We start from the raw sequence: 72,089 nt of genomic DNA, 5'->3' as shown, positions 1-72,089 counted from the left end.
TCACTAACCACATAAATCGTCTGGGATTCCCTAGCAACTCACAAATAATTCGCGAATGTATGTAATTTAGAGCAACTAAGGGAACGACGGGAAACAGATAGAAATGCCGATCACAAGTAACTGATCACAACGCCTCCACCAGGGTCGCATGATCGATTTACGACCGCACGTTCGATATGTATCGTTTGGACACCACAACTTCGATAGGCAATCATTCTTGGAAATTACCCCGCTGTGTATGCCCAGTGAAACAGTTCACTTTAAGATTATCCGATTATCAAAATTATTTTACATTCTGATGCTAACTTTCTGGATGTGGATCCATTGTCCAAACTTCCTAGAAGCCTGTAACAGGAATAAGGGAGATACCTTCATACTTTCCTTACCGTCACGTGACCTGATGTCCACCAGGCGGATTCCTTTCTCGCTATGGACAGTGGTAGTAATTTTCTTCGCAAATCAGCGTATCTATGCTTCTTTATATAACTGTTTAATCAATGACTAATTTCTTATTTAGTGCACATCCCTTGACAATGAGCCAATGGCAAGTTTCATGATAAATGTTCTGTGTCTAACGAAATAATTCCATGATGAAATAAAATAGAAATTCTGATATCGGCCGCAGTGGAGTTTGAAATTAATTAAATTGTGACAAGTGAAAATTTGTGCAGCCCGTAGCGTCCCCTGTGCAACATACTGATTTCTCGCAGCCTGACGCTCATTCTCGAAAGAGATCTGGAGAGAGATAATGGATCCGTACTGAAATGATGTTAATGACCGTCAGTGTAAACACACACACACACACACACACACACACACACACACACACACACACACACACACACACACACATCTTTAGGACATATCCAAAAAAAGAAACACCACACATGTACAAACACAGTTTCACTTTGCAGTTCAAGGCTCCTGGACTGCTACATTAACTGCACGCTGGTCAAGGACGGAAGTGTCATTTGAAAAGCCGTACGCCGCCTGAACAAGAAGAGGATGCAATTACGGCGACCCGCGACTGGGGCGTACACTGAATACCCTGGCGTGCTGTGCGCGGCGTACGGCTTCTGCTGGCCTGGCGTGTAATTCGCTGCCCTAACGCACGGATGGAGCGGATCGCGGCTAACCCACTGACCGTGGGGCTTCGCGCAACACAGGTCGCACTGCTTACGTCACGCGACGTGACAGCCGCGACGGAAGGGTGGGAGTGGGGGCGAGGTATCGCTGGGAACGTGTCCCTGGCTACAGGCCTGAACTTCCCGAGTAAAGCGATCGTCGACACTACCTGCTCTCGTTCGCTGATCGCGCACGCGCCGTTGACGCAAGAGCTTTACGGAGCAGCGGGATTTGGCAACGACAAGTGTGTCATCGAATGCGTCGAGACGCGGTAGAACCCCAGTTTGTAAATTAAAGGCAATAGCCGAAATTTATGTTTCTGAAATAAACCGCTTTCAGTTGTATATGAACTTTTACACGAACACGGCCAATTTCTTAATTTCAGATCACACCTTTAGGTGTACAAGATAGGAAACACAAATCGACGTTAAGATAAAAAGCAGATAGCTGTCCTAATAATCTATGTTCATGACAAGTAATAGGAAATACATGCTAGTAAAACATTTAAGCCCTGATACGGGAAGGAGGGGGACACAACTTTCTCAAAATAAAATACTGTTAACTGCAACAAAAATGGGGCTCTAAGCACTATGGGACTTAACATCTGAGGTCATCAATCCCCTAGACTTACAACTACTTAAACCTAACTAACCTAAGGATATCACACACATCCATGCCCTAGGCAGGATTCGAACCTGCGACCGTAGCAGCAGCGCGGTTCCGGATTGAAGCGCCTAGAACCGCTCGTCCATAACCGCAACAAGCAGGTCGTTATAGTTCAACTTGACCAAAAATAACATGCTAAAAGTGTATTAGCTACCCTGAAAAGTGCAAAATAAGAACACAAGAAAAGGTGGATGCTCCAGCTAGCAACACCAAAAGCCCATGGTTAAGAAAACTCGCTTCATACCAGGAAACGGTAGACAGTAAGATTGGTTGGTTTGTGGGATTAAAGGGACCAGACTGCTACGGTCATCGGTCCCTTTTTCCAAAACTTAAAAACGCCCACACAGAATAAAAACGTACAATGGAAAGAACGACAGACGACACAGGACAAGAAAGACTTGGACAGAGACCAGACAAAACGAATTAAAATCACACAGAGTGTGACAGTGGTTGGACAACCATAGAGACAAAAAAGGAAAAGCCAACCAGCGAGAAACACATTAAGAACTCAGTCTAAAATCGTAGGCCAAAGGCCAGACGCAACACAAAAAAGGCGAACACTTAGATTAAGTGATAAAAGCCCCCTGCCCGAATAAAACTCAAAACTAAGCCTTTCATGGCAGTGTCATCTGTTAAAAGGGCAGGGAGCGTATCAGGCAGCGCAAATGTCTGCCTGAGCACAGCTAAAAGGGGACAGAGAGACTCCATCCGCCTCGCCAGGTACGGCCATACTGATAGTGTGCTCACTTGTGACCCGGACAGCACTAGCGCCATCATACACTGAAACATGTATGTAACGCAGCAGCGATGGCGAGACATTGTAGCATCTGTGACCAGAGAGTATGCGCTTGACCGCGTGAGTGTTGCGAGCGGTTCTCAGTCTGTCGTTGCGAGTCTGTCAGTGAGTCGTTGCGAGTCTGTAGCTCAGTTTAGTTGCAGAGCAGTACTCTGTCAGTAGTCGTCGCGTGCTGTACGCTAATAGTCGTCATGCAGAGCGGTCGGTCAGTAGTAGCAGCCCAGTGCGGTTGTGTGATGTAGGCGGTCGGCAACACTGGTCAAGATGGTGAATAAGGTATACCATTAATTAATATAATCATTAGATAATGTAAAAATTTATTTATTGTAATTATTCTCCAACAAGTCCCCCAATAATAATTTTTATTTCAAAAGCATTTTTTCAAAAATTTAATTTTTTATTGAAGTAAAGATTTCGTTGCACTTCCCATTTCATTCCACTTCTTTTGAAGAAAAATTTCACTAAAATCACAAAAAAAGAGAATATTATTATTTGCAATGCAGTTCCTCCAAGCGGTGCGCAACAACAAGAGCAGAAATGTGACATCCATTTATTCTGAGGTAAGACTTTAATTCTGATTGTTTTACACAGGGCCAAAGACCGATATTTCGGTTTAATTAAATTTTCTTGTCACTGAATGGACTTTAATTTTTCATGAGGAATTTATATTTGAGTCAGATTGCGAATTTCACATTTTTTGTTGCCATTGTCAGTACATTTCATTGTGGGCAGGTTACGCTTAGCGCAATGTCCATTAGTATTCATAAATAATATTTCTGTCTTGTAAAATTTTTGTGGGGAGGTTACACTCGGCTTCCATTTCTATTAAGTATTGTCTTTTTTTCTTTTAAAATTCGGTGGGGAGGTTACACTTGGCGACACCCAGTCCAGGATCGAATTTCGTTGAGAGTCTTTTGAGCAACAGTCAGATATCTGCTCTTATTTGCTTAGATATAATTAGGATTTGGCGCTACGCTTTTAATAATATTGTGACTTTCTCTCTACAGGTCAACGGCAATTTGTTGCTTTGTTGTATTTGTGTGTTGTTTTTGCATTTGTGCTTATTTGTTTTTGAATAATTGTGACTACTGTAAAAATGCCGCGAAAGACTGTGAATAGTGTATCGCGAGGTATTACGAACGAAACTACCGATTTAAACATCTTTACCGATAGGACATGTGACACGCAGTGTAATGATGACAATCCTGCGTTCACTAACAATCAGTGCATTACAACCACTAATGATGACTTTTACCTTGATAATGAACAAACGAACTCAATTGTCTCGTCTGTTAATTTGACGACAATTGGTGACGCAGAACGCTCTATAGTAATGAGCGCTGCCGAACTTAACACACCCGATTTAGAAAATCCAAGTAATGTACAGACAAATTTTTCCAATGAAAATGGTCAGTGTAGTGAAAGTACGACGGATTTATTTAATTCCGAAATAATGTCTGACAGTGTATGTCTGACTGGCAAACCTTTTTCTAAAATACAGAATAACCAAATGGTTACAGTAAGCGAGAGAGTTCCAGATCCACCACTAAACAGCACAGAGAGTATAAACGCTAACTTTGGCTTTGAACAAATTATGGCAAGATTGCTCAAACAACAATTTTGTGAACAGGATAAAAAATTTAATAAAATTAATGAAAAACTTGACAATAATGATGAAAATTTTAGACAACTTAGGGAAGATAACAAACAACAGAATGAAAACCTCAAGCAACTTAGTGAACAGGTCAGACAACAAAATGAAAAATTTGACGACAATTCGAGACAGCTTAGTGAACAAATTAGAGCCGTTGCCGCGCAGTGTCATGACACTAAGGAACAGTTGCGCACGGAAATTGAGGCGTGTTCACAAAAAAATAGCGTAGAAATTAAATCTGTTGCGCAAGAATTAAGAGAAATGCAAACAGTCGCAACAGAAACACTCAGAGACGAAATTAGCGGAGTCGCTAAACAATGCTCTGAAAAAGCTGCACAATTACGGGACGAGTTTAGAGCAATGACGGTAGAACTTTCGCGCACTATGGACGCAAAGATAGACGCGAAATTCGAACAGCAGAACACTCAGATTAACGAGCGCTTTAATCAGCACATACAGAACAGTGATACGCGTTTCCGCAGATTTATTCAGGATCAAAACAAAGTAAAACGACAAGTCATGGAAACAATCACTGCACAAAGACAAGAGGACAAACGTAAAATATTCGCGAAAGCGAAGACGTATGTAGACAATAATATTACTACAGTGTCCGACAAAATTAACACCATAGAACAGTTGAACGCGGAATTACGGGATGAAATTTCTGATCTTAAATTAAAAACAGATACACACACAGTAAATATTCAAACAGTGACAGATAGATTCGAACAATTAGATCTAACACAGGATTGTGATGTTATCAAAGCTGATGTTAAAAAACTGAGCGAAACTACGCGCAAGTTGCAAAAACAGATTAATGCGTCTGATTCTAAAACCGATGATCAGGTTAAAATACTGACTGAAAAATATGATGAATTGGCCAGTCGTATTGATGTTATCGAAAATACTAATGACAATAAATCAGACGATACTGCACCGGTTTCATTTATCCAAACACCTGAATTTCAAAATTTACAGCAGACAATTAATAAGATCGATTCATCTAACAACACGTTACGTAGGAAGTTATCAAATTTACAACAAGAAGTAACAGAGATGAAAAACATTTCAGTTAATAACATGCCACAACAGACGCCACTTTTTGAACATGAGTCTGACACACGCAGCGTGTATAATGTGAATAATTTACAGAGACTACGCGAAGTAAAATCCGAAAAGCCACGCGACTTAAAATATGAAAAGCTACGCAACTTGAAATCCGAAATGACACAGACGAACAGATTCACACACAAACCTGAACGTGTTATCAAACCGAGTGACGAGAACGTAGATTTCGAGCAATTTGCATTTGTAAGAAAATGTAAAGAACTTAATAATGACAGCGTACAGGTACACGCTTTGCACTGTATACGACAATTTATCTTTGTACATTCACCGCTATTACCTGTAATGCAAAAGCTAGCTTTGAACCAGATGCGACAATTTATTTTTGTATTTTCATCAGCATTGCCCGTAATAAGGAAACTTGAATTAACATGGATACAACTATTTACTTTTGGAATTTTTCCGCTATTGCTTGCAACGCAAAAGCTAAAATTTATTTGCAGTGCGTAAAAGACCTCAGGGGATTCATTACGCTTTAATGAATATGTGCCGTAGCGAGCATAGGGCCCCGAGCTGTAGTAGTGCTGTTTCATCTTTAGTTTTCTGCACTGCTGCCTTTTCTTCTACTATCCTTTATATCTATCAAAACTGCTCTTTAACTATTGCTCTTTGTAGTATTAAGAAACGAGTAATGAAAACCGGATATGACAAATATTTTACCGACTGTGACAATTTTCAGTAGGCACTCCCGTAATGACAACTACCGCCGTAATTTTAATTACAGATAAAATCGTAATCATCAGTATGTGTAAAATTATCAGCAATAGGAACCATATTTTTTGTAACAATAGATGTTTTTCACCACAACAGCATGAAAGTAAGCCGCTTAGCATACCTAACTAACAATGCAGTCTACAAGGTCAACCAGGCTTTAATGTCTCGCCGCGTGGACGTATAGCCCCTGGTCCAACAAATAGTAACGCACGGGAGCAGAGAAACAACTATGTACAAAGAAGACAGTATTTCAATTCCCATCGCAATACACCGTATAGGAATGACTATTACGACAGACGTAAAAACGATGAGCACAATTACCAGCGTACATATAATAACAGTCGGTCTCACCAACAGCAAAATCATACGCAAGAACATATTGTCATGAATGAACTCGACAGTAGGTACCATCCAGAGCGTAACACGTCTGGAAGAAGTAATAGAACAGTTCAAATAGTCGAAATGCCACAGAATCCTCCTAATAATAATAATACGTCAGATAGAATCTGACTAAATACTGCACAGGACGCATCTTCCAATAATACAAGCACTACCTTAGACACGCAAAATGTTGTTCACGAAAATGTAATTACTTTTGACGACATCAGAGATACTCTTTTACAGGAAAGACCAGTTATTCAGAAAACCATTTCACATCCTGTTATCGAAATTAAAATTGGTTCATCGAAATTCTCAGCAGTAATTGATTCCGGCTCACCTATATCAGTAATAAATGAGGAGACTTTTAATGAGTGCAACAAAGAGAATACCTATCCGACACTACCTTTAGGCAAAACAAAAGTGAAAGGAGCAGTATCGAGTAAAGGTGTAGACGTTAAATTACAGACGCATTTATCATTTTGTATTGGAGGTCATACTTTCCACTCTAATTTTTGGATTGTTCCTTTATTGACAACAGACATTATTTTAGGCACGAATTTTCTGGTACAACACGACGCAGTTATCGATTTTCAGAATTCTTATTTAATGTTAAAGGATGAAAACGTACAACTTGCTTTAGAATTTCAGCACTCACTATCTGCGGAAGAGCAAACAATTAACCGCACAGAGGTCATTTCCGCAACACGTGACATAGACTGTAATCCCACATTGTTCACGGATACGTACGTACACAACTATAATACTCCAGACGAAGCTGACTTCGACGTAATGCAATTGATTTCTGATAAGGTTAAAGAGAGCAGTGCAACTACAGACGACGAACGAACGCAATTACATAAAATTCTTTTACAGCAAGCTCCAGTTTTTGACAACATTCCTGGTACTATGTCCGGCTTTATGTATGAATTTCAAGTCAAACCGCACGACACATTTAAAGCAAAGCATTATCCCATTCCATATATTCACAGAGAACAAGTTAAAAAAGAATTGCAGGATATGCTCGACCAAGGAATTATTGAACCGGCAGTTAGTCCGTACATAAACCCGCTACATATTGTTAAGAAAAAAGATGGCTCACTTCGCCTTGTACTTGATTCACGTCACATTAATGACATTATTATTAATGAAACAGACCGACCACAGACATTAGAGGAACTTTTACAGAAATTTCACGGCACTGCTATTTATTCCACATTAGATTTGAAATCGGGATTTTGGCAAATTCAACTTCATCCGAATTGTAGAAAATATACAGCTTTTCTCTGTTTCGGCGACTGTTATCAATTTTGCAAACTACCGTTCGGCTTAACTATTTCTTCTGCAGCTTTTATTCGCGGTTTGAACACAATACTTCCGACAGAAATTAAAGACAGAATTACGACGTATGTAGACGACATTCTTATCGCAGAAGCTAACTGGTCTGAACACAATGTGATTTTAGAACGTCTGTTACAAACTTTCCATGCACAAGGACTTACAGTTAATCTTAATAAATCGCACTTTGGCAAAACTTCTATAAAATTTCTTGGACACGTAATTTCAGCAGAAGGCATTGCACTTGATCCGGAAAAACTTCAAGCTCTACGTGACATTACTGTTCCTACAACAAAAAAGCAATTACGCAGTTTTTTGGGCTTAATTAACTTTTTTCGCAAATTTATTCATCACTCCGCTTTAGACACGCCTAGATTATGTCAATTAACAGGTAAAAACAGTATTTGGTCTTGGGATAAGCAAGCACACTCTGAATTCATGAACCTGAAACATGCTTTGTTGAATGCACCACTATTATCGCACCCAGATCTTACTAGAAATTTTTCCATTGCCACCGACAGTTCCAACACCGCCTTAGGCGTACACATTTTCCAGGAAATTGAAGAAGATGGTTCAATTGTAATCAAAAACATCGCATTTGCAAGCCGCATTCTGTCACCTGCTGAACGAAATTACTCCGTTACAGAACTTGAAACATTATGTGTTGTATGGGCTTTTACGAGATTTAGGCACTTTCTTTATGGTAGACATACCACCGTCTACACAGACCACAGAGCAATACAATTTTTGCTTTCAGCTAAATTTACTCACGACAGATTAAGCAGATGGAAACTTTATTTGCAAGAATTTAATTTTACGATTGTTCACATTCCCGGCACACAAAATGTTATAGCAGACGCACTATCGCGTTCTCTCGGCAACAATCAGCAAGACGTAGCAACCAACTTCTGCAAAGCAAATTTCAGTGTCATGTACATTCAACAAGTAGCATTTGAAAATTTTATTTCGTCGTCATTACAGGACATAGCAAAGGAGCAAAATAAAGACAATGTGTGGAAAGAAATTAAACACCTTTGGCAAGATAGAAAAAATGTTACGATTAGGAACCACTACACTGTACGCAATGACATTCTGTTTCGCCGCTCTCATCCTGACAGCAACAATTGGTTATTATGCATTCCTGACGAACTGGTTAACAAATTAATTTGGTACACTCATTTAAGCTACGCACATTACGGAGCACGAAAATGTTTTCTTATACTGAGACAGAACTGTTATTTTACCAACATGGAGAAACGTATACGACGAGTTTTAGCGTCTTGTAAAATTTGCCAGAAAGCTAAATCAGACACCACTTCACATATTCCTCCATTATATCCCATTATACCTGTTAAATTAAGACATATGGCCGCTGTAGATATTTTTGGTCCGATTCCCAGAACTAACAGAGGTTTTTGCTACATATTTGTCGCTGTTGAGCTTACTTCAAAATTTGTTACTTTCACTCCATTACGCAAAGCTACTGCTAAAACTGTTTCGAAAGCATTTGTAAAACATTTTCTATCTCATGTAGGGCATGTAATGAAAGTAATTTCTGACAATGGATCTCAATTTCGTAGTAGCGTATGGACACGCATGTTACGAGCCAGAAACATTTCTCCGATCTATATATCCAAGTACCACGCTTCTTCGAACCCTTGTGAAAGATTAATGAAAGAAATTGGTAAACTGTGCCGAATATACTGCCACAAAAGACATATTGATTGGGACACACACATATTCTCATTCCAAGATGTAATTAATTCCATACCAAATGAATCCACTATGCTATCTCCGTCTGTTATACTGAAAAATGCTGAACCACCTAACAAAATTAAAGAATTAATAACATTTCCTACATTTCGTCGATTACGACACCACGAAATAATTGACATTGCGCTGAACAACATCAAACGTGCCGCAGAGCGCCGGAGAAGACAGCAAAAACAGGTTTGTACACGCCGCGACTTTCACGTTGGACAGAAGATATTAGTACGTACACACCATTTATCCAGCAAATTAAAAGGTAAGTGCAGTAAATTTGAACTTCTATACGCAGGTCCATATCGGATTCGCAGCATCCCTCACCCCAATGTTGTACACGTCGAAACTTTGAGAACCAGAAAATCGAAAGGCAATCACCATATCTCAAACATTAAACCGTTTATTGAGTGAAACCACTGTATGATTCAACACACTATGATGCCATTTACTAATGCAATTATTTCACGTGACTAATTACTGATGATTATCGTATTTTTTCTTGGCAAGTGCCCGGCAAGGTAAGGTTAGCAGGTCGCTTTTCTTGTCGTTACACATCAGACCGTGCACATTTTCCACTTTTTTTGTGTGTATGATTGTACTCCAGTTTTGTTTGTATGCACTATGAAATAGTTAAGATATAACACACACCAGTCGACTTTGACATTTTTTTTTTTTGCCTTATGACATCTCAACATCGTGACTGTTTCACATTTTTTTTTTTTTTTTGCTGCTGCATTGTATTATTCTGTGTACATTTTTGCATCTGAACACTGTCAACGTCTTTAACATATTACGTTTTCTGTCATGTTATGCTGTATGGTTAATTGTGTCACCATAAACCAGTCATTATTTAGTGGGTATATGATTTAAATGCAGGACATTAATCTTTGTTCATCAATTTCAGAAAGGAATGATGATTCTAAGAAATAAATTTAACATAAATGGGAATTTCACCTACGGAATAAACGAAAGGAGATGCAATTACTTTATGAGGAAGAGTAAATGGATCAGGATTAACAAGCATTAACAAGACTATACTATACTCATCACAGAATAGCAGTCTTAACTAATTTTTTCTTTCAGAATACAAGGTGATTGATGCAGGCTGTCAGAGAGAACTACACATCTTAGTTTTAGTGATGAAATATGCTAGAGATAAGGAATAGTTATGTAATGAGTAATGAAGTGATTTTTTGGAGATGATAATGAATACTGATGAATAATGATGAAGGATATGGTATTATGAATAATGAAGTTTTTCTTTACAGGTGATGATAATGGTGAAGTTATGATGATATGGATAATGAAGTTTTTTTCTTTACAGATGAGGATAATGTTGAAGTTATGTATTTATGCTACGTAGTTATTTAAGTATTTGTTGCAGTTTGCTTTGACAGCAGGTGTTACATTGCATAGTAGGATGACTGAAAGTTTTGGAAAGGACAGCTATGGAACACATTTTTATACACACTTCACTGCCTGTTAATTCGAAGTTCACTACTTTTCAGCATAGTGTGCGTTTCTTCTTTCAGGTCAATAATCCATTTTGTATTTTTTTCCAGGAGAAGTTTTTCATGATACTTACTAAACCTGTTACTTATTATACCTGTTCTAGTACTTGCATTTTTATATTTTTACCCATTTGTGTCTATCGTTTATAAATGTGATCACATGTACTGCCTTGTTACATAATCTTGCTACAGCTGACTCATGACGAATGACGTTACCTATCCTCATTTGCTGCAATAGGTCAAAAGCAAATAGTGTTATGTTTCAGCAATTAATTATCGATCCCAACGCAATGCATTGCTACCAAAAAAAAATGTATTACCAGTCCCACATAAGGTCACTAGTTTATGATAATTCTGAATAATACTGATCAACTCTGAATAGCATGTCACTTGAGTAATGACCTCTTAATGAGACTATATTCAAAATAATGCTTTGTCACTAGCTAATAACTGCCACTGTTTATTGTAATGATACTACTTATAATGCCTGTGATTATTAATGATTTGACTGTAATTAACTGATTTTAATAATGACTTTGTAATGATCTGAATACTACTGAAGGAGGAACACTGTTTATTGTAATGATACTACTTATAATGCCTGTGATTATTAATGATTTGACTGTAATTAACTGATTTTTAATAATGACTTCGTAATAATCTGAATAATACTGAATGATGATTCTATTCAATACTTGCTGGCCACTGAGTGCCAATAATTAATGTCACTTGAAGAATTGTTATTAATTATGCCATTAATTAGCCCTTTTTTTCCCATGTTGAGTTTTCATGTTTTGGTTAATGGCCAATGAGTGCCAATAATTTGTATCACTCAATGTATTATGTTTATGCTAGGCCAATAATTGACTCTCCTTTTCAACTAAGACTTCTGATGAACATTATTCTGTCGTACTAAATATACTTTGTAACTGGCCAAGGACCGCCACTGTTTATTGTAATACGATCACCCATGATGCCAGCTAGTGATTCTTAATAGATTGGAATGACACATAATTAATTAACTATGGTACTGTTTAATAATGCTTTGTAATTAATTAAGGCTAATAATTCTTACTATATTGAAATGACAAATGATTAATTAATTAACTGTAATTAGACAAATGATTAATTAACGACAAATGATTAATTAACTGTAATTAGACAAATGATTAATTAACGACAAATGATTAATTAACTGTAATTAGACAAATGATTAATTAACTGTAATTAGACAAATGATTAATTAACGACAAATGATTAATTAACTGTAATTAAGAAAAGGCTAATGATTATTGGAATGACAAATGATTAATTAACTGTAATTAGGAGAAGGTTAATGATTCTTAATTATACTCTGTAACTGAAAAGAATGCGATTATTTCATAATGCTTTGTAACCAGGAAAAGAAGGCTACTGATTCTATGTACAACAATTAATGAACATTTTTCTGTAATACTACATACTTGGTACAGAAATGTTCAATAACTGGGCTATGAATGCCACAAACTACTAATTAAGTCTGTAATTGTCAATATTATGTGACTTGATGTCCTTCACCTCATAAGCTGACTACCCTGAATTACTGCAATGTCCATTTGTCCTGTTTATCCCAGTGATCATGGAGCACTATATTTGGTTTTGCACTAATTCTACGTTGGTGTGCCTTGTAAGAGTGTGGTGTTGACACGACATGCTGTCCACCACCATGAGCGATGAAGACATTATTATGGTCCCACTGTTTGGTGTACGTAATGTACTGCCAAAATGAAAACATGGAACATTACTACGACAGTTCAGTGTCTTGGCTGCACTGATAAATTCTGATGGGAAAAGAACTTCAAGTTGTGTCACTTGGTGTTGTACTTCTGTGGAAAGATATGGACTTTCAGAGCAGCTGTGTGCAATCTAAAGTGCTACAACCATGATGCAATCCTTCCCTTTCCTATCCTGATTCTTGTCACATAAAGAAAAAAATTTTTGGTAACATCATTTATGTTCATAGGTTATACATTTTTCGATTCGCTGAACTCCAGTGCGAGTACACTTATGTCACTGGTCGACATGATGTTTGCCATTATGTTTATTTGTTGTGAAAATGCTAAAGACATTTTTCAGTGCATGTGCACTTTGGACATGATTTTTTTTTGCCATTATGTTTATTTGTTGTGAAAATGCTAAAGACATTTTTCAGTGCATATGCACTTTGGACATGATTTTTTTTGCCATTATGTTTATTTATTGCGAAAATGCTAAAGACATTTTTTGATTTGTTCTGAAGTACAGTATATGTACACTCTTGTCTTTTATATTGTATATACATTTTTTTTATTTTCTGAACTACAGTGCATGTGCACTTATGTTAGGTGTTAATATGTTTTTTACTGAACTTCAGTGCCTGTGCACTTTTCTCATTTTTCAATATGATTTGTATAACTTTTATGATTTCCTGATATGTTCATTAAGTACACTCATGTCACTTGTCAACATAATATTTTTTGCCAGTCTGTTTATTTGTTCTGAATATGCTAAAGAATTTTTTTCAGTGCCTGTGCTCTTTGTTTTCTGTCAAATAATTTGTATATACATTTTTCTGATTTGCTACTATGTTTTGTACTCACATTTTGTCTTTGTCTGATATATTTTGTACTTAGTGCGTGTGCACAACATTTAAATATTCTATAAGTTGTAGAATTTTGTTAATTAAAGAAAAATTTTGCCGCGATTGGCAAGTCCAAATGACTCACCATCGCTGCCAAATTTTTGCCCCCCCAGTGGAGGGTTATGAAACATGTATGTAACGCAGCAGCGATGGCGAGACATTGTAGCATCTGTGACCAGAGAGTATGCGCTTGACCGCGTGAGTGTTGCGAGCGGTTCTCAGTCTGTCGTTGCGAGTCTGTCAGTGAGTCGTTGCGAGTCTGTAGCTCAGTTTAGTTGCAGAGCAGTACTCTGTCAGTAGTCGTCGCGTGCTGTACGCTAATAGTCGTCATGCAGAGCGGTCGGTCAGTAGTAGCAGCCCAGTGCGGTTGTGTGATGTAGGCGGTCGGCAACACTGGTCAAGATGGTGAATAAGGTATACCATTAATTAATATAATCATTAGATAATGTAAAAATTTATTTATTGTAATTATTCTCCAACAAGTCCCCCAATAATAATTTTTATTTCAAAAGCATTTTTTCAAAAATTTAATTTTTTATTGAAGTAAAGATTTCGTTGCACTTCCCATTTCATTCCACTTCTTTTGAAGAAAAATTTCACTAAAATCACAAAAAAAGAGAATATTATTATTTGCAATGCAGTTCCTCCAAGCGGTGCGCAACAACAAGAGCAGAAATGTGACATCCATTTATTCTGAGGTAAGACTTTAATTCTGATTGTTTTACACAGGGCCAAAGACCGATATTTCGGTTTAATTAAATTTTCTTATCACTGAATGGACTTTAATTTTTCATGAGGAATTTATATTTGAGTCAGATTGCGAATTTCACATTTTTTGTTGCCATTGTCAGTACATTTCATTGTGGGCAGGTTACGCTTAGCGCAATGTCCATTAGTATTCTTAAATAATATTGTCATTCATTTAAATTTTTGTAGGGAGGTTACAACACATAGCGGGGAAAGTTACAAACATTTTCTCGCGTATCCAAATATCATGGGAACGACTGACGTCCCCGTTACACAGCATAACCAATAAACTATAAAACACTTCACCGTAAAAATCGTTAAGGCCAAACAGACCATACGGCAGAGGATATACCAATACGCCCATGATCAATAACCAAGCAGTCTAACAACTATGACATTACGTACTTCAAAGAGAATCAAAGTTCGATAGCATATCGCAATGTCTTAACTCCACCTAATTTTCGAGGGTGCATAATTTAAGTCTCTTCCAGAATGTTTAAGGTGTGGCCGTTTACGACTCTGTGCAGGGCTTTTAAATTATTAGCTACACCTTTTACTGGGTGGCCAGAATCACGTAAGTTGCCACTTAAAGTAGACTTGCAATTTGTCAGACTCTGGTGTTCTCGGAATCTAATACCAAACCCTCTGCCAATCTGCGCCCCCCCCCCCACAATACCTGTTCACAGACCTTCGAACTGATTGACGTACGTCACTAGATGATATGATTGTTATTGCGAAAGTCGGTGGAATTATTTGTTTAATAAACGGGATCAAACAAGTTTTCCGCGGCAATCAAAGACCGACATAGGCTTTTCTGATCAGAGGACTGTCGTTTCATGGGGGCGGAGAATTTTTCTGAACCGCGGATTAATTATTCCTGATATTTTGCAAACTGGCGAAGATCTACAAAGCTGGCAGAACCCTTGCTTTGAAATTCAAACCATGGCAACTTTGCGTCTGAGGGACACTAGGCCGTCCAGTCCTTCGCAGCCGCTCCAGTACCCCGAATCTCTGAGCGACGCCTTCGCTGGCTGCCGCAAATTGTAACGGCCGCCCTGGTTAGGTTCGCCAGGGGCTCCTCCCTCTGCTGGCGGCCACACACAGACGTGCGGTGCCCTCGTTAACGTAACTGACGAGAGAGGTGCTCGCCAATTCAGTCCGTCGCAGTCCTTGGTTCGAGCATGTCATTATCCTCACTAGCGCGGTTGTTGCCGCCAGCCGTCCTCTGTGGCCGAGCAGTTATAGGCGCTTTAGTCCTGAACTGCGCTGCTGCTACGGTCGCAGGTTCGAATCCTGCCTCGGGAATGGATGTGTATGATGTCCTTAGGTTAGTTAGGTTTAAGTAGTTCTAAGTTCTAGGGGACTGATGACCTTAGCAGTTAAGTCCCATTGTGCTCAGAGCCTTTTTTCTTTCCGCCAATTTCACGTCCGTCGCACTTGGTAGCAGCAATCGATCGGGCAACTCGAAGTAGCGAGCTTTAATCGGGAATACTGCCGCGAGTATTTCGGTTTTTGATTCATAGTGAGGCAAGCCTCAGCTTCGCGATCGGTAGATGTGATAAAGCTAGGTATGTTTTCGATGTAGGTAATCTGTAGTACCTCTGGTCTTCTGTCGTCTCCTCTTGGCTTCCAATCATTTTAATACTCTCTCTCTCTCTCTCTCTCTCTCTCTCTCTCTCTCTCTCTCTCTCTCTCTCTCTAAACAGGAGTTGGACGAGTTGTACAGATGTTCGTTCGTGTTTCAGTTAGTTGCTTTATTTGTCTTGACCTGCAGCAAGGTATTTTCGTAGCAGTATTGATTTAATTATACGTGGAGTAACCGTATTTATATTGTTAACAAGCTACTTCACATTTCAATGTGTTTTTTTGAACAATATATTCAAATTTCTACCAGCTATGTCCGTCTTCTGGTCTGTACAGTTTTCCTCTCAACTCAATACAAACGTTCTTTTTAATTATCAGAGACTCCTGGAAGTTGAAACGGAGTCCTTTGTCGGCTACGGTTAACACAACAGGAAATTTTGCACGTGGCATCAAGTGTTCCAGGTAATTGGGAATCAGGGGGCAGATAGCTTCAATAATTCATCGATCTTATTGCCAAGTTCAATTAGCAAAAACAACAGTATCTACAAGGGTCTATGCCGCAAGTGGGTTAGGCCAGAATATCTCAACTATAGGACCGATTCACAAACAGAGAAAATAAAAATATTGCATTCACGCACTTGAAGATTTAATCCTTTTAGCACCGACCAAGCGAGATGCTGCAGCTGTAAGACATGGCGCCCACGTACCCCGTCCTGTTATGCAGGTGTAAGTTTGTCGTCGTTTCCAAAATCGATTCCTTTTCCGGCTCTAGTCCAACACGAGTTTGTATTCTGTCTCTATCAGGCGTCGATCAAAGGTTCCGAATGTAAGGGGGACTGGGGGGATCGGACTCCCATAGTTTAATTTGGCATAAGCCCCACTTTTAATGCGCCTCAGATGTCTATTGCAGTATTACTAACAATAACATTAAGACCATGTTTTAATGTAACAACTTTTTTACATTGGACTATGGTTCTGGAATGACTTCAAAGAAAAAAGTTAGAGAAATATTCAATTTGAAAAGCATTAGGCCGAAAATTTTAAAAGTACATGTCACATCCAACTGATTTAAAAACTGTAAAAGTAACAAAAAAACTGTGAAAGCGTTCTAATTCACTTGATACATACGGTCCAATCACATTCCTGTGACCACCGCCTATGTTCGACGTCAATAACCACTCGCAGAGGGCGGGTGGCAGCACTAGCGGCGGAGGTTTACAAGGCGTGTCGGGGGGGGGGGGGGGGGGGAGCGTGGAAAACAATGACGTCATCGCCGTAATGCGAAAACTGGGCGATTTATGGTTTGTCTGACGTCCAAACGGGCATGATCATTGGATTTCGGGCCGGAACGGCTAAGTATGTAAACTGTTCGTGTCCACCGTGGTTAAAGTATGCCGTGCAAGGCTTCCAAAACCTGCGCCGAGGCAACTATGGTACAACACGTTGTCTGAAGAGCACCAAACTGAGTTTACCATACTCCCCTGGCCTCCAAATTCCCCGGAGTTAAACCCAGATCAAAAGACGGCTCTGGAGTCAACAAGCTTGGCATCCCAATCGGTATCATTCAGATCATCGTTAACTCTGTACCAGCACGTCCGCGCTTCAAAAGATAGCTAATGTAGCTTTTAACAGGTGGTCACATTAATGTGACTGGGCAGTGTAAAATCGAATTATGCACTGATCATTATCAGGACATCACTTGGCAGCACGATTGTGAGCAAAGGCCTGCAGACTGTGAATATGAAGTGAGGGGAATTCTGTTTCTTCAAGTCAGTTTGTCTTATATTTGGCAAGTCATTCATCCTGTTACTTTTTTTTTTCTCGAAGGGGAGGGTCTTGCTCTTCTTGTTTTGGCTCGTTCGGGTTCGCTGCGAACTCTCAACGCGCGTCTGATCCGTTGTCGGCAGCGGGTACGCTCAGCCTTTCAATCGGCGGCTTCACCTGTCTGAAATGTTCTCCACAGACCATTAAGGCACTAGCCCAGCTGGGCAAGAAGCCGAAAAAATATTTTCTGGTAAATATGGCTTATAATTCTCTACATTGCCTTAACATTTTCGGCACTTCTAGTTTTCATGTTACTTTTTCCCTCAGAAGCTTCCTGAGAAATCTGGAAACGGACAACTATAAACGACTTTACTGAAATGATTTTCAACCCTCATCACGCCGTCTCGGATCTTCGCCCGATCTCTAATGACCAATACGTCTCCGGGAAGTTTTACCGTAAACTTACTTCTACTATAAATCGCTAAATATACAGCGCATCGAAATCACAGTTGTTTCCTAGAGTCTGGTAGGAGAGCTACCTTGGTTTCCAGGACGACTCTGTACACGAGGCTGTACTGTGCCACTGGGTGATGGAAGTGCCGTGCTGTAACTATCTGGCAAGTCACACGGTTTCTCCGGCGCCTGCAGCGACGTGCGAAAAAACAAGTCCGCAATCCTTGGGCTCCCTGCAGCCTCCGGACGTTCCACTTTCACTTCAACAGCTCTACAACTAGCAGCCGCCTTGTCTGAGAAAACACGGCGACAATGCAAGGGACACAGTGATTGCTACAGCGTGAGCCTACGGGTGAGCCTGTTTACGTGCTGCTCTACATCATGACATAGAGGGACTAGACTAAAATATGGAAATACCGGGAAGAATATATGGTGGAATATAAATGCGGATGCTAGCCAAGCTTGCAGGTTCTGCTGGTGTGTGTGTGTCCCTGAACGGCACCTGTACAATGTTCTCAACACGTTTTAAGTATCAGTCGTGGGCAGAACAATATTCTGTGTATTTCTGTTGCGTTATGCCGGAGCTCAGTGCATTCGAAGTTGGGCAGAATGGTGGTGCTCTTATGGTGAGTGCTTCCGTAACCAAGGGTATCGACGTTTTTGATGTTTCAAGAGCCACCGTATCGAAGATTCATGCCGTATAGAAAAGCGGAGAAACATCATCTGCTAAGTCACAACGCGGACGAAATTGTGTGCAGAGTGCTGGCAACAGACGGTCAGAAGAGGATTCTGATGTAAAATAAGAGGACAACAGCTGAAAGGTCACTGCAGATACTGCTGCTACGGTCGCAGGTTCGAATCCTGCCTCGGGCATGGATATGTGTGATGTCCTTAGGTAAGTTAGGTTTAAGCAGTTGTAAGTCTAGAGGACTGATGACCTCGGATGTTAAGTCCCATAGTGCTTAGAGCAATTTGAACCACTGCATCACCATCTGACCTTGCCACTATTTTGCGTGAAGAATCGTTTAAGGTTCCCTTTAAAACCATACAGTGCCCGCATTTATCAATTCGTAGACGACTGGAAGCTGTTTTGAGTCCCAACGGGTTTCCTGGAACGTATTAGGCATGCTAATACACTGTCCGTTTTGTGTTTCCATATTGTTGTTCAATCCATGTACGAACTAAGCGAGGTGTCACTGGACTAATACTCGGGAGAAGAGTATTTCAAATTCCCTTCCGGTCACCGTAAAGTAATTCAGTGGATCGAAAATTTCGAGCCCCAGTGGATCGCATAATTTAGTACAGCATGTACATGTTATCACGACATATACTGGACCTCATAAACAGTAACAGTGTGATTCAACGAAGTTCGGTTGAAACTGGTCTATTCTAAATTTAAATGAATACACTTTTCGTAAATAAAATAAGATTCTATAACACGAAGTGATTTTCGATATTTTTTACTGGACAGAAAAGTAATTAAGTCGTCGGATAACGAATACCCACTCAGGTGATTCACGTGAAAAAGTTTCCGTCGTGGGTATGGCGCACAACGGAAATTAACAGACCTTGAAGGCAGAATGGTAGTTGGAGCTAGACGCATGGGACATTCTAGTTCGGAAATAGTTTGGGAATTCAATATTCCGACATCAACAGTGTCAAGAGAGTGCCGAGAATACCAAACTTCGGGCATTACCTCTCACCACCCTCAACGCAGTGGCCGCCTTCACATAACGACCGAGAGCAGCGGCTTTTGCGTGGAGTTGTCAGCGCAGACAACCACAGAAAACAATGTGGGTCGTAAGACTATCGCATCAGTTAGGACGGTGGCACAAAATTTGATGTTAATGGGCTATGGCAGGAAACGACCGATGAGAGTGCATTTGCTAACAGCAATACATCGCCTGCAGCGCATCTCCTGGTCAGATGAGTCGCGATTTCAGTTGGTAAGAGCTGATGGTAGAGTTCGAATATGGCGCAGATCCCACGAAGCCATGGAGCCAACTTGTCGACGAGGTACTGTTTAAGCTGGTGATGGTGTGGGCTGTTTTTTTATTAGAATGGACTGCGTTCTCCGGTACAGCTGAATCGAACATTGACTGGAAATCATTATTTTCGGCTACTTGGAGACCATTTGCAGCCATTTATGGACTTCATGTTCCCAAACAACGATGAACTTTTTATGGATGACAATACGCCAAGTCACCGGGCCACAGTTGTTCGCGATTGATTTGAAGAACATTCTGGACAGTTCTGGTGAATGATTTGACCAACGAGATCGCCTGGCATGAATGCCTTCGAACATTTATGGAACATAATCGAGAAGCCAATTCTTGCACAAAATCCTGCAATGGCAACACCTTCGCAATTGTGGAGGGCTGCAGAGGCACCATGGCTCAATATTTCTGCAGGGGACTTCCAACAAGTTGTTGAGTCCATGCTGCACTACGTCGGGCAAAATTATCTCCCAACAAGATATTGGGAGGTATCCCACGACTTCCGTCATCTCGCTGTAGTACAGTCTGTTTTATAGCGTCAAGACAATTATAAGTTTTGTAATTTAATTTCCCTTATTTTGACACAAAAAGCGAGTATGACAGAAAGATGGTCGAATCAGTAACATGTAAAATGCAACACAAATTTAGAAGCATCAGTTAAAAATTAGTTGTTATAAATAAAAAGAGGATTACTCCGGAAGTCTGCAAAATTACAGTAACTACTGTAATTTATTCTTTTGCATTTATTTTCTTGGTTTTGATCCCAACATTATTGGGTTGCATCTCCGTACGAAGTAGGTGTAGCGTGGAGATAGTAGTGAGAGCTCGTAGTAAAAGTTATTTAAATTGGAAATTTGAATTTCTTCGGGCAAAAGCGCTGTAATGAATTTTATATGAACTTTTGTCAGCAAGGAAAAGATCTACAAAATATTACTTATTGTTTACAGAACTACAACGAGAAGCTAATTTCTTCGTGTTTTACGTATTTTAAGCAGTTCAAAGAACCATGAAGAAGAAACGTCAATGGGGACTTCAAGAATACCGCTGATAATAGCCTAATGAGCACTGAATCTTAACTTTATTGTACTGGACCATCTAGTGGTCCATCTTTTCATAGTGCGAGATAGATTTCTATATACATGTTAGCACATATGCCACTGTAGACAGAACGCAGGTGCTAGTTACAACATTCAGATTTAGGTCCTCAGTGATCTCTCTAAATCTCTGAAGACGAACGCAGGCTTGGTTCCTTTGAAAGGGCACGGTCGATTTCCTTTTCCATGCATCCCCAATTCGACATTGTGCTCGATCTAAAATGGTTTCGTCGCTGACGGGTAGCTAAAGCCAAAGCCCTACCTTGGATTTAAGTCCATCACAATCTTTGATTTTTGAAGATTATGCAGTTATGAAGGGGGAAATTTTATCAGACAGAAACTGCCGTCCAGTTAGTCAAAATAAGTCTCGAAAAAACTTAAGCCTGTTAAAACGATTCACAAGTGGCTACTACGTTTGAAACAAGAACTTAATGAAATGTAACCACGTGGTATCCTTTGAGAAAAGGGTTAATGAGTCTCAACTACATTTAGTCGCGTCATGAAAATATTTGATAACATTAATGTGTTAAGGTTGGTTGGTTGGTTTGGGGAAGGAGACCAGACAGCGTGGTCATCGGTCTCATCGGATTAGGGAAGGATTGGGAAGGAAGTCGGCCGTGCCCTTTCAGAGGAACCATCCCGGCATTTGCCTGGAGTGATTTAGGGAAATGACGGAAAACCTAAATCAGGATGGCCGGACGCGGGATTGAACCGTCGTCCTCCCGAATGCGAGTCCAGTGTCTAACCACTGCGCCACCCCGCTCGGTGAGTTAAGGAGTACAACGGCTACACAGGCTATTGTAGGGTATGCCAGAATCAGGCTATGAAGAGATGCGTTACTACACACTCGTACAGCCCATACTTTAACACTGTTGATGTGTATGAGGACTAAAATGAGGAATCAAGCTTATACAAAGAAAGGCGCGATAGTGGCCACAGCCTTGTTGGTTGTCGATAGAGAGAAAGTAACAGAAATGTCGGACTTACTGTAGTTTGCAGGCACACTACAAAAAACGCTATACATTTAGTGAGAAGCTTCTTAGAAAACGCCAGGAACTGATTTTCAGGACCCAGCCACCCCCTACCTTATCTAGTATCTGTCCTCCAGGGAACAAATAGCTTGCACAAATGCTTACATGCGTTTACTCTTCGTCTGCCCCGACTGGGAAAGAAGGGAAAGAAACTGAGGCGTGACGGCTTTAATTTTAGTGGGCATGCCACTCCACTGACGACACTAACCACTGTGGTACAGAGAGTTAGCGGTAGGCCACGTGGCTGGCGAGTTGGTTTTTGCGGCGCTCCTGCTGCTAGGGGGTGGAGCTCGTGAAGCCGCGAGTTACGAGTTGTTTAGTTGGTCGCAGCCAAAGTTTTCCAGCTGGGTTAAGTATTGAGAGCTGCGAGTTGTGGGTAGGGCAGCTGACACCGCGTGGAACCTGGTCAGCCAGCATCGGGTCACCTCTGGAGTCCTCAACATTACGGCACCTGTAGATCTCCCGCCCGAATTGGCAATAACACCCCTGCTTGTAAATCCTGGAAGTCATGGCTCCTTCGCACCTGAATAGAGTTTAGTGTTGATCTTTTATCAGTATTTGTTATCGTAATCCAACGTCTGTGTTAATGCTGAATTAGACATGCTCGTGACTTACATGTGTAGCCACTTCCGCAATAACTTAATATTTCCTACATGTCTGATATTATCGTTTGAAACCTCATTTGGGAGAAATACTGTTTCCTTTCTGATGCATAATAGCAGGGTAGTTCTGGCAGCGGACGGCGCGTTCCTGTTTCCTGGGCCCGGAGTAGAGACGAGTTTTCTTCCTGGTGCAGTGACACTTCCGCTGTTGCACGACGTCTAGGTTTGCCCGCAGGCAGGCGCCTCTATCAATTGCCTTGTGTTAGCTCAAGTTAAGTAAATTTGATCGTTTTTGTACGTGCCACAGAGGACAGTCACCCAATTACTTGCGCAATCCTTGATTTATTCAAATATTGAGATCTGAGCAAGCACATAAGCCTTTAAGGTATGTTCATACGTCTGAAGTTCCTTGTGAGTATATTTGCCCTGATGAGCATGAACTGTTCAGTCCTTCTACGCCCAGCCATCAGCTAACTCCATTCATCGTCATACTTGTGCGGTTGCTGCCACTTTGTTTTGATAAGTGGTTGTGGTAGTTTGTCACCTTTATTGTATTTTCAGAGACTGTACATTTATTTAAGTATCATTATTAATGTTTCTGCAAGTGTGTACCGGTTTGGGGTCACGTTTAAATAACATGCCTTCCCAGCTTTTCTTGGATTTTGTGAGATTGTGTATTTTATTGCTCAAGGGATTTTATTAAGGTTTCTAAATTGTTAGCGGCTTTCCAGCAGCCACCATCAGTGGCGTGACTTGTTACACTTTCTGTATTTTGGGTGGGCATTGTCTGTCTGTCTTTGAGGTATCGGAAAAATACGCTTCAATAAAAAATATCCCGTGCCACACACTGTACAGTGATTCATGGAGTATAGATGTAAATGTACACCTAAATTTTCTGGTGGTTTTGCACAGCTTTTGATGTGTTAGCATTAAGACATGCACTGTGGAATAGTGGCGGCACGTACATGGTAATTTTTTTCTTTCAAGCTGATGATGATGCTTGTTCCATAATCAGCATTTACGGAACACTCTAGTGATACGTATATTTCAATTCGTCACCTCAAAGCTGGACGTGTGATACTGAGGCAATACATAAACACAACATGGATAAATTTAAATATATAAATTGTCAATAACGTGAGGAAGGAAGATGACATAGAAACATATGATACACATTTGGCGACACATGGTTCATGGACGCTTTACTCTTCCTCTCCCATTTCGCCATTTTGTTTACCTTCATTACCAATAATTAGTTCAAAAATGGTTCAAATGGCTCTGAGCACTATGTGACTTAACATCTGAGGTCATCAGTCCCCTATACTTAGAACTACTTAAACCTAACTAACCTAAGGACAGCACACACACCCATGCCCGAGGCAGGATTCGAACCTGCGACCGTAGCAGCAGCGCGGTTCCCGACTCAAGCGCCTAGAACCGCTCGGCCACAACGGCCGGCTACTAATAATTAGTATTTGAGGATAAAAAAACATAAATGAAACTCTGTATGTCCATCTTTTTAGAGATGGTTGCGGGACTCGGCTCTTCGATAGAGGATGTCAAATTAAAAACCTTTCAGCCGTCTAGTTTCCACCTTATTTTACTTAGCAACCAGTGTCAGCGTTTTACTACGCCGTCGTCAGGCCCCTGACCGACGTGTGAGAAGAATCTACCTCGCTTGTGATCGAAACAGGAGTCAGTAATACCGGCACTAGTAGATTTTTGGCATAGTGACCATCACCAGCCGGCAGGTAATAACAGTACTGCTGGCCCCTGTTTCAATCACAAGCGAGGTATATTCCTCCCACACGTCGGTCAGAGGCCTGAAGATGGCGTAGTAAAATGGTGAAACTGGTTGCTACATAAAATAACATGGAAACTAGACGGCTGAAAGGTGTTTACTTTGACATCCTATAAATGAAACTGGCTGCAGGTTGGGTGGAATGTTACACAAAGGCGATCTCTGGGGAGATGAAGTGAGAGTGACGCCTTTAACTTCAACCTCAGCGAAAAAGCGGAGACGTCAGTCTCAGGCCTTGTGTAAAATCCACCTCGATAACGAATTTAACACAGACACATTCTTTTGTCGTTTCTGTGGGAGGAGCTTGCGTACGACACCGATTGAGTTGGCAACCTAACATGGGGCAATGGTATGTCTGTCCACTGTTCTCGCTCATTGTACTCCTCCTCCATAACTGGATAAACTAAAATAATGAAAGAAAGAACTGAGCAAGTATAAGCGTATCTAGCTGTATAGATAATTGTGGTGAAAACTGCAACGCGATGGGAATAGCGAATCATGAGATATTCAGGTTTTAATTCCTCTGATCAATCTAAATTTGCAAGAGACAGAAGCGAGCAGTCTAAGCCACTGACGTAGAGTGGGGCAGTGCTGCCAGAGAAAAAGCAAGTCACCAGGACGCGGGTAAAGCCAAGGCGTAGGGAAAGCTTCGAATGCTGGGAGGAGGATACGAACTACGTCCTACGCAATATACTGCGTTCTTTGCGGTAGCGGACAGACCTCCTCTCTGATGGGATTGAAGGGTCCAAAGTGTAGTAAAAAGACAGAGGAAAACTAGGAAACGATAATGTTACGAATTGTAACAGTTAGGACAAAGGCAAAATTCTGACATATTTAGCAAGTGTATCACATGGAGCTATCGAAGGAAGGTACTCTAATATCGAAAACATTAGCAGTTCTTGAAGGTGGTGATCTGCCATTGTCGCGGAGCAGTGGGGAGAACGCGACATTGTTCACAAGAACGCAGCTGGAGCAAGGAGCGGTCGGTCTTGACACGAGATGTATCTCTCCTTCATGGCACAATAAATTTTTTCTTTTGCGCGTGCGAAGCACGGCGGACAAAAACGCCAGTCACCCGTACAGAATTCATTACATGCATCATTTAATACCGTGTATTCCGCTCCTGGACGTGTTAACCGCCTGGACTACGTTATGAACTGCGTCCGCAAGGTTGTGCAGGTACTTCGCATCCGGATTAAGTCCCTCGCCGAGGATCTATTCGCGTGATTCCACCAGATTTGCTTGGACGCTGAGGTCGGTGTTTTATACGCTGTTCCAACATGTCCCGTAGAATTTCTCTGGGGTTCAAGTCACACCTGACTTAACCCCAATCGAGATGTAGTAGAGTTTAGAAAACCAGTCGCATATTCTTCCTGTTCGGGCGTAACGACAAGCGCCGGCACGACGATGAAGAACGGAAGAGCAGAGAGGGCTCTGAGACGACGTCAGCCAATGGTACGCTGACTAGGGCGACACCTAGAGAGCCTGTACAGGGAGAGAGTCGCCAACCGGACGATACGGCGGCCATTTTTCTGCCAAACTGCGGGCGGGACTTTTGAATGGCCAATAGTGGAGTACACACTCACCGAATAAAAAGCACAACACAATATGGCGAAATCATGCGTTAAATGCCTTTCTTTACAGCTGCAATATACTCACAGTAGCCTACTACGTACAGCACAGGAAAATTTGATACAATGGCTGTAAAAATTATTCGTTACTTGGATTTATCTCCTTTAAAGTTCGTTTACTAGACATATTGCAATGAAAGTAACGTAAATTAAAAAAAATATAGTATAGCATTTGTTTCGTATCGGAAGTGCATAACGCTAAAGATTTAACGTACCTGTATTACGTCAGATGAATGAAAGGTCTATGCAGTTTATATATGACAAAGTGGTGAGCAGTTGTTTACTTGAATACCTCTCGTAGATCACAAACGAAAAAGATTACAAAAATCAGGTAATGTTAAATGTAGGCTACTGTAATAACGACCGAATGTAACAAGAAAACTACCGTATCCCTTCTATCCGACAGTAAGTAGGCCTATTAAAAACTGTATATTGCAAGTTGTTTTATATGTAGTAAAAAGCAAAAACGAATTACTTCGCACAGATAAGAGTACTTCGTTGGTTTCCACAAGGATCCTGTTTGATTTACGTCAGCCCTGTTGAATGCGACCGCCCACTGCTTTCGTCTTTCTTCATTGCTTGGAAATGCTAACATGCGAAATCCACCTCCGCCTCTATTGGGACAACCAAATGCAGCACAACCTAGCATCGTTTACGAACGTCTGCAGAACGAATTACAGACGTCAAAAACAATACTGTACAATTACTAACGTGTTTACTTCAAACATGTAGGCCTACCGACTTCATCACAAAACGCTTCATTATTTCAACTCGTATTTAAGATCGCAAACGCTAATTACGTACTAAAAACGATACACAACTAAATCGAACATGCATGCACAACGCATAACAAGTCTCTCAATAATTCAAATACCTTTTAATCGTTTCCAAAAGTCCTCTGAACTTCAATTCAACTCAAAAGCACGGCGAACATAGGAAGCGCGAGAGACGTTTGGCAGAAAAATGGCGCCAAAGCTAATCAACCAATCACGGGCAACTTCACCTATAGCCACTGTCTGTATACAGGCTCTCTAGCGACACCAAGTCAGGTGCGACATCTAGGCCAAAAGAATGTAAGCGCCGCTCCGCCTAGCCGCGGGCAGTAGAACACAAGCCGTCATACAAATACTACAGCAGTGACTTATGAACTGAATTGTATTGCTTGCAATGGAAATTGTATATACCAAAGGACATTGATTATTTGCATGTTGCCATTTGCTTGCGACACACATTTGTCTATACACAAAGTTAAGTACTGTCAGTTTACTTACTGTAATAAACTCCATTAATACGAGTTGCTTGAATTGTTGTCTAGATGAGAAAACAGCTTCCTAGGCACCCCACATTAGATGAGTGGGCAGGATAACACACTTCCAGTCCGATGAACTCCGCTATTATTGTCTTTAAATGCATGTGTGAGCAATGGCCTCTTGCGAGGTGGTTGACTCTTAATGATCACCACACGCTGTTCCCGCCGCAATGTTATCTCGCTAACAGGTAGAGATGGACCTTCATTCACTGCCTGTCGCCTTTGGAAGCAATTTGGATTTACAAACCGCGAAACTCCTCTGCAGTCCCTCTCAATCAGGATATTTTTCGAGCACGATTCTGACGTCTTGTTTTGTAGCCGTATGTGTTACACCATTGCTTCTAGACATGTTGAACAGTCCGTGGCGAAACACCAACAAATCCAGCAACAGCAGGCACCGTTTGGCCACGGACACGGCCAGACACGATTGCCCCTTTTTTGCCACTTTGTCACGTCCTTGCATTTGCAGATGTTTGCGAACAATGTCCACTTGGAACATAGACGTCTCACCGACAGCTAGTGACCGATGCTCACGTAGAGGCAGTGCGAACGCAGTTGAGTACGTGACTGGATCTCTGCGCCAAACGATTCATTTGTAGGTGTGCAGTAGGGTGACTGACATTTTGTCCAGCGAGTTTGCATTAAAACCGTAACTGCAAGTCAAGTGCCGCGCGGGATTAGCCGAGCGGTCTCAGGCGCTGCAGTCATGGACTGTGCGGCTGGTCCCGGCGGAGGTTCGGGTCCTCCCTCGGGCTTGGGTATGTGTGTTCGTCGTTAGGATAATTTAGGTTAAGCATAGGGACCGATGACCTTAGCAGTTAAGTCCCATAAGATTTCACACACATTTGAACTTTTTTTTTTTTTTTTTTTTTTTTTTTGCAAGTCAAGTCGCCTAGGAAGTAAATGTGTTTGGTTATTACAAGTATTTCTGACTTTAGACAAATTCGGAGATTAAGGGGATGTCAGACAAATCGCAAAGCTTATGCCAGTCGTGACGTCACTGGATGTCTTTACTAATCCAGTGTTTACGGTCTCAGTACTGTGACTTTATCGTCGCTGAGGGACAATTTGGTTGTGAGAGGGAGACGTTTCTGTTATTGTGTGTTCGTTGAAAAATTGCCAACATTTCCTAAACTACCCTGGCGGTGGGGCAGCAACACCCATGTGGCATGCACAGGTTTCAAGGTATGGTAGTATTGTGGGAGATAAATATTGTCATTGTGGTCTAAGTAACTATCTCTTGCGTATCGGTAGAGTCGTGGCGAGTGTAAAAAGTTATGTTTGCAAGCGGACTGAATTCTGATCAAAGAATTTGTATTTTGTGCAACTGCTGTAACGAATGTACTTATACGAAATAGAACGTTGGGTCTCGCCAATGGACTCAGCTTTTAATATGTCCGATTCATTTACGGGTGCAACAACTTCACTGAGTGTCATTATCCTAGCTAATTCGTTCTCATAATTCATATACTGGTATCAACGTGCCGGTAGCTGTCCTGCAGGTAAGATTAGGTAGTTTAACAGGTAGGGAAGGTGTCACTGGACTTCGAAGAATGCAGTAAAAAAAAAGTAGATTGCTATTCACTAGATCCATGCATCCCTGTTAGATCACGGCTTCCTGATAGACGTAGTTCACATGACGTACGTTTTTGGTTAGGATTCGGACCGCCGTTACTGTGTCTCGTAACAAACCGGTATGTTTTGTTTTGTTTGACACTTAGAAGCGTAACTCGTCAATTTCACGAAAATACGAAGGGAATAGGTTACAAACCAACGAGCAACCAGTGAAGCAGATTGTCTGAAGCCAACCACGGAAGAAAGGTCAACGGTTTGCTGGGTGGTACAAGAGCACACTTGCTGACGATCGGCGTTAGAGAGGATACGTATCGTGCGGCCGCCTCCGTGAAGGACGACTTTCTGATACCGGCACCGCTTCAATGCGGCGGTGACGTTATTGCCGCCGCAGCAATCCACGATGCAGTATGAAGGTAAGCTCTTAGTGCGTAGCCAAGCTTTAGTACCATTTTCCCTGTTTCACCTTGGACGGATTTCCGTGTGCTTTTACTATTACGGCTTGTGCTTTAAAAATCATTTAGAAAATATAGCGATTTAGGCAGAATTCAGAAATTCTTTTCCATGACCAGCCCAAAAACTAGATCGTGTGATATCCCCACTCAGCTTGCAGCTCTAAAACCAATCCACTGTCATTATCTTGCTGGGCAACCGTGGGAGTACGATCGAACCGATGCCCTTTGATTCAGAGCGTTTCTGTTTCGATTAACGTCGCGGTTACCTTTTCAGAGTAACATCAAACTGGTAACCTTATTTTATCCAATTATTTGATCTGGTCATCCAGGCACTGTCGGTCAAAGTAGTGAATCATGGAAAGTTAATCTCAGGAGCAGACCAACAGAGAGAGATGCTACCACGAAAGCTTTACGGGCTAACTACCTCTTACAATCGAGATTTATCAAATACAAATTTGAAGCGGGCTTCAAAGATTTACAGCATATACGAAAAAATATGAGGCATTTTATAACAGCCGCCTCTGGTACATACAATTATAGCGTCATAGTTCCACGAGTTACGAGCTATACGTGGAAAAAGCTGTTACAGTAAAAAATATCCCTCTTATCGTGATGCAGTATAAGTCCGCAGTAAGTAGAAATTTATTGCCGCAACCGCAAGGAAACTAGCGCAATTCCTGAACATGTCGAGACACGTGATGTTTCCTAAGTCACGTTTTCTACCCTGTTTCTCAGAAGCAAAGACTATTCGCTCACATTAAACGGTATCAGTTCCAAGTGATCACGGTCTTAATCACGTCTTCGTCACTTCCATCACAGAGCCAACATGGGTTTCACAAAAGGAACTTGTCAGTTTCTTCTGCATGTGACTGATTTGTTTCGATGAGTATTTTATTCACATTCAGACGTTCTAAATCGTCTGCTTCTACTACCTAACAAGCCTCGGCTCTTCCTCCTCTCTCCCCTTCACCGTTACTTGCCACTCTTTAGTCCAGTTTAATATTTTTCTATCCTACTTGCTGGAGCAGTTCTGAATGCCTTACACTTGCAATACCGGACAATAGTCTTGGACACGTGCACTTGCGTGTTGTTTTCTAACACATGTTCATTACTATTGTCTTCTTTGGACAAATACTCGGCTGCCAGAATCATGTTAAGTTTGGGATAAACGTATCTCCAATCTAATTTCTTTTCTTGCATTGTAGACGGAAACAACAATGACGAATTACGGTGGGTTCAACATGTCGACGGCAGGTAGACCACTAGAATGAAACACGGACACAGCCGGACAAGGATGTGGGAAAGAATCTTACGTATGCTTTTTAAGGAACCATCCTGACATTATCCTTAAATGACTTGAACGAACCACGGAAAATTTGAATCAGAGAAGCCAGATGAACCTTTTCTCGCTCCTCTAGAAGAGGAGCGAGGACCATCCAAATCAGTCAACGAAAAACTAATGACTCAAAAATTAGTGACAGACGGCTTATTTCAAACTCACTCTCTCTTTAATGTTCTATCCAGAGGTTGGTTTGCAGCAGCTCGCTATTCGCCTTTTATGTCTGCCTTCCTCTTTACTAACACATATGTAGTGCAACTTATATACTTATATCGTAAATAATCTGCAGCATATATCCTCGATTGTCGGTGGTGATTCTTTCCCTTAAAAGGACCTTTTGATGTTGTTTCAGTGATGTTGCCGTGACTTAAAAAGTGCCTTTCGTGTTTGTCTCTTCTAGATTGGACGTGCTTCCAAGGATATCTGGTTTCTTGTTCTCTTCACAGCACCTCTTCATTGGTCTCTCCAGCTGATCATCATCATCCGTCTGTAGCACCACATCTCCAGGTCTTCTAGCCATCTTATCCCTTGTCTTCCTTTGCTCAACAAGAGTCACCATTATATTATCCACGGGAGAAGTTTCCAAATCAGAAATCTACACCAACCTAATGTCGATCTCTCGAAAGGCTAGGACCGTCAATGCGGAACATATTGAGGGTTATACGAATACATGCAGTATGACATGAGTCAATGTATTCCGGCTCCAGGGACGCTGATCCCAGCAGAAATACTGGATACGAACACCTTTTTAGTCTTCTATAGAGTCAGCATAGGGAATCTAGAAAAAAAACGTGCTTCCCCACTACGCCATAGAAACTCTCCTAGGTATTTTTATCTTGCTGAACCAACACTGCAAGGAAGAGTATGGAGCGATATGCGGTGTGTTGTCTTATTTAACGAATTTTTCGATCTGCAACAGAGCGTGCGTTGCTGTAAAACTGGGTAAGAGCTTTGCCCGAGAAAGGTAAGGGTCTGGTTTCAAGTACCACTTGGGCGCACAATCTTTCTGGTACAGAGCAAAAAGTTCATTTTTGGAATGTACCGACAGTTATCTGTTTGATATGCACATATGCTCAAACAGTTGTGTGTGCCAGTATGTTTGCACGATTTCACGGCAAAATTTGTATACTTACATTCTGCTGTGTTTTTGACCGCGTCATAAACTCACATTATGAACAAACGGCGACTATTGCAAGTACCCTTCATCCGCATGTTTTTGAGTCATCAGCCTTCTGATTGATGTCATGACCCCCCCTCCCCCCGCACCCCCACAAGAATTACTCTCCGATGTCAACCTTTTCGTCTCAGAGCGGCAATTACAACCTACGTTCTCAATTATTTTCTGAAGGTATTTTAATCTCTGTCTTTCTCTTCGGTTGTTACCTTCAAAAGCTCCCTCTAGTACCATGGAGGTTATTGTCAGATGTCTCAACGGTTCTGTCATGCCGTCCGTTCTTCCTGTCAGTGTTTTCCGTATATTCCTTTCCTCGCCGATTCTGTGGTGAACCTCCACATTCCTTACTTTACCTGGGCACGTAATATTCAAAATTTTTCTGTAGCACCACATCAGAAATGCACAGATTCTCTTCTGTTCAGATTTTCACACAGTCCTTGTTTCACTGCTGTGGTCCAAACAAGGACGCTCAGAAATTTCTTCCTCACATAAAGGCCCACTCTTATGTTTCACACCAGTAGACTTCTCTTGGTTCTGTGCTAGTCTGCTTTTTATATTCTCCTTTTTCCGTCCGTCGTGGATTATTTTGCTTCACATGTAGCAAAATCCTTGAACTTCGCGTACTTCGTAGTCCCCAGTTCTGATGTTAAGTTTTTCGTCGCCTTCATTTCTGCTTCTTCTCATTACTTTCGTCTTTCTTCTATTTACTCTCAATCCGTATTCTGTACTAAGTAGACCATTCCATTCAACTTACCCTGTAATTCTTCTTCACTTCTACTGAAGATCAACGGATGTTATCGTTGATATCTTTTCTCCTTGAATTCCGCTCTTGAATCTGTCTTATTTCCTTCATTACTTCTTCGATGTATATGTTGAACAGTACGGGCGAGAGGCTAGATCCTTTTTAATCCGAGCACTTCGTTCTGTCTTCCAGTCTGGATGTTCCCTCTCGCTTTTTGTACATATTGTAGGTCACCTGTTTTTCCCTATAGTTTACCTTTATTTTTCTCACAATTTCGAACATCTTGCACCACTTGACATTGTCGATCGCTTTTTCCACGTGAGCAAATCCTATGATCGCGTCTTGCGTCGAACGCTTTTTCCACGTCAACAGATCCTATGATCCTGTCCTGATTTTTCTTCAGGCTTGCTTCCATTATCAACCGCAACGTCGATTACCTACGTTATTTAAATGTAAAATTCTTCTAATATGTGCTAATCAACACATAACTAAACATTTGTTGCGAAAACTCCACGTCTTCTTGTTTCTAATTACATGTTGCATACATTAGAAATGTAACTGAAATTTTGTGTGCAGCATGTGATCGGAAACCAGAAGTCATGCATTTTCTCAAGTATGATTAGATATATGTTAATTGACTTATGTTTGATGAATTTCATATTTAAATGATGTAGTTATTCGAAATAAACGAAAAGAGTGAAACGAAAAAAGATCGTCGTGAGATTGGAACCAGCCATCCACTAATTAGCCATTTACCATTACCTGACGTTACCTAATAAGTCATGAAACGGCTCGAGAAAATTGTTCTCATTTTAGTGAGCTACAGGGCCATGGAAAATTTCGAAGTCGAATTTCTCAAGAACTTTTCAGAACTGATCGACCGACTGTGGGATATTGATGTTGAGCTCTATGCTTCACGTACCATAAATAATCCGACTGACATATGGTCTCCTCATAAGTGTTCCATTCGCCTTGCCTAATACTGATTGCACGTGATCGTGATTTCATGTCGCTTCTAATATTAACATGTGATGTGCTGGAAATGTTCACCTCTGATGTTGTAATCGGGTACCATCTGATTCTTTTTATTACAGGCATTATCTTGCATTTATCCACATGTAAAGAGAGATTCCATTTCTTAAAACAGGTGGAAATGACGTCTACGTCTTTCTCCATTTGCTTAGCGTTGTCCTATGACGACACTCTCCGGTAGAGAACAACACATCGGCCAGATATCTGATAGCGCTACTGATCTTATCTGACAAATCGTTTATATAGTCTTATCACTTGATAACCCATTAAGACAGGAAGGGAAATTAGGTTTAACGTCCCCTCAACATCGACGTCATTACAGATGGAATACAAGTTCGGATCAAGTTAAGGATGGGGAAGGAAATCGACCGTGCCATTTCAAAGGAGCCATCCCGGTATTTGCCTGGAACGATTTAGTGAAATCACGGAAAATCTAAACCTTGATGGCTGAACGCGGGTTTGAACCGTGGTCTTCCATTGTGCTAACCATTGCGCTACCATGCTCGGTGATAATGTACTAAACTACTAAAATGTTGAGCATTGTTGTGCTTCAGCAACTCTGTAAGTGAAAGCTTCGATGGATTGGAAATAACAGCCAGCCAGTTGCTAATTTCGGGTTTTTTTAAACCTTGACCATGGTTTCGACAGTTTTAAAACTGTCTTCTTCAGATGGTATCGTACGTAGAATTAAATATTATCAATATCCAATGAGGAAGTCGATGACTCTGTTTAGTACATGTGCATGTATTTTAAATGGTGATTATGCGGATGGACACGCACGCACAGAGTCAATAATTTCCACGTTGAATACAGATAATATATTAGTCTACGTACAATACAGTCTGAAGAAGACAGTTTCAAAACTGTCGAAACCATGATCAAGTGTCACTAAACATGTAATTTTCAACTGGTTGGCTGTTATTTCCAGTCCATTGAAGCTCGTACTGAAGTACCTTTCTTGCAACCCCGTTTGTCTTCAGGCCTTCTCCTCGGTCAAACAGTGTGTTTATCGTACAACAGAATAAGCTTCTACTCAGGTTGCAGGGAATTTCGGTGGCAGTGCTCGTTAGCACTGTAAACACACGAGGGTTTCGACTCTGCCTGCTGTTTGCCGGGACGGAGGCTCGTCTCTGGGATAACGTTTCAGCTGTGTAAACTTCTCTGGCATCTCAGCTATCGCTGTCCTGATTTTTATACCCTAAAGTTCTCCATTCCTAGTAGCTGGCAGTGAGACAGCTTCTTGTCCCCGTGGCTAAGTCTCACTCACAGTCTGTCTGTCTCAGCTGTTTGAGCAAAGACAAATAAATCAACTCAAATTTTGTTGTAACTGCTGCTGACTGCAACCACTATACTATTCCTATTAGGCATTTTGGTATTCGTCCGTTTATACGTAGTCGGAAAAAACGCCAAACTGTTCTTCAAGCACATTGCAAAGATAGTGCTCGTAAGAAACGACCTTATTTGTTTTTACATCGGATTATAAGAATATTGTTTAACTGTAATATAGAATACATGTTAATATATTATTTTTATGTGACAGTGAAAGCAGGAGGATGCAGGAAAGATCTTCTGACATCTGGAGTAAATACGTAGTATCTGTGTAGTTTAGCAACATTCGTTGCCCTCAATTTAAACTGAGTTTACTTAGTTTATAATTTTAATTTATTAAGAAGTAGCTTTGAATACTTTGGAAGTTAATGTTATCTGAATAGTCAGTATTAATGGATTATATTGTTTCGCAATATGTTTTAGCTTCATTGTCTCTTAGTTTGAGAATGTGGTCTCCTTGAGTGGTTTGGAAGTTAGATCTGCCGAATGTAAATTTTTAAAATGCTGTGTTGGAGGTCTGACCAATCGTGAGATGGCTGTCCTCTAAATCAGGTGCTCTGCACCTGCTTAGGACATGTCTTTAGTTCAAATGGCTCTGAGCACTATGGGACTTAACTTCTGAGGTCATCAGTCCCCTAGAACTTAGAACTACTTAAACGTAAGGACATCACACACATCCATGCCCGAGGCTAGATCCGAACCTGCGACCGTAGCGGTCGTGCGGTTCCAGACTGTAGCGCCTATAACTGCTCGGCCACCCCGTGTCTTTAGTCTCCAATGTATTTGGTAATACGCTCTAAAGCATACAATCTGTATTATGCTGTAGTTTACACTGCGGTCATGGTATACAGAAGCGTGCACTATGCGACGAGCCAGCTTACTTAACAAACCTTTCAGTGATGCATGTTCGTCCGCAGCTCGTGGTCGTGCGGTAGCGTTCTCGCTTCCCACGCCCGGGTTCCCGGGTTCGATTCCCGGCGAGGTCAGGGATTTTCTCTGCCTCGTGATGACTGGGTGTTGTGTACTGTTCTTAGGTTAGTTAGGTTTAAGTAGTTCTAAGTTCTAGGGGACTGATGACCATAGATGTTAAGTCCCATAGCGCTCAGAGCCATTTGAACCATTTTGAGTGATGCATGTTCGATCGTGATGTCGTGCTTGCAACGACTATGAAGGAAGGAAGGAGTAAGGATGAGAGAGATGAAGGTGTTCGCATAGGTTTACATACACAATCTGTTTCAATCACATAAAATGATCATTTTCAAATCAATGTCGCACTTAAGGAACGCTGCGCGGGGTAGCCCCTTCGGCGCCTTGCTACGGTTCGCTCGGCTCCACAAGTCGGAGGTTCGAGTCCTCCCTCGGGCGTGGGGCATGTGAGTGAGTGAGAGAGTGTGTGTGTGGGGGGGGGGGGGGGAGGCTGTCTTTAGCGTAAGTTAATGTCAGTGTAAGCCTAGGGACCTATGACCTCAGCAGTTTGGTCCTATAGGAACACACCACCATTTAATGAACGAAGTAGTGACCTACAGTAAGACAGCAATTCTGCTTATTTTCCTCAAATGAACGGTTGAAGTTGCTGTTGAATGAATATTAAATGGAAATAATTCTCATTCTTTGTTCTGTTTCTGCTGCGAATTTTTAATTAGGTTACATGTTTAGATCACTCTGGATCATCTCCAGATCGAAGCAATAGCGTCAGAAACTCATCTTGTCTACTCACAATCACATCTCTGAGTGCTGTACTCTCAGCAACCAGTCTTGTCTGCGCAGAAGCACATATAGGAGTACTGCACTGAGATTTATGGTTCTGAATAGACAAGACGGGTTGCTGACGCAACTACTTAGGCCTGAAGATAATTTCGAGTGCTCGAAACATGTAATCTAATTAAAATGTGCAACAGAGACAGAACAATAAATGGGATCTTAATTATCGAAACAGTTGCTGAATCTCTCAAGACAGTTATGTCGACTTTGGGAATATTAAACTGATTGTGTCAGAAATTCAATTTAGTGTCCAACTACGAATGAGTACTAACTAAGCTGTTTTGTACTGTAGCGGCCGGCCCGAGTAGCCGAGCAGTTCTAGGCGCTACAGTGTGGAACTGCGCGACCGTGTTGAGTGGTACTTAAGATAGGTAAATAAATTAGTGAAATCAATGTGAAGTGAAGCAGAAATTAGAAAATAAATGAAAAACTTATTTAGTTTAGAATAAGTTACACACTGGCAAGCAGTGGGCAGAGCAGCAGTGGCAACAGCTGGCGCTTGCAAGTCAGCACGTTCAGGAGAAGCCATCGCCCTCCCCACATAAGCGGAAGCTGTCGATTCAGCCGTCAGGGCATCGACCGACCGGCTCACATGTTACTCAATTGTCACATGTGATCAAAGGCCCTCGCCTACATTCCAAGAGCCAATGACTGACGTTAAGAAGATTCTTCGAGAAGCTTTTCAACGTGACAGCAGAGGCAATGACCGTGAAGTCTTTCACCTCCAGTGAACTGAAGTAAATAAATACACGAGACGCAGCGGGCTCGACAGTAGTTTCCAGTTCAGTTTCGGTTCGAGTTCAGTTCCAGTACAGTCAGTCGGTGCTGAAGACCGTCATGCAGGAATAGCAAGCAGCAGCCTCGCCGCCAGAAGACAGAAGTTAGAAGGTATTTGAAGTCTGATTTTTACGTACCCGGGTGACTCGTGAGGACGGGAATGAGACGGCCTCACATCAGCAGTCACCTGTGAGCTGGTGATGAAGATCTGACAACCGAAGACTGGCAAGCCGGAGTCCGTTGTTCGAGTTCGGGACACTGGCCTTCCCCCGCCGCGCCACTCCGCTGGCCGACGCACAACACTGACACATGTGGCCGCATAGAGAAGAGAAACACTGGGACGCCACATCCAAGGTATCACCATCCGATTCACGACTTCGTTCTCAATAATTAAACGGGCCACCTCATAATGCGCGTCTCCAGTCAACTGGGCGAAACAGCGACACGAGATACACACCGCTAGGCGTAATCTGACGCCGCTGCTCGCGCAACAGAAGGCTTCGCAAACGACACAGCTGCCGCTCTCCCAGCCAGAACAATCCAGTAAGGAATCCATTGTACAAATCTTTCAATAAAAGTTATCTTATGTAAAAATGCTGTTTCATTCTACCTCACACCCGAGCCAAGGAAGAACCCACCCTGCCCACATGTTGTTAAGAGAGAAAAAGTAATTTATTTAGTGTTTTTCACCCTGATATAATGCTTTAGAATGCCCTTTGCAGTAATGCTCATCCTGAGAGTTGACTAGCATCAAAAGAGGTTACCCAGTTACAACCGCTACGGTCGCAGGTTCGAATCCTGCCTCGGGCATGGATGTGTGTGTGACGTCCTTAGGTTAGTTAGGTTTAAGTAGTTCTTAGTTCTAGGGGACTGATGACCTCAGAAGTTACGTCCCATAGTGCTCAGAGCCATTTGAACCATTTTCTTGTACTGTAGCGGCCCGCATTGTTGACCGCCGCGTAGTAAACCACGGATGAAAGGATGGCAGCCTGACCGTCAGGATTTCGTATTGGATGACCTCAGGGAATGGGTAATGGCGAGTCAGTGGCGACGGTGATGCAAGAGAATGCTCTCAGTCTTTATTGTCGGCTCATTTTATACAGCAAAGTGGGCCAGTGCCTGCAGCAGCGGAACGTGACGACTGCCAAGCTGGCTGCATATGGCTGGCGCGGCCTTTCTGCGCGGGCAGCAGTCCCTTCTTGGAGAAGCGGCCAGCAGGTACAGAGGGCGATTGTCGCTGAAACAACCGGTTTCCAGTTACGCCGGTTCTTTTCGTTTCCGTTGAACCTGACTCATACAACCGCTCAAAATTACCGGTTTCTCAAAATACCGATTTTCGTTTTTTTTTATTGTTCTTCCTTCCAGTAATAAACGTAGACTTTAAACAAAGACTGAAAAATTCTAATGAAGGTTAACGAGTAGGAGATCACAGTCGATACGGGGTTGAGGCTGCGGCGGAAATTGGTCTCACTGTCTCCAGCAAAGATAGCGAAGGTGAAAGAAACAAGCGCGGCGAGAGCGAGAGTCAAAGGTCAGAAGCTGATGACCTCCACCGTCACTTTTTGATGGTACCAACTTTTAACTCTGATCCGACCATAAAATGAAGGCTTCAGTTATTATCTCAAGTTTATAGCAAGCCAATAAAATTACAGATATATGGGTCGAATGTAGCTTCTCTTCCAAGCAACATTGTGAATGTCTTCTCCTTATACGAATTCGTGTTCGTTGTGCTGCTTCTAGTTTTTAACATTTTAAAGCAAGTACAACATCCGTAAAATACTTCCAAACTCGGGATGGTGCCATCCTACAAATCAATCGCTGTCCGAGGACGAAAACGAGAATCTGACATATAGAGCAGGTGGGGGGAAAACATGTACGCTGAAAGTACACACGTACTGCCTAATAGGCCACGCCAGACGGGACAGGTATGTTATTGTGTCTGTAATCCCGCAATCTTCGGTCATGTATTTGCTGCTGATTTCTAACTACAGGCGTTGTTATTAAAATGGTGCGTGTCGGAGGGTACGTCGTACCACAACTAGCTTCTTCTCTCCCTGTTCCACTCCCAAACAGAACGCGGGAAAAATGACTGCCTATATGCCTCTGTAGGAGCCCTAATCTCTCTTATCTTATCTTTGTGGTCTTTCCGCGAAATTTAAGTTGGCGGCAGTAAAATGGTATTGCAGTCAGCCTCAAATGCTGGTTCTCTAAATTTCCTCAGTAGCGATTCACGAAAAGAACGCCTCCTTTCCTCTAGAGACTCCCACCCGAGTTCCTGAACAATTCCGTAACACTCGCGTGATGATCAAAGCTACCAGTAACAAATCTAGCAGCCCGCCTCTGAATTGCTTCTATGTCCTCCCTCAATCCGACCTGACAGGAACGCTCGAGCAGTATTCAAGAATAGGTCGTATTAGTGTTTTATAAGCGGTCTCCTTTACATATGAACCACATCTTCCCAAAATTCTACCAATGAACCGAAGACGACTATCCGCCTTCCCCACAACTGCCATTACATGCTTGTCCCACTTCATATCGCTCTGCAATGTTACGCCCAAATATTTAATCGACGTGACTTTGTCAAGCGCTATCAAGGGTGTCAAGCGTTGCTATTAAATCGTGAGTCAGTCCTACTACGCCGCAGAGAATAACCATTACCGTTCATCTCACATTCGACCACGAGTACTATAATCCAACAGTGCACTAATAGTGGCTGAGCCAATGCCTTGTTTCTGAAAGACATTTTGTTGAAACTGAGTCACAAAGTTTCTCAAAATCATTGCCTCATTCTGTGATTTCGCTCGTGACATATGGTACGTTTTTGTTACAACTGCTAGAAACGACAATAGTGGCGGTAGTAGGCCAGCGGCCCAAGGTATTAACAGGAATTACGCAGCATTGGGAGCACCGATCGGAGCCGCTTGTAGTAACTGAATATCGGTAACAGCACTGATAATAGCTTCTTGGGTTTTCTTCACTAGTATCCAGATGGAATTCGAACGTTTGGGTGGTTAAATACTTACCAGGTCAACGCTGTCGGGTCAGAAATATTCATATTAAACTCGTCTTGCTGAAATTCTGCAATGAAATGGAAGAAAGATAAGAAATTGATAGGTAAGAAAACTACAAAAAATTATATTTTAGTTCATATAAAATCAAAAGTAATTTCTTCTACTTATTCCAGTTAGGAAAAACATGTAAGATTTACTCCTCACAGCAGTCTTGCCAAGGTACTGATCCATGATTAGAACAGAAATAGCCTGCAAAGTGGTGTGACAAATTTTACGCTTGCGTTGGCTCTACTTCCACATGGAGACATACTTTTCACAAATAGGTCATGAGTGTCATCAAAATATTAACCGTCAACAGACGTCAGATAATTATTGTGACGTACACAACATGCTATATTCTAACTCTAATGTCAACAGATTCGGCACTCAAATCTAAATAAATTTACAGGTGTTACGTTTTTTTCTGGTTTAGGTCTTGGGAGGTTTTCACACAGGGCAAATGCCTCAACAGCCACAAATACAAATTGACGATGTACATGGGTATGACACTTTGTCACGAGATTTCGACTGAGGCAAGATGAATGTCCTCGCATAAGTCTTTTTCCTCCATATAAGATGCTTTCAAGAAAGAATATCCTTCATGGCCACAGCCTCTGACATGAATGTATGTGAAACAGTAATTGCTACAGTAAATGCCAGAGCTTCTACAAGAATCGAAAACAACAATTCCAGATCACGGTATTTGCTTTAGAAATATCAGTCTTCACTGTACATTGAGGTGAAAAAGTATGGGACACCTCCTCATATCGTGTCGATCCTCCTTTTACCATGTGTAGTGCAGCAATTCGACGTGGCATGGGCTTAACAAGTCGTTTGGAAGTCGTTTGGAAGTCTCCTGCAGAAATATTGAGCCACGCTGCGTCTGTAGCCGTCCATAATTGCCAAAGTGTTGCCGGTGCAGAATTTCGTGCGCGAGCTGACCTCTCGATTATACCCGATAACTGTTCGACGAGCGGCCCAATTATTCGCCTGAACTGTCGAGAATGTTCTTCACACCTGTCGCGAACAGTTGTGGCCTGGTGATATGGCGCATTGTCATGCATAAAAATTCGTGAAGTGCATGTATAGCTGCAAATGGTCTCCAAGTAGCCGAACATAACCATTATCGGTGAAGTTGGACCAGATTACCCAGTCCATTCCATGTAAACACAGTCCATACCATTATGAAGTCACCGCCAGCTTGCACAAGGCCCTGTTAACAACTTGGGACTGTGGCTTCATGGGGTCTGCCCCTCACTCTAACCCTACCATCAGCTCTTACCAACTGAAATCGGGAGTCATCTGACCAGGCCACGGTTTTCCAGTCGTCTAGGGTCCCACCGATACGGTCACAAGCCCAGGGGAAGCGCCACAGGCGATGTCGTGTTGCCTTAGCCCATTAAAGACAAGTTTCGCCGCGTTGTCTTAACGGACACGTCCGTCGTATGTCCCACATAGATTTCTAGGGTTATTTCACGAACAGCTGCTTTTTCGTTCGCACTGTCAGCCCTACGCAAACGCCACTGATCTCCGTCGTAGGCTGGTTCAAATGGCTCTGAGCACTATGGCACTTAACATCTGAGGTCATCAGTCCCCTCGACTTAGAACTACTGAAACCTAACTAACTTAAGGACATCACACATACATCCATGCCGAGGCAGGGTTCGAACCTGCGACCGTAGAAGTCGCGCGGTTCCAGACTGAAGCGCCTAGAACCGCTCAGTCACAGCGGCTGGCAGGCCGTAGGCCACTGTGTTGTCCGTTGTGAGAGGCAATGCGTGAAATTTTTGTGTTCTCGCTACACTCTTGACACTGTGGATCTCGGCTGTACAACGGGGATTAAGACTTTGAACGCGGTGTGGTAGTCGGACATAGTAGAATGAAGTTTCGGCTTTGTTGACGTGAAACTTCGTTTAGGCTGGATTCACCACTTCCTCTGATGTTTCAAACTTCGACGACGACGAGGGAATACTGAACACAGTGCAAGAACAGAACTGTTATCCGACGAAACACAGTCCACTGCTTTTCGCGAGAAGTTGCTTCTACGGCGAGCGACAGACAGCTCGTCCTGTTCTGTGATGCCGGCAGACTTGCTGAAATTGCTGCCGCATTTTTTTCCATCTCGAATGCCTCAGGGCAAACCGCCTGTGGGGCTGCGGCCATAAGTTACAACTTCTGCCTCCCATATTATCCATTACGCTACATCAACAATTATAGCCAGAACTTGCTTTCTCTGATATACATCTAACATTTCTGCTATGCGGTTAGTGACAACTGCGCCAACCGCAAATTAAATACGTAATCACGTAATTACATTAGTGGTCACATAGCAGGAAGCCACAATAAAGTGTTCAGATTTCGCCTCGCTCGGCAGGGACAATTTAGAGAAGAGAGGCGCTCTCTGATGAGAAATCAAACATCCAGCTGACGTCGAACCAGCCGTGCTTCCAGTGCGGCAGCTGTCCGTCAGTGTCGACAGAGTCATAAATCAAAACACGGTGGCAGGACAGCCTGATGGGCCTAAACAGCCGCATCGAAACGGGCCATCAAAATATCATTAAGGCTCATTCAAGTGATATCTGCCGCATCGCAAGCCGGAGGGCAAACAGCAGTTTCTCGCGTCCGCTCGACGATAGTGTCATTTCAGTACACAAAGGAGTGTGGGCGTAGGAAATGCAGTTACGTAAAGGCGTAACAGCTCATAACAGAATGAACTCGTAAAAATAAAAATGTTGTTACGAAACGAGTTGAGGACTGCTGACGAGTTCAAACACAACTACCATTACGCTGAAATACTGAGAATTGTTAATTCTCTAGAGTAAATATTCTGTTCATATATTTTTGCACATAGAAAACATTACGAGCGAACAGTTTTATCTTTTTAAACACAAAACATCGCTGATATCCTGCAGATGTTTCCTAACAGCACTTTTTAGCACAACTTTCATATCCATTCATCACACAGAAATCGATAATGAAAGTTATAGATGTAGTGAGTTTTGCAGAATGCATTTTCTTTCGCTATACCACCGGTGGTCACAGACCCCCTCATACGTCGTAGCTTCAGTTATGATTTAGGCTAATGCTGGAGCTTAAGAGTCATCGGAGCTAATTTTGATAGTAGTAATGGTATTGAAACACACTGCCGGAAAATGTTAATATACTCTTTTCCAGTTCACTCAAGATTTATTGTTGCAACAGTGCACACGGAGTACGTGAAATGATTATATTTACACATCAATACCGCAAGCGGTTCTGAGGTACCACCCACATCGAAACATCCATATTATATGAAGATGGTATCTGTTCTTTCTGACATGTCCGAAAGAACAAATACCATCTTCATATAGTTAAGGCTAGCCGGAGATTGACTTCCTTCTTCTGTGCGGATGCACACGCGTTACCCGAACTCTTACGGGACTCGGTAAGATTGTCTGCCGCGAGTAATGAGTGTAGTGTGCGGGGACACTACGAATGTAGTGTGTGGACATTAAGTTGGGAATGTGAGTCTCACGGGGCGCGTGCAAGGGATAAATCCCTGCAGTCACACTATCCTCTGTGCCCTCAATGGCTCAGATGGATAGAGCGTCTGCCATGTGAGCAGGAGATCCCGGGTTCGAGTCCCGGTCGGGGCACACATTTTCAACTGTTCCCGTTGATATATATCAACGTCTGTCGGCAGCTTAGGGTCTTGATTTAATTATCGTTACATCCATATTAGTACATAATGTAGTCTCCACGGGCAGCAATGCAGGCGCTGATTTTGGCATCCAGTCGATCGTACAGACGGCGAATACTGTCCTGGGATACGTTATTCACGCCTGCTCGACCTGTTCACGTAGTTCTGTAAGATGTCTTGGTTGACGAGGCGCATGAGCCACTTCTCGACACATCGTATCCCACAAGTGCTCGACTGGAGAAAATTCCGGATATCCTGCTGGCCAGGGAAGTTGCTGTACGTCTTGCAGAGCAGTTTGAGTTTCATTGACAGTGTGTGGGCGAGCATTATCGAGACGGAGCAACACATCACCTTCCTGTTGCAAGAACAGAACAAGAACGGTTCTAACAACACTCTGCACTTACCGAGCGCTGATTAGCGTCCCATCCAGGAACACCAAAGGTGAGCGAGAGCTATAACTTATCGCACCCCACACTATAAGACCTGGAGTGGGGGCGTTGTGTCAGAACAAATCCACTCTACGAGATAGCTCTCACCTGATCTACGCTGTACGCGCAAATGACTATCACCTGTTACAGGCAGAATCTGCTTTGATCGCTGAAGACCACAGCGCGCCATTCCATCTTCCAAGTGATCCTATGACAGCTCCAGTCAAGCCGTGCACGTCGATGCTGTGTTGAGTGGAAGATGAGCTGGAGGTGTGTGTGCCCGTAATCCCACAGGCTAATAACCGTTTCCCAACAGTTGGTGTTGATACGTCTGGGCTCACAAGCCCTCATTCTGTGTGTTGTGATATCTGAACGATCTGCCACTGCTGCCCTTATTATACGACGATCATTGGCAGGGGTCTTTGCTGCGTGGACGTCCAGAACCTCTTCTACAGGTGAGAGAAAGTTCACTGAGCACGGATAACACCATCGTTGAACAACTGATGCCACATGCAGCTTGTGTGGCAATTCTCCGAAAAGACCATCCCACCACTTGGAAGGCCGTAATATGATCCCTTTCAAACTCGTTCAGTCGACTGTATCTACATCTACATAAATACTCTACAAATCACATTTAAGTGCCTGGCAGAGGGCTCATTGAACCACCTTAACAATTCTCTATTATTCGAATCTCGTATAGCGCGCGGAAAGAACGAACGCCTATATCTTTCCGTACGAGCTCTGATTTCCCTAATTTGATTGTGCCGATCGCTTCTCACTATGAAGGTCGGTGTCAACAAAATATCTGCGCATTCGGAGGAGAAAGTAGGTGATTGGAATTCCCTGGGAAGATTCCGTCGCAACGAAAAACGCCTTTTTTAAATGATGTCCAGCCCAAAACCGATATCATTTCAGTGACACTCCCTCCTTTATTTCGCCATAATACGAAACGTGCTGCCCTTCTTTGAACTTTTTCGATCTACTCCGTTCAGTCCTATCTGGTAAGGATCCCACACCGCGCAGCAGTATTCTAAAAGGGGACGGACAAGTGTAGTGTAGGCAGTCTCCTTAGTAGAGCTCTTACATCTTCTAAGTGTCCTCCCAATAAAACGCAGTCCTTGGTTAGCCTTACCAACAACATTTTCTATACGTTCCTTCCAACTTTAGTTGTTAGTAATTGTAATTCCTAGGTATTTAGTTGAATTTACATCCTTTCGATTTGACTGATTTCTCGTGTAACCGAAATTTAGTGGATTCCTTTTAGCACTCCTGTGGATGACCTCACACTTTCCGTTATTCAGGGTCAACTGCCAATTTTCACACCATTCACATATCTTTTCGAAATCGTTTTGCAATTTGTTTTGATCTTCTTATGACTTTATTAGTCGATAAACGACAGCATCATTGCAAACAACCGAAGACAGCTGTTCAGATTGTCTCCAAAATCGTTTATATAAATAAGGAACTGGAAAGGGCCTATAACACTACCTTGGAGAAAGCCTGATATCACTTCTGTTTTACTCGGTGACTTTCTGTCAGTTACTACGAACTGTGACTTCCCTGACAAGAAGTCACAAATACAGTCCCATAACTGAGACGGTATTCCATAAGCACGCAGTTTCACTACAAGGCGGTCGTGTGGTATCTGGAAATCCAGAAATACGGAATCGATCTGAAATCCCTTGTCAATAGCACTCAGCACTTCATGCGAATAAAGAGCTAGTTGTGTTTCACAAGAACGATGTTTTCTAAGCCCATATTGACTGTGTGTCAATAGACCGTTTCCTTCGAGGTAATTTATAATGTTCGAACACAATATACGTTCCAAAATCCAGCTGCATACCGACGTTAATGATATGGGACTGTAATTAAGTGGATTACTCCTACTACGTTTCTTGAATATTGGTGTGGTATGTGCAATTTTCCAGTCTTTGGTTACGGATCTTTCGTCGCGCGAACGGTTGTATATGATTGTTAAGTATGAAGCTATGCATCAGCATACTCTAAAGCAAACAGACGACTTGCCTTTATTAAGTGATTTAAGTTGCTTCACTACTCCGAAGATATTTATTTCTACGTTAGTCATTTGGCAGCTGTCCTTGATTCGGATTCTGGAATATTTACTTCGCCTTCTCTTGTAAAGGCAGAGTGCATCTCCGTGGCATGGTTTCCTGTATGTTTCGCACGTTTGCACCACACTGAGCCCTTTGACTGTAAGCATTCCCTAGAAAGGGTATACACAGATGGCGCTCTGGTAGCCATTTTGAGTAGTCTGTCATACGTCGCCATCGGATCAAAATCGAGGTCGTCTTTCCATGTGCACTATTTTTTATTTCTTTTGTTTTATTTATTTATGTATTTTTTGCAGCAGTGCATTTCAACGTCGTATTTTCTTGATTCTATGGCATTTTGAATCATTCGTTAGGAAGCCTTCAATAGCCTCACGAATTGGCTAACGTGAGTGAAGTATCATGATGTGTAATTACAGGATTGTGCACTCCCTGGGAAACAGGGAAAGACGTTCATGGGACATCAGAGCAACCGCCTTCAGGAGCGGCTATAGGATTATTTGATCACAACACGAAGACAGCACAGCAGGAAACATTTCAATCCTCAATTGTGAGAAAGTAAACTATCTAGAAGAGTGCAGCTCACTCTTGACGGCACAGACGCATTGAAGAATGGATGGATGGATGGATAGATAGATAGATAGATAGATAGATAGATTTAAAATTGTTGGGCACTAAATATCGTGGTCATCAGCGTCTTTTCTCAGGATCGCGGTACTGGTATACGAGTAGCTACTTTCAGTAAAACGAAAAGCAAAGGCCGTATAACTACAGCAGCAATAGTAAAAAGTTTCACATACAATCTCTAGTATATCTGTTCATACCGTTGTCATCACTCAAACAGTGGACGCCACTAAGATGACTGGCTGATCGCGGAAATAATGGGACGAGTCAGCCACCCACCTTAAAACCCACGTCCAGTTAATTATGCGGAAGTCCTGACGCCACACAAATTGTCAATAATTTTCTTACTATTGTTTCACTATCACCTAAAATTGAGGGTAAGTGAACAGTCTTGTAGTCAATAACATCAAATATTATTTCGTACATCAAATACCAGATCAAGTGGCAGAATTACTTCGTCATTGTGAATACAACATTACGATGTGGTTCAAAGTGTTCTGGGCCTTAGGAGGAAGTTGAGCTGCCGATACTGTTGCGAAGGAGGCAGCGCGAAATGGGACAAGAAAACCAGGATACACGTGCAGACCACTTCGAGCAAGTGCGGTTGCCAATTACAAGCCTCGGGAAGAGCGAAGTGTCTGTTTCATACCATTATAAGGAAGGGCACATGACGGAAATAGTTCAAAACGTGCCACAGACACCGTGTTACGGCTCTGGCGCATATCACAGAAGTCTCCGCAGTGCCTTCATCGACTGCAACGGACTGAAAAATCTGTTTCAGATTTTCATGTCTTAGAATGGTGTGCATGTCAGAAGTAGGGTGGTGCGGCGACGCAAATTAAGTACGGACGGTGTACCAAGTGACACTGGAGGCAAAGGCGCCATTCTGCCATAGCGGTCGTCTTCGTTGTAGTTTGAGTATCGTAAAGGGACTTGGTCACGCACTCATCATTACGTGTGACGCAAAGCAAACATGACAATTATTACGTTAGGATGCGTGAAGAGTTTGACAGAGCACTGAAAGACCTATGTAGAAACAAGGCCCCGGGAGTAGACAAGATTCCATTAGAACTACTGACAGCCTTGGGAGAGCCAGTCCAGACAAAACTCTACCATCTGGTGAGCAAAATGTATGAGACAGGCGAAATACCCCTCAGACTTCAAGAAGAATATAATAATTCCAATCCCACAGAAAGCAGGTGTTGACAGATGTGAAAATTACCAAACTATCAGTTTAGTAAGTCACGGCTGCAAAATACTAGCACGAATTCTTTACAGACGAATGGAAAAACTAGTAGAAGCCGGACTCGGGGAAGATCAGTTTGGATTCCGTAGAAATATTGGAACACGTGAGGCAATACTGATCCTAAGACTTATCTTAGAAAATAGATTAAGGAAAGGCAAACCTACGTTTCTAGCATTTGTAGACTTACAGAAAGTTTTTGACAAGGTTGACTGGAATACTCTCTTTCAAATTCTAAAGGTGGCAGGGGTAAAATACAGGGAGCGAAAGGCTATTTACAATTTGTACAGAAACCAGATGGCAGTTATAAGAATCGAGGGGCATGAAAAGGGAGCAGTGGTTGGGAAGGGAGTGAGACAGGGTTGTAGTCTCTCCCCGATGTTATTCAATCTGTATATGGAGCAGGCAGTAAAGAAAACAAAAGAAATACTCAGAGCAAGTATTAAAATCCATGGAGAAGAAATTAAAACTTTGAGGTTCGCTGATGACATTGTAATTCTTTCAGAGACAGCAAAGGACCTGGAAGAGCAGTTGAACGGAATGGACAGTGTCTTGAAAGGAGGATATAAGAAGAACAACAAGAAAAACGAGGATAATGGAATGTAGTCGAATTAAGTCGGTTGGTGCTGAAGGAATTAGATTAGGAAATGAGACACGAAGTAGAGAGGATATAAAATGTAGACTGACAATGGCAAGGAAATCGTTTCTGAAGAAGAGAAATTTGTTAGCGTCCAGTATAGATTTAAGTGTCAGGAAATCGTTTCTGAAAGTATTTATATGGAGTGTAGCCATGTTTGGAAGTGAAACATGGACGATAAATAGTTTAGACAAGAAGAGAATAGAAGCTTTCGAAATGTGGTGCTACAGAAGAATGCTGAAGATTAGATGGGTAGATCACACAACTAATGAGGAGGTACTGAATAGAATTGGGGAGAAGAGGAGTTTGTGGTACAACTTGGCTAGAAGAAGGGATCGGTTGGTAGGACATGTTCTGAGGCATCAAGGGATCACAAATTTAGGATTGTAGGGCAGCGTGGAGGGCAAAAATCGTAGAGGGAGACCATGAGACGAATACATTAAGCAGATTCAGAAGGATGTAGGCTGCAGTACGTACTGGGAGATGAAGCATCCTGCACAGGGTAGAGCAGCACGGAGAGCTGCATCAAACCAGTCTCAGGACTGAAGAACACAACAACAACAACAACAACAACAACAACAGGATGCGACAGCAAGCCTACAGCGTTATCGAGGTAGAGTCAGAAGCAGAAACAGTGGCCATTGTGGCGTTTATCCCAGCGTTGGGGCAATCCTCAATGACCGCTCAGCACTGACAACAAGTTCAACTGCTCAACCACTGGCAACAGCCACAGTAGTCCTCTCAAGGGACATAAAAACGTACATGAACGAGGTGGTGGTAATGTCACAGCATGGAATTCGACGTTCCCTATAGAGCGGAGCGTGAAATGACGAATCTGGCATGCCAGATTTTTGCCGCGTGGAGAGGAACGTGTCCAGTGAGACGCGGCATGCTTTTTACCTCACAAGCAGAACTGACGCGCCGCCACAATATTTTGAATTAAACTAGAGTCATGGTAGAATGCAAGCATCAGCAAACAGCAGATCTCGAAAAACCCTCATTTTAGCCGTGATTTGTTAAAATAAAGTGACTTATAACTACATCTCGATAGATAAAGGCCTCCTGTAATTGATGTTTTTATTGTTGTAGCTGGTGTGGTATGCTACGGAGCAAAAATGAAGTATCAAAAGCGCGTGATTTTGGTACAGTTTACCACAGTTACATACCAAATAACACCATTTCTAGATACAGTCTTCTAAGAGTGTATGCCATATGCGGAGACTAGCTGCCATGGAGAAGCAATAGCTCAGCCTCTTCCTCTTCTCAGGCGGGACGTACCCCACATCCGACGTGCCTTACGCCTCACGACACCATTTCTCGGAACGGTACGGCGTACCAGCCTACTCCCGGCGAGAGAGTGCATGACGCGCTCGAAGTAGTACGTGTTACGCCTACCACTCCACTTTTTTGCTTTCTCCTTTATTCCTCCTCTTTTGTTTCCTTTTACGTGTCATGCCCCAATATTTGTGGGCCTTGAGCCTTAGGGGAGTCTACCCCTACTGAGCACAGCCGGGAGAAAAAATTATGGTTGCCGTTTTCCATTCTAGTTCGCTTCAATACATTTCCTGACCCGACACAGCGGCTGCCAGGTGTCGCATCGGGTTGCGACCCCTCACAACAATCCTGTGCGACTTCCTTATTTAAAAAGAAGAAAGAAAGCTACTAGTGTCGTGATCTGTGAAGTGAGTCGGATCAAGTTCACCCCAAGTTCTTTCAGTTTTTCCGCCTTTTGTTTTCTTAGCAATTTAACAGAAGTAGCTGCAAAGGCCAACGACTGGCATGTTTTTCCAGTGGCAAAAATCAACTTAACAGCCAATCTATGGCAAAACGTAAAACAAGTTTCACACTGGAAGTTTGCATTATTATGAAACTTTTGTGTTTAATACATACAAGGTGAACCACCTAAAAATTGCACCGCAAATATTGCATAAATGGAAAGCGCTATTGTTGTGCTGTTTTCACCCATCGGATTGGTAGTCAGAGGCTCGTATTGCTAGCCAATCAACCGACTGTAATAATCTTCAACTTCTGTAGTCCTGTCTTCCTCAATTTCGTGTAATATTACAGTACATTGATAATTTGTACTTATCGACCGTCTGACAGCAACTGAATAAAACACAATTTTAGTGCCATACTCGTTTCGCCTTTATTTTCTGCAAGGCATCATCAGTGGCCTGGAATATGTACATATGTTTGCTATTTAATTTGCATTTTTGTCACTGTACCTATAGGTTATAAACAGTTCTGGTGGCTGGTATTTCCCATTTAAGTAGTAATGTTTTGAACTGTACTTACACGTTGCGTGGACAATTTCTTGCATATTACGCTCCTGTTGCATTTTTAGTCTTGTTGTTCTTATTACGAAAGCCAATTTGCGTTTATTTTCCCCACATTCCACAGCACTATGAACTGAACGCTTGGTTCAATGCAATGTTTTGGTTTCTGTTGCCGACTGTCAAACTTTTTGCCAAAGATCGAATGTTATTGCCAAACTTTCGAGTCTTATTGAAGTAGCTGTGATCTGTTCGTGTATACATTTGTGTGTGTGTGTGTGTGTGTGTGTGTGTGTGTGTGTGTGTGTGTATTTTGGCGTGGTACACTTTTTTTTGTGGGCTGTGTGTGTCTGTCCAGATGGTGAAGGGAAGAGTTTTATTGTTTTATCTTATTTCCTTTATTAAGGGTAGTAGGGAACCTGTGCTGATGTGTGTGTATTCATTTATCACATGTTTGTTTTCTGCTATGGCTTTCTGGATGTGGAAGTTTTCTTGCATTTGTATAAGATGTTTGTCATGGTTGCTTATTCTCATTATTTTCATTTCTTGTCCCATGTTTGTAGGATAATGGTTATGGTGTTTTAAATGTTCTGCAAATATGGAATCGTTTGTTTCATACTTCCAACATCTGATATGTTCTTAGTATCTTGTTTCAAAATTCCTGCATGTCATGCCTATGTATACTGCATCACAATTTTGACATTCAAGTTTATATTTTCCTGATTGTTGGAATTTGTCCCTCTTGGTAGCTGGCTGGCTTAGGTGTGATTAGAGGGTTTGCCCAGGCTTATATGCTAGTTTGAAGCCCTGTCTGAAGACTGTAATAATATTTAGAAAGTGTATTTTTGTGCAAACATATATGTTTTCAAATGAAACAGTGTCTACTGACACTAACAAATTAAAAGTAAGGCAAATTAGAACGTCAGTGGCGTTTGTTGCAGCATTCTAATTTGAGTCGTTTACAAGATATCATATTTTGAAAAGTTCCCACACCGACACTTATACAATACCTGTTTTAACACACACACTAAACAACTACACAAATGCGAACACTAGTTATATGGATCCTGCCCTGTAACGAAACATTTGACTATCATAGTTTGTATTTATAATGCCCACCTACAGCGGCAGTGTACGCTTCCAGTATGGTGAGGAACGGCTGCTCCGCACGTGCTATCATTTCACCGTACATATACAAACAGACTGCCGTAATATGTCGTTGCATGTCACCCGGTGTAGTTGATATGTCTTTGTAGACGGCGTCTTTCACCTTTCCCCACAGAAACAAGTCTACGGGCGTCAAATCCGGGGAACTGGCCGCTCAAGATACGGGTCCAATGTCGATGGAAAATGGGTATGACATTAGCCTGACGCATACCACTTCCTCGTGTGATTGCGAGGGAGCTAAAGTACGGATCAACTGCAACAGCAGTACGTACATTAACTACCCTCTGTACTGTCGTCGTTTGTTTCCTTTTGTTATGTTGTCTAGGTCCTAAGCCTATGATTTCACCTAACTGGTTGAAGAAGTTGATAAATAATTGCCGATGTGGTTGACATGTACTGGAATATCTTGCCGCATACTAGAACGAACTACATTCTTTCTACACTCACCATGTACAATGAGCATGTTGGCTTTCGCTGCATTGTTACATCCCATCGGCCACTCACGATCTACTGCTTCGATTGTCACACACTAAAGCAAACATAACATCGTACCTAGCAACTACGCAGGTTATATGGCACAAACAAGTGTCGGTGTGGAAACTTTCCAAATACGATATCTCGTAAACGACTCGCACTAGCATCTGCACAAACACCAGTGACTTTCTGATTTACTCGACTTTTAGTCTGTTAATGTTAACAGGCGTTGACCCATCTGAAGTGTGCGTGTGCACAAAAAATACACTTTCTAAGTATTGTTACAGTATGTTCATTGGCTAACAGTACGAGCCCCTTACTATCAATACATTCCGTGAAAACAGCACATCAGTAACACTTCCATATCCGCAATATCTGCAGATCAAGTTTTAGATTATTCACTCCGTACACGTAACTCTTGACTTATGGACTGCCTCATGTTTGTATCTTGTCGATAAATATTTTTCTGTGCTGGTGAAGAGCTTTGAAAAAAATATCCTCTTCCATTCAAATGAAATTACGCAACGAATCTAGAGCTTGAAATCTATTTGATGAAACACGTTACTTCAGAGTGGTGGCCTTTGTGCTTGGAATACGGGTTTATAGATGCGTAGAGTGACATTATCCACTATACCTTAACAGTATTCAATTTAAAACCGGAACTGGGTTGAAGATTCAACTGAGCTAGCGAATAACTTCTACTAACATTTATGTCCTATCGTTGTACATCATTCGCTGTTGAAGCCATCGACGAGTCCTGAATCCTCTTCGCGATTTGGTTCAACTGGCTCTGAGCACTGTGGGACTTAATACCTGAGGTCATCAGTCCCCTAGAACTTAGAACTACTTAAACCTAACTAACCTAAGGACATCACACACATCCATGCCCGAGGCAGGATTCGAACCTGCGACCGCAGCGGTCACGCGGTTCCAGACTGAAGCGCCTAGAACCGTTCGGCCACTCCGGCCGCCGAGATACTGCATTCGTAAAACGTGATCAACAGCGCCATATTTGCACCTAGTGGCCAAAATTGGAACTAATTTTTTTCCAGTGTAAATCGTTTCCGCTTTACTGGATCTACCAAGTTTCGCTGCCTCACTGGACATCCGTGAATAGCTGCGCTTTAGTTACAACCACCCAATAGCATTGAATGCTACTCTATTCTGTCTCGTGTTTATTTTTTGGGGAGTTTTAGTTGTACGTGGTACAGTGGTACACAGCACAGCATGGTTTATGACTACATGATGAAGAACCCTCCGCGAAGTAACGGCTGTACTGATGAGAAAAGTGAACGAAAGTAAGCAGACTAACTCTTCGCGCCCCGACGACAAAATCGTCTTTAGAAGTGGATGAAGAAAGAGGCTCACTCTTTGTTTTAAGGTGAAGTGATATGCAGATTGAGAGAAAGAAGCGTCCCATGCTCCTTTAGGTTTTGGACAAAAAAAAGATAATTTTCTTCGCCTTATTGTGGAGCCAGTATTTACGTAACCTCCCTCTGCGAAACCATAGCATTTACGCAACCTTCCTCCGCGAAACCATACTTGGGGCAGTCTTAGTACTTAAAGTAACTGCCGCGGCGTGGCGAGGGAGAAGAAATTTCAGCCTCCGACGAACTGTGCTGGTTTCTCGGAACAGAGCTTCTGGTAACAAGGCAGTAATTACGTCGGGTAGAGCTCTCCAGACCGTAATATCCGCCTCCGCAAGGAGTTAGTGAAAGTCACAGTCCGTGGTCGTGTGTTTTCTCAAGAAACACATGGGCGCTGTCCATCTTGTCTGCACTACCCTCGTCAAACCTTTACGAACTTCAATCGCAATGCCTGGACACCCTATCGATCCACAATTCTCTACATTATAATAACGGTTCGCCTCTCTTACAACAGCAACACAACCCTTCGGGTCACTCAACACACAAATTTGACAGAATCATGCCGCTGCCAACACAGAATTCCTTTCGTCTTGTGGAATTTACCGGTGGAAGGAAACCTACACTATCTGATCAAAAGTTCACTTTAGTGGACTTTAATATTTTGTGTGTGTGTGTGTGTGTGTGTGTGTGTGTGTGTGTGTGTGTGTGTGTGTCCATCCTTCGATTTTATGACGAATTGAACTCTGCTGAGGATACTTTCAGTGATGTGTCTGAATATCTGTGGACGAATGGCAACCCTTTTTTCCTCAAGAGCCGGAACCAGATTTTTTTGTTTTATTTGTTCTTCACAATTATAGTGTTATCTGAGAAGCTAAAATGCGCCAGACAACTCACACCTTTATGGCTAGTGATGAATGTATATATTCATTATTATTTATTTGACGTACTTGTTAACAAAATAAAAGCTAACAGCACAAAAACGCTAATACAATTCTAGTATCTACCATTACAGAATTACAATAAAAATCCCAAACCAATTATCCAAGAACTGTTGGTACTACAGTTTCAGTTCTGTTTTTGTTTATTTATTAGGTTGCATCTAAGGCGTAGATAGTTCCTTTCGCTATCGGATCCGCACTCATATTAACTCGGTCAAGAGCCACTGCGAGCCACATTCCTTGGCCACAGGGAAGCACGTCACTGCAACAAGCTATTCCACGACTCACTGTTACGTCCTAGAATCCCTACTTCCTCGAACACTTGCATGAACGCAATGTAAATTCTTGAGAAACCACGTTACTCACTGGTCTGCAGCGTCATTTGTCCCCTCTCCATGTGGAGGTATGCTATATATTCCGGAAGGTTCCAGGCCGACGTGTGGTTCAGTGTACCGTGATGTCTTCTTTGGCCTTTCTGGATACTACAGCTGCTGTATCGCCCAAAATGAGTAGTGATGTTGGACGTGGGGTCTGCAGCGGAGTGAACGTCTTTAATCTACATCATACTCCGCAAGCCACCTAACGGTGTGTGGCGCAGGGTACTTTCGGTACAACTATCTGGATCCCTCCAACCCTGTTCCATTCGCGAATAGTGCGTGGGAAGAATGAGTGTCGGTAAGCCTCTGTACTGCCTTTAATTTCTCGAATTTCCTCCTTGTGGTCAATACGTGAGACGTATGTGGGGAAAAGTATGTTGTCCGACTCCTGAAACGCCGACCAGTGTGGCCGTGCGGTTCTAGGCGCGTCAGTCTGGAACCGCGCGACCGCTACGGTCGCAGGTTCGAATCCTGCCTCGGGCATGGATGTGTGTGATGTCCTTAGGTTAGTTAGGTTTAAGTAGTTCTAAGTTCTAGGGGACTGATGACCTCAGATGTTAAGTCCCACAGTGCTCAGAGCCATTTTTTCCTCCTGAAAAGTGCTGTCCCGAAATTTCAATAGTAAATCTCTCCGTGATGCACAACGCCTCTTTTGTAACGTCTGCCAGTGGAGTTTGTTTAGCATCTCCGTAACGCTCTCTCGCCAGCTAAACGACCCCGTGACGAAACGCGCAGCTCTTCGTTGGATTATCTCTATCTCCTGTATCAGGCCTACCGGATAGGAATCCCCGATATGAACAGTACTCAAGAATGGGACGAACAAGCGCCTTATAAGCCACTTCTTTCGTGGATGACTTACATTTCCTTAAGATTCTTCCGATAAATCTGAGTCTGCTGTCTGCTTTTCCCACTATCTGTTCTATGTGGTCATTCTCCTTAAGGTCGCTCTGGATAGTTACGCCTACACAAGAGCATTTTACGGCAGATGCTGTCCCCAGCTGTTTGTCATCAATAGTGTAGCTGTACAGTAGTGGATTTCTTTTCCTATGTATGCGCAATATGTTACATTTATTTACGTTCAGGGTCAACTGCCAGAGCCTGCACCATCCATCAATTCTCTGCAGGTCGTTCTGCAAATTCTTACTATATTCTGGTTGTGCTACTTTGGTATAGACAACTGCATCATCTTCAAATAGCCTTAAAGAGTATCCGACGCTTTCTACTAAATCATTTATAAGTATTGTAAACAGCAACACGTCCCTGTGGTCCTCCGGATTTTACCTTTACATCTGTCGATTTTGTTCCGTCAAGAGCGACGTGTTGAGTTCTATCTGCAAGACAGTCTTGAATCCAATCGTAATCTGCTCCGATACTCCGCAAGCTCGTATTTTTTTCATTAAACGGCAATGCAGGACGGTGTCAAATACCTTACTGATATCAAGGAGCCCGGGCATCAACCTGAGCGCCTTTGTTCACTGCGCTGTCGATCTCACGGAGGAACAGAGCGAGTTGAGTTTCGCAGGATCTCTGTTGGCGAAATCCATGTTGATTTTTATAGAGGAGATGTTCATTTCCCAAAAATGTCATAATTATTTAACATAAAACATGTTCCATAATTCTACAACAGACTGACGTCAACGATGTTGGTCTACAATTGTGTGGATCTGCCTTACAGCCTTTCTTAAAAACGGGAATGACCTGCGCTTTTTACCAGTCGTTAGGTACCTTTCGTTGCTCAAGCTATCTACGATAAATTACTGCTAGAAGTCGCATTAATTTGCGCGTGTAGTATTACCAGATGGTGAGCCCCAGTCCTAGTTTGAACTGTTTAATACATGGAGCATTTCCTTGATATTGATTTATACTATATATGAGTTCATTTAATTACTAATTGCAGGCGCGTGTAAAGAAAAGTAAATGATTTAGTGTTCTCATACGATAAATAGCAATTACAGAAAAATTTGGTTCTTTGAAAACTGTCATCTCTCTCTGCATATGCCTGCCCAAGCCGTCTTCCTTGTTTTACGAACTTTTACAATGCCTCGACAGAAAATGAGCAAAACCTGTTGAGTGACGTCGTTGCTGATGGCGGTGATGTTGACGTCTTGAGTGTGAAGACTACTTTGGTGTATCTCTCCCCCCTTGACCTGCTCTTTGCAGATAAAACCTTAATCTCCCTCTACAATTTTTACCCCTACGCTAACCTTCATACTGACGATTCCTTGACACTTAAGGATATGTCACTTCTCTACTCAAACTGTACTATAAACTTCATTTCTCCCCAATTCGATTCATACCACCTCATTAGTTATCAGGCTTAAATAAGAATCTTTAACATTCTTATGTGTGAGCTGTTTACCGTCAACGCTCCCATAGAAAGCTACAGACAAATACCTTCTAAAAAGTTCTCCCCGTATTTTGTATTCGACGTTAAAGTTATGTTTTCAGAAACGTTCCACTTGTTAATCACATACAGTTGATATACCGGAGACAAGTTGAATCTCACCTATATCTACTATAATGATGTAGACCGAAGCAATACCCCAGCACCACGATTCAAACCCAGGTTTCCTGCTTACAAGGCACTTTTACTTGGTGTAACGCTACACTGCTAAACGTCCCCTTAGAAAAATTATAAATTACTATGCTGGTAAACTGCTACGTTATTTAATACAGAGACAGCTGAGTAAAACTGAACGTACTCAGACATTTCTTTCTCTATTTATTCTGACCACCAATAAACAGACACGCAATACTTTTAGCGCAACGCAGTCTGACTTTCAATAATCCCTACAAAAGAATGGTCCTAACTAACAATAACCTATACCTTTCATGAATCACTCACCTCACAAAAATCTTCGTTACTCGAACTACTGCAATACAGCGAGTACATATATATATATATATATATATATATATATATACATACACCCCTGGAAATGGAAAAAAGAACACATTGACACCGGTGTGTCAGACCCACCATACTTGCTCCGGACACTGCGAGAGGGCTGTACAAGCAATGATCACACGCACGGCACAGCGGACACACCAGGAACCGCGGTGTTGGCCGTCGAATGGCGCTAGCTGCGCAGCATTTGTGCACCGCCGCCGTCAGTGTCAGCCAGTTTGCCGTGGCATACGGAGCTCCATCGCAGTCTTTAACACTGGTAGCATGCCGCGACAGCGTGGACGTGAACCGTATGTGCAGTTGACGGACTTTGAGCGAGGGCGTATAGTGGGCATGCGGGAGGCCGGGTGGACGTACCGCCGAATTGCTCAACACGTGGGGCGTGAGGTCTCCACAGTACATCGATGTTGTCGCCAGTGGTCGGCGGAAGGTGCACGTGCCCGTCGACCTGGGACCGGACAGCAGCGACGCACGGATGCACGCCAAGACCGTAGGATCCTACGCAGTGCCGTAGGGGACCGCACCGCCACTTCCCAGCAAATTAGGGACACTGTTGCTCCTGGTGTATCGGCGAGGACCATTCGCAACCGTCTCCATGAAGCTGGGCTACGGTCCCGCACACCGTTAGGCCGTCTTCCGCTCACGCCCCAACATCGTGCAGCCCGCCTCCAGTGGTGTCGCGACAGGCGTGAATGGAGAGACGAATGGAGACGTGTCGTCTTCAGCGATGAGAGTCGCTTCTGCCTTGGTGCCAATGATGGTCGTATGCGTGTTTGGCGCCGTGCAGGTGAGCGCCACAATCAGGACTGCATACGACCGAGGCACACAGGGCCAACGCCCGGCATCATGGTGTGGGGAGCGATCTCCTACACTGGCCGTACACCACTGGTGATCGTCGAGGGGACACTGAATAGTGCACGGTACATCCAAACCGTCATCGAAACCATCGTTCTACCATTCCTAGACCGGCAAGGGAACGTGCTGTTCCAACAGGACAATGCACGTCCGCATTTATCCCGTGCCACCCAACGTGCTCTAGAAGGTGTAAGTCAACTACCCTGGCCAGCAAGATCTCCGGATCTGTCCCCCATTGAGCATGTTTGGGACTGGATGAAGCGTCGTCTCACGCGGTCTGCACGTCCAGCACGAACGCTGGTCCAACTGAGGCGCCAGGTGGAAATGGCATGGCAAGCCGTTCCACAGGACTACATCCAGCATCTCTACGATCGTCTCCATGGGAGAATAGCAGCCTGCATTGCTGCGAAAGGTGGATATACACTGTACTAGTGCCGACATTGTGCATGCTCTGTTGCCTGTGTCTATGTGCCTGTGGTTCTGTCAGTGTGATCATGTGATGTATCTGACCCCAGGAATGTGTCAATAAAGTTTCCCCTTCCTGGGACAATGAATTCACGGTGTTCTTATGTCAATTTCCAGGAGTATATATATATATATATATATATATATATATATATATATATATATATATATATATAATTTTTTTCACGATATCCAGTCTTACAAATTTCCTCTTTCTGACGGACACACGTCCATATCGCCCGCTCTCGAAACTCTGGCGTCTCTGTCCCCACATCCACCACTGCTAGCGGCTCACCTCCAACTTCTCAACGCTACGCGCTGTTCACATCCAGCTGCCCGACACTACAATAGCGAATATTCCAACAATGCTAACCAGCCACAGACTGCACACAGCACAGTCAGTGATTTTGATACAGAGCGCTACGTGGCGTTACCAACATAAAAACCTAAACAGCCTACTTACAACTGGTGTGAGCTGGAATTTGTATCAGGGAGGGAGACACACTAGAGCAATCTGTGCAGCTGTGGTAGCTGCAGTGACAGAGTGGCTTCATGGATAATGCATCTGCATTGTTAACAGGAGACCTGGTATCGAATCCTGGTAGAGGTACAAATTTTAATTAATTACTTCGGCCTACATCATTATCGTTTTCCTTGTCATTGCGTCTATTTTTCAAGTCCTCTTTACTTTCGGTGTCTTCACTTACTTTGTTGCCTATATAACAAAACTCTTCTACAGGGTTATTACAAATGATTGAAGCGATTTCACAGCTCTACAATAACTTTATTATTTGAGATATTTTCACAATGCTTTGCACACACATACAAACACTCAAAAAGTTTTTTTAGGCATTCACAAATGTTCGATATGTGCCCCTTTAGTGATTCGGCAGACATCAAGCCGATAATCAAGTTCCTCCCACACTCGGCGCAGCATGTCCCCATCAATGAGTTCAAAAGCATCGTTGATGCGAGCTCGCAGTTCTGGTACGTTTCTTGGTAGAGGAGGTTTAAACACTGAATCTTTCACATAACCCCACAGAAATAAATCGCATGGGGTTAAGTCGGGAGAGCGTGGAGGCCATGACATGAATTGCTGATCATGATCTCCACCACGACCGATCCATCGGTTTTCCAATCTCCTGTTTAAGAAATGCCGAACATCATGATGGAATTTTTCCGTAAGATTTTCCAAACCGTCGGCTGTGGTACGTTTAGCTCCCTGCTTGCTTTATTCGTCGACTTCCGCGGGCTACGCGTGAAACTTGCCCGCACGCGTTTAACCGTTTCTTCGCTCACTGCAGGCCGACCCGTTGATTTCCCCTTACAGAGGCATCCAGAAGCTTTAAACTGCACATACCATCGCCGAATATAGTTAGCAGTTGGTGGATCTTTGTTGAACTTCGTCCTGAAGTGTCGTTGCACTGTTATGACTGACTGATGTGAGTGCATTTCAAGCACGACATACACTTTCTCGGCTCCTGTCGCCATTTTGTCTCACTGCGCTCTCGAGCGCTCTGCCGGCAGAAACCTGCAGTGCGGCTTCAACCGAACAAAACTTTATGAGTTTTTCTACGTATCTGTAATGTGTCGTGACCATGTGTCAATGAATGGAGCTACAGTGAATTTATGAAATCGCTTCAATCATTTATAATAGCCCTGTATTTGTTTAGGTGTCTGACTTCCTAATCTAATTCTCTTAGCACTGCCTGATCTCATTCGACTACATTCCATTTCCCTTGTTTTACTTTTGTTAATGCTCCATCTGATTACTTCATATGAAGACATGATCCATCCTGCTTTACTTTTGTTCCTAGTCCTTTGTCTGCTCTGGTATGTTTACAAAATCATAGGTAAATTTCCAAGCTTTTATTTCTCATTTTTGATCTTTAATTCTCTTCCCAAATGTCTCCTTGGTTTCCTTCCTCAACGTTTAGATAACATCGAGTATAGGCTACGGCGCTGCGTCACTGTCTTCTCAAACAGTAGGCTCTACACCGCTTTCGTCCGAATCATATAACTGCAGTCTGATTTCCGTCTAAGTTGTAGCAACCTTTTGCTCCCTGTATCTTATCCCTCTTACTTGCAGAAGAGGGAAGCGTTTAATGCAGTCCACATTATCAGAAGCTTTTAAATACACATTTGGAAATAATACGATAACATTGTGATGAGCGTTAGCTGAATGAAGAGTGAACAACAGTGAAGTGGGCGCGCTACCTTCTACTGTGAGTATGTGGAACGCCGTGAGCACGGGAGCGTGTCTAAGAGCTCACAGGAGAACCAGCAGCTCTGCCACTCTGCCGACAGCGACCGGAACGCGAGCCCAACTTTCTTTCCGGCCGTGTGCGGGCAGCAACTTTCCAGCGGTGCTGCAGATAGTGCGGGCAGCGGGCGGTGTCCCAGTGCCTCGCTAGCCCGCCACCTGCTCTAGCGCTGAAGTACTGTTCTACACTTGCCGGTCGCTGGGTACACTGAGGAAAGACTAGGGGTCACAGTGGACAGCTGGCGAAAGAACATGGAAAATACGCCTATGGCACTAGCGCAGGAGTATTGCTCCACTTATCATACAAGCTATGTGTTTACCGAGTTATGGCACTCGTGTTAATGCCGTTCAATAGCGAATCGAAATGACGGGCCAAGTTGTAACAAATGTGTATTTATTCACTTGTTTTATGCGCTGATTTATTTAACTTTGCAAAATGCCTTCGGGCCTTCTCTCGCATAAACCAGATACTCAACACATTTAGAAAATTTTCTTTCGAAATTTGTGATAAGTTCCCATTGGACCGAACTGCTGAGTTCATCGGTACCTAGGCTTAAACACTACTTAATCTAAAACTAGCTTACTCTAAGGACGAAACACACATCCATGCCCGAGGGAGGACTCGGAACCTCCGACGTGGGGATCCGCGCGAACCGTGGCAGGGCGCCCCAACATATTTTGAATTACATTCGTTACAATGCTATATCGTCCGCCACCGTAGCTGAACGGATGCCGGCACGGTAGCTCAGCGTGGTCGGTCAGAGGGTTAGCTGCCCTCTGTAATAAAGAAAAAACTGAGTTAAACAATCAACAACGAACTTAAACGGATGTCTTACGACGTCCGCCCCGACCAGATGCAATGAACAAAAGCGAACAAAAAGAGATTTAGCCGGCACGGTAGCTCAGCGTGTTCGGCCAGAGAGCTGGTTAGCCCCTGTAATAAAAAAACTGAGTGGAAGGATCAACAAACGAACTTGAACGGATGTCATGTGACTTCCGCAACGACCAAACACAACGATTAAAAAAAAGGGTCAGAGTGACGGCTCTTCAATCCTCTGGGCCCGGGTTCGATTCCCGGCTAGGTCGAATTTTCTCCGCCTAGGGACTGGGTGTTGTGCTGTCCTCGTCATCATCATATCATCCTCATCGACTGCAGGTCGCCGAAGTGGCGTCAAATTGAAAGAGCGGCACCCTGCGAACGGTCTTCCCGACGGGGGGCTCTAGCCATGCGATTAAATAAATAAATAGTATGCTATATCTAACCAGAATATTTAAATAATATCTGTATAATTGAATGCTGGCTGACAAGCTAAACAATTTATTGAATATCTATAAAGGTTCCTGGTTCAAAATGGTTCAAATGGCTCTGAGCACTATGGGACTTAACATCTATGTTCATCAGTTCCCTAGAACTTAGAACTACTTAAACTTAACTAACCTAAGGACAGCACACAACACCCAGCCATCACGAGGCAGAGAAAATCCCTGACCCCGCCGGGAATCGAACCCGGGAACCCGGGCGTGGGAAGCGAGAACACTACCGCACGACCACGAGATGCGGGCAAGGTTCCTGGTCTGGCTGGCATTAATTTTTGTAGTCTGTCAGAAGCGAAGCAAATTAAATAGAATTAATTACGTTTCTTAACTGTGACCAGATTTCCCAGAAAGGAACTCAATGTCTTCGTCGTCCACCTCGTGTTGAATCTCTGTCTTAAAGATCAGGGTAACGTGAATGTTGTTAGTTCTTGTAATCCAGCGAACACCGACTGTGCATAATATATCTTCCAAAGAAACCCGAGAAACTATGCTGAAATCATTTATCGGCGAATTACTGTGTCTGCCGTGAAATGCTGTGTCTGATTTAAGAAGCGGGGAGTACATTGACGAAGTTTAACGTTTAGGGTGACCGCGTATTCTAGCTATGTTGTACATTAACGTACAATTCCTTTTAAGTTACAAACTTGAATGCAGCCACCGCAGACGTTGCTAATTGTTGAGCGTGTCCCCTAATGAGAAAAAACTCCTATTTCGAAGATCCGGTGAGATGTACTGTTCGTCAAATAAATAAGACAGGCACTGCAGTTTATTTTATTTTCCTTATATGAACGCTAAATATATTCTCATTAACAAAACTGTTATAATAGGAACAGAGATAAAAATGTTGGCGTTCTCTCTTCTTCAAGACACACCACAGACTCCTCTCTTTCCACCGATTTAAAAAAAAAAGTGACAGTCGCATCTCTCTCATCTAACAGCATCTCTGTGCAGCGCATTGGTTCTTTTTTATACCTCTTTGGAAACTTCTAGTAAATGCCATTACAGTAGTTCTGTTCTTTATAAAGTGTCAATTCCTCGTTAGCTTTAAATATATTTTCTTTTGCCGTACGAGTCTGAGTTTGGAGACGGAGTGGGCACAAACGATGTTTTAATGCTTTTAATAACTGGCGTTTACAAATTACTAAACGAAAATAAAAGTGACAATTTTCAGAGACTTAACAAATGCCTACGATAGTATATCACTGCCGATATTAGCATGTAAATTGATGAAGTATGGTTGCTCAAAAGATTTGCTCGAAATGAGCAACCAGTATTGTCGCATCGACAGATCGTCATCGTAAATGACATACAAAGAATCGGACCGCGGATGAGAAGTGCTGACTTACCACTAGGTTTTATTTTGTCCTCTTTGCTTTTCAATACATATGATAATGATACGATCCAGTGATGGGTAACATTAAGATCTTACAATTTGCTGACGGTCTATGCATTTATGCAGCTGGAGTGACAATAAACTAGTGACAGCTGATGGACAATTTCCTTTGTTGGCTGCTAAGTAGCTTACTTCAAACGTCTCTCGGTAAGACCTCCGCTGCTTATTCACTACACAGATGTACAGATTTTAATCAAATAAAACTAGGCACATATGCACTTTCAGTCAAGAAAACTGTCAATGATTTACGTTTGGAAATAGATCACAAACTGATATGGGGCCTACATGTGGAAAGAGTAATACAAAAACGCAAAACAGCAACAAATATCCTGCGAAAAATTACGGTATTACCTAGACAACAGACCCCAATGTTGCGAAGCATTTATCGAGCACTTATTCGTCCCTCCCTATACTACGCATGCATTTTACGGGCCTGTAAGCACATTCACATTATTTAAATTGGACTAAATAAACTATGAAGTGTGACGTACGTGTTTAGGCGCGATGAAATCGACACCAACAATTGCACTGTTGTGGAAGACAAGCACCACTACACCTCCGCCAGTATTCTCTCTCGTCGAAGTGAATGCTGAAACACAGCCAGTTTACGAGATCGTTGGTTATGCAGAAGGTCCGTACAGTGGCGATGGACTATTATAACGAATGCTTCTGGATAAGCAAACAGGGGCCGACATACATTCTAGATTATTTTAAAACAGAACAATTCCGGGCTGATGTGCGCTACAGCTGTACCCCATTACGACGACATATCGTATATCCCCCACATAAATCGATATGAATGATATCTATGATACCCCTTCACACCATGTCAACGCGACTTAGAGCACGTAACGAATATGACATCGGATGTACATTCGCAGACAACACGAACGTGCGGTCGCTACAAACAATAGGATGGGGCAAATAAAAGTGGCGTGGAGAACAGAGTTCCAGGGTACAAAGAAACACAACAGAGAAAACGAAGTACAGTACTGACTACAGCAGATGTTGAAATGGACTACCATTCATGTCTTGGCAATTTTTGGTCCTGGTCAACAAGTTGCTGAAGGCTGATCGAAGCTCAACTGCTGGAATTGCTGCAATCTCATCCAGTATCTTCTGCTGCTGCTGCTCTTGAAGACTATGAGGCTTGTTTCTATGCACCTTAGACTTGAGAGCTCCCCACACGGAGTAATCGCACGCTGGTCGATCAGATGACTTTGGTGGTCAGCTAGCGCCGCGACCAGACTGACCTCTGGTAACAACTCTGCCAGGTGTGAAGATTGCGTAAATGTGCTCCAACGATGGGCCTGCTGTACGAGCAGTTGCTCGATCCTGTTGGAAGTAACTGTACGTCTTTTCCTCCACCGTTAATGCTGCCACAAATGGTTTCAAAATGTTGGCCATGTAACGCACCGAAGTCGGCGTCTGATGAAAGAAGATGAGGCCAATAATACGCCGTACAGACACTACACACCCAACCGCCAACCTTCAGACCACGCAATGGCGTTTCGTTGAAATTATGCGGATTCTCCGCTGCCCAAAACCTGTGATTCTGTGAGTTGACATAATCATTGGCGAAACCAGGGCTCATCAGGCATAAAGAGCAGATCCATGGGCAAGCCATTCATTGCTATCTCAGTGAACAGCCACTCACAAAAATGGAGGCGCTGAGGAGCACCTGCTGGTTGTGCAGGTCCAGATGGAGTACTCGTCCGCATGATCGACGTGATGTGCCAGTCTCTTGCGACAGGCGTCGGGTTGATTTGGTGCTCTGAAGCATTTCCTGGTGAACTGCAGCCACATTTCCTGGTGCGCGGACACGTTTCGAATGATTTTTGATTTGTTCAAAACAGATCATGTCTGACGCCATTTTCTTACTAAGCACTGCATGACACTCTTGCCGGCACTTTAATACCATAAAATTTCACAGCAAAAATCTAACCACACCGTCTCCACGATTCTGTTGTCATTTAACTTTCCACAACAAACACCAGCTGCCACACTGAGAGTACCATCGTCCTCTTTGCATTTTTCCATTCACACTGATACAGCCCGCACTTCGTCATGAACCGGCATGGATCACGTGGTGGGCGTACACATGGTGTGTCACAGGTATTGTCATATGCGTACATTCACGTCCAACCGTATTCATCCATACAGGCCACTTTTATTTGCCCCATCCTGTACATGTGGAAATGTCTATTATGACGGCAGAGCTAGTAGTCATTTTATAAGCACTTAAGAAACCAGAAAACTTCTTTGACGGCAACATTAGTAACAGCCAACTGCCGAACAGCAGTTATGATCTTGAAAAGCCATTTTACGCGGCGATACAAGAACCTACTCATTTACGAAATTATGCAGCAAGTCAATAGGCTACAAAAGCAGCGACAAGAAGTCCCATTAACCTGGGCCAAAGGCAAGAGCGACATCAGCTGCAACGAAGAGGCCGACGAACCGTCTAAACAAGGTGCAGCTTCAGGAACGCCGTGCCATCCAATGGTACCGCACACAAGTTTCATGCAACGACTTAGAAGGACGATGTGACTAGGAATGGATACGAAAGAACGACAAAGCGCAACACTACAAAGCGATCCAGCCTGTAACACCAATAATTAACGAAGGAAACGGTATTAAGATGATTTTGTACAACCATCACATGAATAAAATTAAATCACGCTCGTTTAAAAAATATCGTCTGGGGCTGATCGACGATCTTCTTTACACTTGTGACGGTGGTGGTGGAGGAGGAGGAGGAGGAGGAGACGAAGAAAGAGAACTACGTAACTCTGGGATATCCCGAAAAGACAGACATGATAGATCGGACACTAAATCAAGGGTGCGCCTCGGGTGACAAAGGCCCTAACGGCGTTACCACTCTTTTGGGAACAACGGGCGGTGGTGGGTATAAAATTGTATACACAGCTCTCAAGGAACTAGAAACGTTCACATAATCAGCTAGAGAGCAGGCAGTACGGCAAGTAATTAGTTTTGAATATGAGACCATATGCGACAGCTAAAGTTTTATCATGGCACAGATACTATATCGTGCACTCAACATGAGCACCACGCTTTGCTCGAGAAACATCGAAACGGCAATCCATTCCATTTCACAAACAAATCAACAGGTCTCTGTTTGTTGAATAGTCAGCTTCAACAACTTCTCAGCTCATGAAGAGTAGCTGCCATTTGTGGGTCAAAGACTCTGTCTTATGCAGCCCTCCCCCTCCCCCCCCTCCCTCAAAAGAAAAAAAAAATCACAAGGTGTGAGGTCTCGTAATCTGGGAGGCTAAAAATATGGGCAAGATGCTGTCGTCCACTCTTCCAATCCAACATTGTGGAACAGCGTTGTTAAGAAAACGACGCATCTAAAGGTGAAAGTGAGATGGGGTGCCACTTAGCATAAAAATGAAGTCACTGGAATCTTCGTGAAAGGAAACAATTTTGTAGCATGTCTAGGTACGACATTCCTGTCTTAGTTTTGTCTGTAAAAAATAAAGGTCCATGAACTTCGTAAACAGAAACGGCACAAAACACTTTCAGTTCCGGTACGTCTCTTTCATGTTCGATAACGACGTCTGGATTTTGTGGCCCTCAAATTTTCTTACATTATGACGGTTTACTTTACCAGATAGATTAACATCGATTCGTCCGGACAGAATTCTTACACTACGCTCGCCGGGACGTAAGTGCTGCAATAACTGCAACTTCCATACTTCATATGCAGGCGTCGTTTCAGAACACGCCACACCGTTGTTTGTGGAAGCTAAAGTTCCCAGCCTGCGCGCCTGGTGGACTTCCGAGGGCTCCGTGTGAAAGCATGTAGGATATGCTCGAAATTTTCATTTCCCTTTGCATACGCAACCAATTCGAAACAATTCTAGAATGAGATTTTCACTCTGCAGTGGAGTGTGCGCTGATATGAAACTTCCTGGCAGATTAAAACTGTGTACCGGACCGAGACTCGAACTCGGGACCTTTGCCTTTCGCCGGCAAGTGCTCAACCACCTGAGCTACCGAGGCACGACTCACGCCCCGTCCTCACAGTTTTACTTCTGCCTTTCTTCCAGGAGTGCTAGTTCTGCAAGATTAGCAGGAGAGCTTCTGTGAAGTTTGGAAGGTAAGAGACGGGATACTGGCGAAAGAATTCTGTCTGCCAGTCTTGCGCAGAGATGACTTCTTGCCGAATCCAGGGTGGAATGCACGTTGCACTTTAACATATGGACTGACTTCGCCCCAATTTCTACCAACAAAATGTTCTCTCTTGTTCTGCAGTCCCATGTTACTATAAACATGTGGTGTACTCGCCATGTTACTACAAACGAACAACAGCACAGCTGTGTCAAAAATCTTAACCTTCTTCTTTCCAATGTGTTTCTATCTTTTATTGTCTGTCTGTAATAAACAGTGTCTGTCTGTAATAAACAGCTGAAATCTGTTCTTTCTTTTTGAATCATCCGGTATTGCCTGCAGAACGCATTCCAATTACCCAACATGTCAGAAGAAATTTTTTGGGAATTTGTGGTAAGGTCTTATGGGACCAAACTCCTGAGGGCGAACCTCAGACGGGTGGAGCCGCGCGGACCGTGACAAAGGGCCTCGAACCGTGACAAAGCGCCCCAGACCGCGCGGCTACCCCGCGCCGCACACGTGAGAAGACAATTCGTACACAATGTGCTGTATATACCAACACGTTTTCCTGAAAACAATACCCCTTTTGTCGAAACCGAGTATGATTTGAATTTTATACAGATCTAAGTCTGGCACATACATATTATAAAAATATACTTCTTTTACTACAAATAGATTTAATCTTTCTACACAGGTAACTGTCAGAACAGATGTTATTTTCTAATATGTATAAACTATGATTGGCTTCATGGCACTGAAACAAATAAAAAGTTCCGCCAGAGTGCGCAGACATGTGGAAAAGCGGAGGGATATCTACAGCGCAGCTGCATTTGCACTCGTTCAACATTTCGCCTGTAGCTCCACGGTCACTCGGCGGCGTTGCTAACGGAAGCTCCCTTTAATTACCACGTAAGTAACTTTCAGACTGTTGAGAGTACGCAGCTGCGACCGACGTTACAAAGCAGCTGCCCCGAAGGGAGTTCTCCAATCAGTCCGCGCTTCAAAAAAAAAGAGCGCCGAATTAGCTCGTACCCCCCTCTGACACACACACACACACACACACACACACACACACACACACACGTCAGCCCTCCGCCCACTGCTGCCATTTCATCCCGAAAAAGTGCTAAATTGTGCGCGGCCATTTGAAGCCTGCAATTAAATCGCCAGCCGAGCTGAGAAACGTGCCCGCTAAATGCGTGCTTTTGTACTGCAGCCAGTCGCCCCCCCCCCCCTTCCTCCTCCCACCACCCCTATCCCTACCCTCTCCCCCCATTTACAGCGCTCTCTTTCAATCGGCTGACGAATTGCAAAAATTTTAATCAGAATTTCTGGGTGGCAGAACAGCGCAGCATTAGCGATTGCTATAGGAGCGGCCAGTGTTTTTATCATCTGGACGGAGAGAATCGAACGGCTCATTACACGGAACTACCATACAGTCAAAGTTTATTCCTTTCCCGCCCTGCAGCTTCGGTGAGAAAGATAAAAGCGACGGCTTTACGAAATGAAAATTCATATAATATCGGACATACCGACTTGACATTGAATGTGACGTGTTACTTCAAACAAAGGTTAAAAACGAGAAAAATAAAATTCTCTCTAAAAGACTGCGCCACACGAAACAATTAGAAAAATATATATGACAGCTTCAACGTAAAAGAGGATACATCACACTGAGAAAGACTTGATATAACAGAGTACTGATTTAAAATACACTCCTGGAAATGGAAAAAAGAACACATTGACACCGGTGTGTCAGACCCACCATACTTGCTCCGAACACTGCGAGAGGGCTGTACAAGCAATGATCACACGCACGGCACAGCGGACACACCAGGAACCGCGGTGTTGGCCGTCGAATGGCGCTAGCTGCGTAGCATTTGTGCACCGCCGCCGTCAGTGTCAGCCAGTTTGCCGTGGCATACGGAGCTCCATCGCAGTCTTTAACACTGGTAGCATGCCGCGACAGCGTGGACGTGAACCGTATGTGCAGTTGACGGACTTTGAGCGAGGGCGTATAGTGGGCATGCGGGAGGCCGGGTGGACGTACCGCCGAATTGCTCAACACGTGGGGCGTGAGGTCTCCACAGTACATCGATGTTGTCGCCAGTGGTCGGCGGAAGGTGCACGTGCCCGTCGACCTGGGACCGGACCGCAGCGACGCACGGATGCACGCCAAGACCGTAGGATCCTACGCAGTGCCGTAGGGGACCGCACCGCCACTTCCCAGCAAATTAGGGACACTGTTGCTCCTGGGGTATCGGCGAGGACCATTCGCAACCGTCTCCATGAAGCTGGGCTACGGTCCCGCACACCGTTAGGCCGTCTTCCGCTCACGCCCCAACATCGTGCAGCCCGCCTCCAGTGGTGTCGCGACAGGCGTGAATGGAGGGACGAATGGAGACGTGTCGTCTTCAGCGATGAGAGTCGCTTCTGCCTTGGTGCCAATGATGGTCGTATGCGTGTTTGGCGCCGTGCAGGTGAGCGCCACAATCAGGACTGCA

General features: G+C 43.0%; 1 non-coding gene across 1 annotated transcript; it reads left to right on the top strand.

Moving 5' to 3' along the window:
- Positions 1-44,534: 44,534 nt before the first annotated feature.
- On the top strand, positions 44,535-44,609 carry Trnat-ugu (transfer RNA threonine (anticodon UGU)). Its single transcript has one exon. It is a non-coding gene; the product is annotated as a tRNA-Thr (tRNA).
- Positions 44,610-72,089: the final 27,480 nt, after the last annotated feature.

The sequence above is a fragment of the Schistocerca serialis genome, chromosome 5 (assembly GCF_023864345.2).
Source record: "Schistocerca serialis cubense isolate TAMUIC-IGC-003099 chromosome 5, iqSchSeri2.2, whole genome shotgun sequence".
Classification (NCBI taxonomy): Eukaryota; Metazoa; Arthropoda; class Insecta; order Orthoptera; family Acrididae; genus Schistocerca; species Schistocerca serialis.
This window is presented reverse-complemented; position numbering and strand designations above follow the sequence as displayed.